This window comes from Anguilla rostrata, chromosome 2, assembly GCF_018555375.3.
Source record: "Anguilla rostrata isolate EN2019 chromosome 2, ASM1855537v3, whole genome shotgun sequence".
Taxonomy (NCBI): Eukaryota; Metazoa; Chordata; class Actinopteri; order Anguilliformes; family Anguillidae; genus Anguilla; species Anguilla rostrata.
Window position 1 is genome coordinate 31,350,189 of NC_057934.1, and position 72,089 is coordinate 31,422,277.

Below are 72,089 nucleotides of genomic sequence, written 5' to 3' on the forward strand. Positions count from 1 at the left end.
TTGTGGAAAAGAGAAACACTTTGCAAAATGATGCAAAGGGCACAAAGACCAAAGTACACAGTAGATGAAGAGACTGAGACATTTTTTGTGGACTCATTAGAAATATGTAGCTTAAACAACAATGAATTGAGCATGCCATTGCGAGTGAACTGGACAGTAATGCCATTTAAATTTGATACTGGGGCACAAGCAAATCTATTTTCATACAAAGATTTTGTGACACTGAAGGTGAAAAACAAAATTCACCCAGTCAAAATGAAAGTCATTGGCTATACAGGCAAAAATGTTCCTGTGAAGAGAAGCTGCATTGCAAAATTCACACACAAAAAAGACATTACAAAGCACAGCTGTCTATAGTGAACAGCCAATACTGGGTTTAAGTGCCTGTGAACAGCTCAACCTAGTGAACCCCGTGAACAATCACAAATCACTACTGACACAGTGTGCTGATGTTTCTGAAGGGTGTCTTCCAGGTGAACACAAGTTTCACATCGATAAATACCAGTCATCCATGCCTACTGCAAGATACATTTTGTGCTGAGAGAGAAGCTGAAGGAGGAATTGCGGAATATGCAAGCTCATTGCACATCATGGATAAAAAATTTTAAAAAATGGCCAGGTCAGAATTTCTCTTGTCCCCAGAGAATTGAACAAAGCCTTCAAACATGAACATTTTGAGTTGACTACCAGAGGGGAGCCCACTGGTTGAGTAAGCTACATGTAGATGCTTTGTTTGTGTTCTGGCAAATGAAGCTGGACGCACCATCCTCAAACAACACCCCAGAGAGTAGATATAGATTCCTATGTCTACCACGCGGAATTGTTTCAGCCCCAGAGGTTTATCACAAGACAATCAGGATGATCTATGAGCACATTCCTGTGTAGAAACCATGATGGATGACATCATCGTGTATAGTGCTTCAAAGGAAGAACACAAAGCAAGACTGAAAGAAGTGCTCGAGCTGTAGAGGAAAGTCAATCTGAAGCTCAACGGGGAGAACAGTGAATTCAGTGTGAAAACACTTACCTTTATGGGACACATTGTCTCGGAGGATGGGAAAAACCAAAACCCAGAAAAACATCTGCAATAGAGACTGAATTGGAATGCCCTAAGAACAAGGATGAGGTTAGATGCTTTTTTGGTTCGGTCACTTAGCAAAGTTCATTCTGCAGCTGTCCTCTCAGTCAGCTCTGCTGTGGTGGCTCCTAGAATGGAAAATCAATGGATTGATTCACATGAACAAGAGAAGTACTGGAAAACACTGAACGAAATTCTCACAGCAGAACCAGTACTCAAATATTATTTCTGCATTCAAGACAATTTGGAACTAGTTAAGAACGAGATCCAACTTTGAACTTGGAATTATAGGTCGAAAATTCAGGCATCATTTCAGAGCTCTGATTTATCTGACCTCAGCACTGGTGACGTCACACTAAGAAAAATGGCGGTATTCGTAGTTTGAGGTAAGAAAATTGTATATTTACGTTTTTAATGCATATTTGGGTGTGATTATGTGATATTTGTATCATTTATGTTTTGCATTCATTATAGCAATATGTGAAACTTGAAAGGCACGATATCAATCAGCCCAGTTTAGCTGGAAAATGTTATTTTGCCCAAATAAATGCTGCAGATGAAATAACGAGACACCTCACAGTGATATCGTATTTGCATTTCAATACTAATACAGCCTCACGTTACTTTGCAGTTTCACTCTAACTCATTTGATATACTCTTTAACAAAAAAATAAAGCAGCGTTTCCTGTGGGAATCCATATTTTTTCCGCGTAAAACAGCATGAACGCAGTGATGTCAAAAGTCGGAAATTTCCCACTTGAAATATCAAAGTTCTGAGCTGTCTTGAACGCAACATATGACTCAGCTAAGAGTACGAGGATTTCCGCTGATGCGTCACAGTATGGGTAAGGCGCAGTATTACTGCTACAGCATGACAGAGTGTGGCAGCCCATAGCCTATGCATCAAAAGTGTTGACTGGAGCAGTGACAAGAGACATTCAAATCTAACAGAAACATTTTTCAATTATATATGCATGCAAACGATTCCATCAATTTGTCTACAGACAAACTTACTTACTGCAGAGACAGACCATAAGCTGTTGGTGCCAGTCATGGAAAAGCCACTAAATGACTGTCCTATGAGAATCCAGAGAATGTTAATTAGACTGAAAAAGTATGATATCAATTTAGACTATACCCCTGGCGAGTAAATGTTTGCAGCTGACAGTTTCTCACAGGCTGTGGACAAGAATGAGAGGACAGATGAAAATAACAGATGCAGAAATTAAGGTCTATGTAGACATGGTCATTGCCTCACTCCTGGTATCCACAAGAGGGTCAGAGTAGATCCAGAGAGAGACAGAGGCTAACGAGACAATGATCGAGCTGAAGGCAGTGATCTTGGAGGTATGATCCGAACAGAAAAAAGACTGTTCAAAGAGAATATAGGACTGCTGGACTCAGATCTGACTTCACTGTCATGGATGGCATAGTGTTCAAGGGCAACAGGTATGTCATTCCAGCCAGCTTAAGGAAAAGATGCTCCGCAAAGTCTATTATGGTCATCTAGGAGAGGAAAAGTACAAAAGGAAAACATGAGAAATAATGTATTAGCCCAGGATCAACCAGGGCATATCTCAGGCAGCAGCATCATATCAATGTTAAACCCTAGGACAAAGCAACAGGTTTAGCTGCTGTCTCCACACCTTACTACAAGGTAGGAGCCGATCTCTTTGATTTTCAAGGATAAAGTCACATTGTGGTTACTGACTACTTCTCCAACTATCTTGAGGTGGCTACACTGCAGTCTACCACAAGCAAAGCTGTCATAGCTTTCATGAAGTCTGTCTTCACCAGGCATGAGTCCCATGTGCTGTCTTTACAGACGATGGCTCACAGTTATCTACCTCAAAATTCAAAGCATTTTCAACACGACACTTCAAGCCTTAACCATCCAAGGTCAAACGACCTGGATGAGCACTCAGTCAAAATAGCAAAGGTTAATGAAAAAAGCACTTGAGAACAAGGAGGACTTTGTGAAGCGTCTCATGATATATAGGAGTACGCCGCTAGAGATTGGGTTATCTCCTGCACAGATTTAATAGCAGAAGAATCCAGACAACTTGCCTGTTCATGAGGATCTACTTACCACAATCAGACTTCACCCAAATGAAGAGATGGAAAGAAAAACAAAAGATGAAACAAAAGGGGCTGTATGAGAGAGGAGGAAAAGGCCTATCCAACCTGAAACCAGGAGATACTGTCAGACTCAGGGATCACAACATCGGTACCTGGACACAAACGGGGATTGCTCTACAGCAGGTTGCACTACAGTCCTGCGAAATCTAAACAGGGAATGCAGCTTCACTGTGAAGGAACCGTGTGGACCTGAGGCCTCATCCAAATGCTTAGTAGGATGCAACTCCATCCTCCTTCACTGCATTTGAGGAGTGCAACATACAGGAAATTATGGTAATGACCTGGCTGGGTGTAGGGTTTGGAAAGATGTTCCACCACCATTGGTGGTTATCTCATCTCCTGACTGCACTAAACCAGATGAGGTTGCAAGACAACACCCTAAGGTTTTCACTGTGACTCATGCTATGATCAAGGCTGGCTCAGCTGGGGTTGAATAATCTACAAAATCTGTATTCGCAAAACTGGTATATTCACTGGAGGGTTTGGTTTCAGAGGAAGCAAACGTTTGAATGATCACATTATTTTCAGATGGTAAGATAAATAAAAAAAACACGGCCAATTTACTTGAAATGATTTAGGAAACATTAGTTATCACTGCTTTAGAATACAGTATTTGTGTGATAAAATAAAATTGCCAATGTTGTTTCTTGTAACTTAAATTTGTAAGCCTAATTTTGATATCAGTACTTTTAATGTCAGGCCTTTTGCATGTTTGTTGCACTGTATAGACAGTGCTTTGTATGTGTGAGTAACTGTTTGTACGTTGAAAACGTGTTTTTCTTCTGATATATTTTAATTTTGTACTGTGTTTTGTTATGAGTGATAATAATAATGCATATAAATGTAGGCTTTGAGAGAGACATGCATACACATGGATGTGTTTTAATAGGGTATTGTGTACATGACAGACCTACTAATTGTTAGTATGTCGGTGGTGTATCTATAGGGCGAGCTATCTTTTATTTAGAAATGTGATGTTTGCAGGGTTTACAGTAGCCTAGTTAAAAAGTTGTTAACGATAGAAATGGCACAGCGGTCATTCTGAGAATCGATACATCTACCGTGACTAACTCCATAGCCAATGGCTTCCCTTCGTGACTTTTCTTAAACAAATGTATTTAACATTGTGATATAATTTGAATACCAACTTTGCATTAGGAAATAAAGTTATAAGCACTTACTAATGTTCACAAACGGTGAAACTGACCATCATTATCTTGTGCTGGTTCCCATACTACATGTAACGTTACCTAGTGGACTGAATTGCAACGCAAATTTCAGCGCCGTCTGTACTAATGTTACACACTCGCTCTGTCAACTCGTTATCAGGCTAGTTAACGTTGAACTCTGTGAAAATGGCAAAAGTATAATTAACGTGTGTGTATTTTAACCCAGAAGGATTCAAACAGTAGGGCGTGCCTTCGCAAAAAAAGGGAAGTTCTTTAATGTCATTGTTTGCTTATTCTTTTATAGAAGGTAGACGACTGTCTCAGGTTTGAAGAGTATTGGAATGATAGTGATTGGACTTTAGAAATATAAATGAGTTTCCCACAAAGATTATGCAGTTGCAATAGTTTAAAAAATTTGCAAGCAAGGTAGTGTGATGTGTAAGAGATTGTTTGCCGTTCGAGGTGGGTTTTGAATCCATGTCTCTCACTCATCCAAAGATCCCATAGGCAAACGTGATTCCTGTGTACTAGTAGCAAACAAGCCGCAGGGGCTGCAAAGTTGTTTTTTAAAAAACATGTACTTGTATATATGTAGATTTTGCGTGTGTATCCAATGTTTTTATCTGCTGATGTAGCTAAACATCCAATGGGAAGATGTATTCTTTGTGAGCCTGGAGCATTTGTGATGATGAAATTGGTGGGGGGGAAGAAGAAGAAGAAGAAGAAGAAGAAGAAGAAGAAGAAGAAGAAGAAGAATTGCAAAATACCCTAAGTTCAGGGCTTTATTGTGTGGACCTGTGAAATTGTTTGTGAATTCTGTCTGTTGACATGAGGTCAGAAGATACAGAATTAATGTTTTTAAGGGCTGAGAGTCTGTGGTTATTGTGGTTATTTCTGTCGGGAACCTTGACCAGTTCCAAACCTTGGTGCTGTTCACGTATGGGCCATGTAATATATTTTTGCATGTCAATGTTATGCCCTGGACATACAACTAAATTGTCTGTGTGTGTTTAATCTGCTAATTGAGAGGCACCTGTGAGGAGGCACCTGAGTGCTTAAAAGCCCCTCCTTGGCTCCACCTCTCTCTCAGCCAGAGAGCAGTGTCTCCCTCATCCACCACATTTTCCCATTTTTTTTCTTTGTTTTACTCTTAATATATTCAATCTTTTGTTTACACCTAACCCTGGTTGTCTGTGTCCCTTTATGTTGTTTCCCTCTGAGCCGGGGTCGTAACATATTGGGGGCTCGTCCGGGATTTTTAATTGGTTAAAGTTATACCCCTAGATTTGTTTCAGTAGGCTATTTTCTTTTGTTTGTTTAGCCTTGTTTTGTAGTGGCTGGTCAGTGTTTTTGGTGGATCCTCTCCTCCTTGGGCATGCATGGTGAGTGGGGTTATTTGAGTGCTATCCATTTCTGAGTGGTTAGAGAGTAAACCCTGGTTAGGTAGTCACAGAGTGGGCCAGCTGAGCTGAACCATCGGTTCTTCCATCGGTTCACTAATTTATTGTTTTATTTTTGAGGTAATCCTGGGCGGAGGCTACGGTCTCTGGTGAGGGTATGCTTTTTGGACCTTAGTCTTAATCCTGGGCGGAGGCTACGGTCTCTGGTGAGGGTATGCTTTTTGGACCTTAGTCTTAGTCTATGGCTAATGGTTATGAAGTTCAGCGTTCAAAGTCGCCCCGAGCCTGGCACGCTTCACAGAAGACAGTTAGGCTTTAGTTACTGTGATAGATAGGAACCAGGGTTGCTCTGTACCAGTACACCAAAAACATGTTGGTTAGGCGTGGCACTCAGAGGCCTTTTCTCACTGTTTGCTTGTAGAATAGCAAGGAGAGAGGACATTTAAATTGTTAGGGGATGTGTTTAGTAGCAGTATACTGCATTTTTTTGACAGTATTTTGGTAAATTTCATGTGTCCTTGAACCTAACAACTTTAGTGTTTAGCAGTATTTGTAGTAAGTGCTGGTACTCATGCATTTTGGTTGTTTTAGCTTGAGCTTGTGTTGGTAGCTAAGTTACCCAGTGTCTAGGGAAAGTGTGCCTTTTTCTGACACTTTAGAGGCTTGTGAGCCATAGGGGGTAAAGGATTTCTATAGGGGCAACATAGCTCAGGAGGTAAGACCGATTGTCTGGCAGTCGGAGGGTTGCCGGTTCAAACCCCGCCCTGGGCATGTCAAAGTGTCAAAGCATCAATTGTAAAGCGCTTTGGATAAAAGCGCTATATAAATGCAGTCCATTTACCATTTCTAACAAGTTCCATTTTTGGATAGTTGGTTCTTGTTATTAAGTAATCCTATTCTGTGCTACTCTTGTAGTTTAGCGCTTTTTGAGTAGTAATATGCATTGCTACTTTTGTGTCTAGTGGCAATTGTCTTTAGTAGCTATTGTGGGTTGGAGAGCATTGTGATTTGATTTTTTGTTGCTATTGTGTTTGAGTGTGGTTGTATGCTACTGTGGAACAGACAGTTTGCCATTTGTTGTGCCTTGGCACTTTTGTGTGTAGCCTTTATGGTTACCTGTTGTAGTGATGTGGCTAACTATTGTGTATGCTAAGCCATGTTTGCTCTGGCAGCTCTTAGCCAAGTTAGCACATTATGCGATTGTGTGTGCAGTAACTGATGTTGCTACCATACAGGGAAAGTTAATTGCCCTTTCTTTTGCCCTTTGTGCTTGATCTGTGGTTATTCTTAGTAACTTAAGCCGCGTTTCCACCGCAGGAACTATACCCCGGAACTAGGAACCTTTTGAGGAACTCAGTGCGTTTCCACCGCAGGAACTAGGGTCTAAATTTAGTTCCGGGGGCTTTCTTTTACCCCCCAAAAGGTTCCTGCTCGGGGGGTAGTACTTTCCGAAAGTACAGGAACCTTTTGGGTGGAGCTTGCAGCGCTGAACATTTCTGATTGGTCGAGTACTCGCAGCAGTTTTTTGTCTATTTTCAGGCGCCATGTTTAAAAATATGCAGGCGCAAACCAATTTATTTTCATAATAACTTCAAATCAAACTTTGTATGTTATGCGGCGCAGTAGCCTAGTTTTGGTTATAGCCTGCCAACGTCTTGGAATTATAACGTGTGCTCTTCTGTTCTTTTCTTGCTTTAGTATTCGTTTTATAAAATGCTAAGCATTCGTGCTGGGACAGCATATTACGTACTAAAACATTCAAACGGATTAATTCGGTTGCTGAATATTTTCTTCCGGATTTACTTTGTTAGCCCGTTGTAACTGACTCAAAACGTTTGATACAGTTTGATATGTGAGGTATGCGGTAGTTCTGCGTAATTCACATTGGTGATACAGTAAAAGCAAACTGGAAATCACCTTCCGCACTTTTTGTCATGGTAAAATAACAGGTTAATTCTAGCAATCGTACCTTTAGCTTTTTCAGACTGCCGTAATTTTACTCTGCCATTCTTCAATTCCACAAAAAGACCAGGAAGACTATGGACTAATTTATGGTGCATGGTTCGTATCTGGAGGGCACACTTCGCTGCTCGGCTAGCAGTAACTTCGAAGGAAAACAAACGGTGGCTGTACCACTACTTAAATTTTCACGCAAGTCCGAGTTTTCGTTCTATTCTTGTCATTTTGCGAATTGACGATGAGAAAGTAATCAAACAGCAAATTGTTTACAACGTGTGAATGTTTTCTGCTGTTGTTGCCAGTTATATTGGAAATGTGAATGCATTCTGTCGCTTCGGATGTCAAGACATGAAAGCGAATGTTCGCATAAAAACATAATGAATGTGTTTGAGAGGATATATAAAACGGTTACAATCTGACTATTGGCCTGTTATATCCTATTTGTTGCATAACGGTCCAAGTTCAACTACCAACGACAGTTTTGCTTGACAACGGTAAAATATGCCCAAACGGCTGCAGAAGAATATTTCAATTCCATGTGATTAAATGGATAAAAATCAATAAATACAAAAGTAACCATATATAGTCATTGTTGGTAACCCGTTGTATATAAGTGGAATAAACCCCTCCGGGCTGTCCCGGTTATTAGAAAATAATGTAGGCTACTTCGGTGGTAGTATGGGGTTACAGAAGAAAAATATATGACAGATGGACCGACGACAACGTCGCTTTTTCATACGTCAGTGGGCTAATTTGCCTAATCTTCGCGGGACTTTAGACCCCGGTGGAAACGCAGACAACCATTGGCTGAAGGAACCTTTTAGTTCCTGGTAAAGTAGTTCCTGGGACTGAAAGTTCCGGGTAATTTTGGTGGAAACGCGGCTTTAGTATCTGAGTGAGCTATTTCTAGTTCCTGTTAGAGATGGCAGCCATAGAGGATTTTATTAGTGACTCTTCTGAAGAGTTATTAGAGCAGTTTACTAAGGATCAGCTTCTAAAGCTTGCTTTCCCATTATAATATTGAGATTACCAGTAGTGAGCGACGTTTTAAAGAAAGCGTCAAAGAAGTTCTGAGGGCTATTCTGATTGATAATGGTGTTCTTGTGACTAAAGTAGAGGAACCTCCTGCTTGCTGTCTTTGGCTTTGTGTCTTCACATGTCTCTCACAGATTGCTGCAGATTAGGGGTTACAACAAGGCTTACAAAAGGGCAGCGTTCGGCAGTTTCAAGTGAAAAGCCAATTGGTACAGTACAAACAGTGAAGAGTTATTTTTGAGAGTTTGAAAGACGAGAGATTGGAGCTGCAGGAAAGGCAGTTATTGTTGGAACATGAACGTGGTCTGAAAGAGCTAGAACCTAAGCATGCTGCTTTGCAATCAGGTTCTCTGAGTCCCTTTCTCAATTTGATGTCAGCAAACATGTTAAAATGATCCCACCTTTTGTGGAGAAGGATGTTGAGATACTTTCATCATTTTGAACGTATGGCCACCACTTTGAGATGGCCTAGTAATGTCTGGACACTACTGCTGCAGTGTGTCCTTGTTGGAAAAGCACAAGAAGCATACTCTTCATTGACCCTTGATCAAAGCACAGACTATGAGACTGTTAAGGCATATATCTTGCGGGCTTATGAATTAGTCCCAGAAGCGTATCATCAGCGTTTTAGGAACTATCGTAAGTTTGACAGACAAACTTATGTGGAGTTTGCCAAAGAGGAAGAAAACTTGTTTGACAGATGGTGCATGTCTCAGAAGGCTGAGTCTAAAGAACAGTTTAGACACCTGATTCTCATTGAAGGATTTAAAAACCACATTCCTGTGGCTGTTGCAACATATATAAATGAGCATAAGGTGTCAAAGATGGATGAAGCTACTGTCCTGGCTGATGAATTTGTGTTGACACACAAATCTGTCTTTGAAGAAAAGTATCGTGTTGACTCCAGGGGTAAGGACCCTCCTCATGGGGTGCATTTCCTGAAACCTGTTCCCCCTGGCCCTGCTCCATCCACTCCAACTGCTAGGTTCCTATAGTTTCTGAAGGTCCTGATGAACTTGCACAGAAACACCCAGATGTGTTCCCTGTGTGTGCTGTTACACGGGCCATGTCATCATCATTCTTGAAGATGCTTTTCCGTTTTCAGAAAAGTCTTCTTTACATCCCAGTCCCCTTCCTCGAACTAAGACAGGAAACCAGTACCTGTTGACTTGTGTGCAGCTACCCATTTTCCTGAGGCTATTCCTTTGCGAAAGATCACAGCCCCAGTTATATCCAAAGCTCTGATTAAGTTCTTCTCAATGTTTGGCCTGCCAAGAGTTGTTTAGTCTGACCAGGGGTCTAATTTCATGTCTCGTCTCTTTGCTCAAGTTCTCCAACAGTTTTCTATCCATCATTGCCCCTCGTCGGCCTACCATCCTGAGTCTCAGGGGGCGCTAGAGAGATTCCATCAGACTGTCAAGTCTATGCCACGTGCATACTGTACGGAATTTGAAAAAGACTGGGATGATGGAATCCATTTGCTTCTCTTTGCTGCTAGAGAGGTAACTCAGGAATCTCTTGAATTTAGCCCAGCTGAGCTCGTGTTTGGCCACACAGTGAGAGGTCCTTTGAAGCTGCTAAACGAAAAATGGTTAGCTGACCAAACCCCTTCCCCTACTAGTTTGTTGGACTATGTGTTTAACTTTCAGTTTAAGCTTAGGAGGGCATGTGAACTGGCAAAAGAGAACCTAAAGGTAGCCCAGAGAAAGATGAAGCATTGGTATGACAAGCACGCCCACCGCAGAGTATTCTCTCCAGGGGACAAAGTGTTGATTCTATTGCCTCTTCCTGGTTCTGCATTGCAGGCTAAATACAGCGGGCCATACTTGATTGAGCGCAAAGTTGGTGAGTGTGACTACTTAAGACCCTAGATCGCAAGTGTAGGAGTCGGTTATGTCACATCAATATGTTGAAGCCTTACTATGACAGGGATCAGACTGTCTTGCCAGAAGTCAAGCCCATGGCTGTGTTGACTGTTCCTCTATCTCCTAATGTAGCTGATGACAGTCTTTCAGTTGTTTCAAAGGAGATCTCTCAGGGTACGTTGTCAAACACAAAGATACTATCTGACTTAGACTCCCATCTGTCATACTTGCCATCTCCTAAGCGTGCTGACATCACACGGTTAATTCAGAAACATTTAGGTTTGTTCTCTGATGTTCCTAGTCGTATTAATGTACTCGAGCATGACATTGATGTTGGTGATGCAGCCCCAATTAAGCAACATGCCTACAGAGTAAATCCTGAAAAGCGACAAATTCTGTGTAAGGATGTAAACTACATGATGAGGCATGACATTGCTGAGCCCAGTTCCAGTGCATGGAGCTCCCCCTGCCTGCTTGTTGATAAGCCAGACTGTACTCATCGTTTCTGTACTGATTTTCGTAAGGTCAATGCGGTAACCAAGCCTGACTCTTTCCCCCTTCCTCGCATGGATGACTGCATCGATCGGGTGGGTTCAGCAGCCTTTGTGAGTAAGTTAGGTCTTCTAAAAGGCTATTGGCAAGTCCCTTTCACTAAGCGAGCTTGTGAGATCTCGGCTTTTGTCACACCCGAGAGTTTCTGCCAGTATACAGTCATGGCCTTCAGCATGCGAAATGCTCCGGCTACCTTCCAGCGGCTAGTGAACAAAGTGCTGGCAGGTGTTCCAAATTGTGAGGCATATCTTGATGACCTGGTTATCCACAGCACCTCCTGGTCTCAACATTTAGAGCAGCTTGAGGAAGTGTTCAAGCGATTGGATGAAGCTAACTTGACATTGAACTTGCAAAGTGCGAGTTTGGACAGGCTACGGTTACCTATCTAGGTAAGGTGGTTGGACATGGGCAGGTGTGTCCCATAGCAGCTAAGGTGGAGGCCATAGTGAATGTCTCTGCTCGTACCACCAGACGAGAGCTGAAGCGTTTCCTAGGTATGGCAGGTTACTATAGGAGCTTCTGTAAGAACTTTGCTACTGTTGCTGCTCCTCTAACTAATCTGCTCTGTCCCAAGGTTCCTTTTGTATGGACTGAGACCTGTCAACTGGCTTTTGAAAACATTAAGGCCATTCTTGTTAGTGCTCCCATTCTTGCAGCCCCTGATTTTAGCCTGTCCTTCAAGTTAGCAGTTGATGCTAGTGACCTAGGTGCTGGAGCAGTACTTCTGCAGGAGGATTCATTGGGAGTGGAGCATCCGGTGTGCTACTTCTCTAAAAAGTTTGACTGCCATCAACTGCACTACTATACTATAGAGAAGGAGGACTAGCTCTGGTTCTTGCCTTGAACCATTTTGATGTTTATGTGGGTTCTTCTAGTTTGCCACTTGTTGTATATACAGACCATAACCCTCTGCAGCATGACCAATTCAAATCATCAACTGATGTGTTGGAGTCTGTTTCTCCAGGGGTACAACCTGGAGATCCGCCATATTCGTGGGAGGGGCAACGTACTGGCAGACTCACAGTCATAAGTAGCATCTTTTTAGAGATTATTGATAATGGCACTTCTGTAGTTTTGAATTGGGGAACTGTAGTTCTTAGAGAGGTTGCCTTTGTGGGCAACCTTCTTAAAGTAATAATCTCGAAGATTTTCATTAAAATAAATGTCTGTTAAGTCACTATCTGTCGCCGAATTAGGTAACACAATGGTGATTGAGCCTATTATTATATTAATTAATATAATAATTTATGATTGAAGAACTGGGTGTCTGTGGCGACATTCCTGGGAAAAAATCACAAGCGGCGCATAGTTAGTGACACGTTTTCCATCACCCATCAGTGGTTGGTTCGCCAGAGAGGGTAGACGGAGCTAACGCAACAGGCTCGCTCTTCAACTCACTTGCGTGTGAGCGGTGCACTGTTTTTTCCGGGGTATGCTAGCGTTACAATAACAGAGAAGGGGGGGTTATGGAACCCTAAAAAGTTTTTGTGTAACATGAGAGGTCATATTTGTTGATGTAGATTTCGTATTACATTTGATGACAATGTAACATTACTAAATTACATAGCCTAGCTATTTGCACAACTAACGCTAGCTACTGGACCATGTCAAGAAAGGCAACATTAGTTTAGACCACGTTGCGCACAGTATCCATCTCTCATATCAGGTAATGTTGCGTTAGCTAGCTAATGTAATTAACACAATTTAATGTCAGCTAACAATTAGAAAAAACGCTAGCTAATGCTACCGACTGGTACCGACCTCGGAAAATGTCTCTCGAATGCAATGCTACCTTGTTGCAACATTGCAATGTAGGTAACTAAAGGTCAGTTCAGATCAATGATTCGCTACGAGACTGGATGCAACTTGCAAAATTCCGAGACGTCTGATTGTAAACGTTCTAACTGCACTTGGCGATTTGACAAGGTGGGTCTTTTGAGACCCCAGGCAACGGCTTCAGACGCTCTGCAACTAACCAGTTCACACCGCTGCAATTTTCTCTGCAACATTCTAAAACCGTTTTGTCTCGTTGCGAATCATTGATCTGAATTGGCCTTAACGTTACCGTTATTTACATTGCCATCAAGTTCATCAATATATTATAATGATCGGAATAAAGCCATCTATACACAGAGTATTAACCCCGGGGTATAGGTGGAGCACAGCCAGGTCTGATTTCAGTGTAAAGATGTCAAACCGGAGAAAACTAAATAAAAGAATACAGCAGTATGGATTAGCGTTATTATTTTATTACGCTTCCTCATTGTCCTTCAGCCTTGCCATTTTTTGATGAAATCTCCTTTGTTTTTGTTTTATTATTCTTGTTCTGATTGCTAATTTAACACCCAGCTCCGCTTTATTCTCGAACAGTTTGCTAGCAAAACCAGAAACACCAGCGGCAACATTTTGCAAGGCAGTTGTTTCAAAAATATCACACAACAATCATTCACGAGAGACTGTTTAGTGTGCACGAGATACATAATTGTACGAGCCGCAGCTAATCCCGCAAATTCTTCTCTGCAATGTAAAGATGTTCATACCGGGTAAAAGGTGGATAAAGAACGTCTGTGGAAATTGATCATCACTAATTCTACCCCAGGTCTGCTACAGCATTTTAACCCAGCTCGGCAGTGTAAAGGCAGCTTAAGTTAGCCTAATGTTAGACAATGAATGAGTGTGTACATAACGTTACTTTTATAACAACCATTTTTTATTCAGTAAATAGTAAGAGTTATAGTTGGCGTGGCCCAGGTGCCAACTGACTGACGTCACACAGGCGACACTGGTTGGGTCTGGTTGGATCTCTGGGAAGTGGGGTCCAAAAACACACCTGCAATTACTGCTTTTCGCCATTGGTACCGCCAAAGAGAACGAAACAGAAATCTTCGAGATTGTAACTTTAAGGGTGGAGGTGTTATGTCCTGGGCATACAACTAAACTGTGTGTGTTTTTAATCTGCTAATTCAGAGGCACCTGTGAGGAGGCACCGGAGTGCTTAAAAGCCCCTCCTTGGCTCCGCCTCTCTCTCAGCCAGAGAGCAGTGTCTCCCTCATCCACCACATTACCCCTTTTTTTCTTTGTTTTACTCTTAATAAATTCAACCTTTTGTTTACACCTAACCCTGGTTGTCTGTGTCCCTTTATGTTGCTTCCCTCTGAGCCGGGGTCATAACAGTCAAGCAGAGCGATAAGAGATGTGTCTAAGTCATGGATCTTTTCGATGTGTACATTCTTACTTTCTGATGTGAACGTAAACCTTTAAATGTCATCTGTTTATGATGAATGTTATGTGGTTTGTTGTATTCCGCTACTGTATATGTGTACAAATCCGAGCAATCCGCTCTGAAATACTGCAATCAGCTTTGAAATACTGTATGTATTTGTATGTGTCAAGTAGATAGCAATGCATGTCTCTTCTATTATCTATTTAATTAGCTTGAACTGTTGTCGTTTTCAGGGAGTATATGGAAAGTAGTTCTTAATGATGTAAAGCACAAGATTAATCTGGAGGGTTTGTACATACTTGAGATTTTTTTCTGCAAAGTTAACTTTTTAGGAACAAAACAACACTGTGTTGATTCATCAACATAAAGATAATAAATAGTTATACACTTTGGCAGCTATTGGCAATTATATTAAACTAGCTTTGTATATTTAGACTTGATTAAACTTAAGTTTGTTGCAATAGAATCCAAACACAAATCTTTTGTGGCATATTAAGGAATGTTTCATTTAGCTGATAGTATGTCAATTGGTTATATCCCAGTGACATTATATTAATTGGTTAATAAACTGGGTTAGGTATAAGACATGAGGGATTGTGGGTGCACGGACAGTCAGAAGAAATAATGATGCAAGCAGCGTTGTACTTGACCTCCCTTGCTCCAGCTAAAGTTATAATAAATGTGTTCCTTCTTTTTCTTAAAATCAGTCTTCCTGTTCTTTCTTGCTTCTGCAATTATTTTTCTTATCTGGTGTACACAATGTTTTGTGTGGTAGTGGTAGTGGATTAACACCTTTGGATATATTTGTAAAATGAACAAAGCAAAGTTGACCCTGCCTATTTTTGAGCCAACAAAATGAACTAATTAAACAAAGTGAATTTATTAATTTTTTTATTATTCATGATGGCGAAACATCTTGAAGTAGCATCAGACTGTTTGGATACTTTCCTGTGCTATTGGGAACATTGAACAGAATTTTGAATGATGAAATTTGCAACCTACACAACATTCTAAAAGCAGGTTTCTTTTATGCTAATGTGCAAACCAGATGTCAATCACTCATATTTTGAATGCTATTTATGGTCACTGTATTGAGATGTGGTGAGAAAAGTAGTTTAATCAGAAGCTTATTGAGATAATCTGGAGGGTTTGTTTGAATTGCTTATTAACATTGTAATCCCATTTTATTGATTCCTGTATTTTTTAAAATAGAAAAAAAATTGAGGTGAAGCCTGAAAAGGTGAGTTTTTCATCAAGTATGATTCCACATTTCACAAAATTATTTTTAAACTGGTTTTACAGCATGTTACAACATGGCATGTTAATACATGATAAACCCATTGATTCCCATGCTGTTGCCATCCTTGGATAATGGTAAGCATGTTTGATTCTGTAGCGGTTTGTGTTTCATATAAACCTCTGAATAACCCATTTTTGGTTTGCATTAGAGGCTGTTCAAACTAATTTTTACTGATTATTAATTATAATGCTCATGATAATTTCTGACAATCATAGAAAATCATAAAGAAATAAAATATATATTTTTAAAATCACCCTATTGTCAGTCATTGATTACTTACAGTATAGTATGAATATGAATATTGCATTTGATTATTTTCCCTTAGTATTATATGTAAATTGAATGCAGATGCAACATAATATAGGGATTGGTGTTATTTAATTGTAATTTAATTGAATCAATATTGGGAAGAGATTGAATTAAAGAATTGGTTATGAGAGGGGAATGAATTGAGGGAGCAGTTATAGACAGAATTTGAGTGAATTGATACTAAAAGATTTAATGGGAAACAAATTACATGAATTTATCCTGCCAAGTGTCTGAATTGCCCCGAAGAAGGGATTGATGGAAGCCCTGAGGTGAATAGTAATTAAATTGTCAATCTTAAAAGAGGGTCATTTCATTTTTGCACTCTGGAGTAAACGGGCCGTGGAAGATGGGCCAATGCATGAACTACGCATACCAAGGTGGAAAATGAGCAGGCCCAGAGTTTACCCACCTTTTTTTACCACTACAGACACTGCTGACAACGTTACCATAACTGCAGGAAGAGTGCGAAAGCACTAAAAATGGTGAAATTCATGCCACTGCCAAAATAAATGAATAAATAATGGAACCTGTGACATCTGTGACTTCTGTGACAAACACCCAGCCATAGAGATAATTACTCCTCTGGGAGAAATAAAAGATGACCTAGAACCTCACACAGCGTTGGCATTCCATCCCGGCAATAGCCAAGCTTCTTGAAACATTACACATTTCTCGCATCTGGATTTAGTCACTCTGCAAATTACCGCCACAAATGAAATATCACAGTACACATTTTGTCCTGCACTGTCCCTAGTGCTGCATACGGTCTTATGTGGTGCCAGTGGATACATCAATTTCCCCACATCCAATCAAGACACACAGTATAATTTACTCTTTACACAGAGCTAGCTTGCCTACTCTTTAAAAATACTCTGGCCTCTAACCTGGGCCTTGCCGTTTTCATGCCAAATAATGCATATCCTGTTGCATAGCCAATCCAATAGCTAACAGCTTCATCAAAAAAAAATGTCTAGGTAAGGAAGATCATGTGAAACAAGTGTCTGGTATTCAATGTGACAGTTAAAATGTTCTTTCTGCCAATGAAAACTGGTGCCTGCTTTAATTGTAAAGCCACTGAGTATTCCCCAGGCTATGCATTCTCAGCCTCTCAAAAGCAGGGATGAAAGCACCCAAAATTAACCTGGTTTGAGCATGCATCAAATGAGCTAAAGTTTGAACACTGACAGGTTTACCAAAGAGTAACTTTGCAATGTGATTGCTGCAAAATTACAAAATGACACGTGAATTTGCCAATTTGTTGTAAGTTAATTTGCCAGTGTTTTTGGCCATACATTTTACATGTAGTGTCATATTGTTCAATGCAATTGATGATGAAATAATTTCATTTTGTGTCGAATGTGCTGCACTCCCTTGTGACCAATACATTTAGCCCAGAATATCTAGCTCATTTCCTGGAGGGCTGTAGTGGCAGCAGGTATTTTTGGTTTCAAGGTGTATCCTCACTTTTTTCAGTACTTAAAATGTTAAATCTTAGTTCTGATGTAGCATCGTATTTTATTTTTCAAGAAATTCTAACTTCTAAAAAATGATGTCCGTAATATTATTTCCCTGGAGAGAAATATGACTATTTTGTTGAAATCTGTATATAAAACACATAGTCTAGTTAATAAAATGTGCCTATAATTTATGGATACATTTTTGACATAAATTTACTCATTCCCTTCATTTGAACGTACTCTACTTGAAGTAATACAGTTTTTTTGCTTGTAAGAATAAAATTGTCAGGGACAGGTGCTGTTCTTACAAGCAGGTTTCACAGTATCATACGCTGTGTATTACTAACCCGAACATCTCAGCTTGACAGCCCTTGCTTTGCAATTACATTGATCATTTCAGTTATCCCTGACATTCTCACTGAGTAGCTGACAGGGGAAAGAAACTGTCTCCACCCCCAATGATTATACAGAGTACATTCCAGTTCATTGCCAAATTAAAAAAAGAAAATATAATAATTAAAAACTATTCCAGGTAATACAAATGTGGAGAGCTTCAAACAAGATCACTCTTTTTAGGTGTTCTTGCTGCCAAGCAGCCTCACTGAGTAAAAACTGGATATCTTGTCTGTCTGCCATGGCCCTTGGACTTGCCTTTCACATTCACAGCGACTCACTTTGCTCCTTATGCTATAAATATCAGTTCTGACACAGACAAAGAGAAACCAGAGCACAGGCCCCAGAAGTCCATCTGGCTGCTCGACTTGGCACATGTCCATCTTGTGCTAATCTTGCATGATCTCACCTAAAACAGCTGACAGGTTTCTCCCCACACAGACTGATATTTAGGACCTCATCTTTGCTGCTTTCTACTCAGTGAGACCAGACTGTACCCGCCAGAAAGTCAGACTGGCTCCGAACACCCCCCCCCCCCCAACCCCCACCCCCCCAGCACAACTCCACCCCTAACCAGCCAATTCTTTATCAACATATCAAACTAAAATTAAGCAGCATTAAATAAAATTTGGGAAGGTCTCACCATTAAAAAGACTTACATTTAATTGCATTTTAAGGACAAATTTGGTGACTTGACTTTACTATTCTCATGGCATGCTATACAGTATGGCTTCATTATCACATGAATTTAAGAATGAAACAACAATCTGGGCACAGAAGAGCAAGGAAGAGAAAATATGCTTAAAGACAGACCTGAATTATAGTTCCACATGCAGTATCGCCATATATTTTGATGTCTTTTTAAAAAAGAAGAAGAAGCTGAGCAGGGCTGCAGCTGCAGTACAATAGTGACTATTTACCACGTGGTTGTGAAACACTGTACTATTGTTACTCTGAGGGACCCTCTAACAGAGTCGGCTGTTGTGCCCCTCTGCCTTATGTAGTCACTGCGTGAGTGGTGACAAAATGTTTCAAGGTCTACTGCTTCTTGTTGTGGACACATTTGGCATACCATTTATAAAATGTTTTCACATAAAGTGTTTTGATATCATTGATTTCTAGGCATGTATGATATTTGATATGTGTTTTCTGTAAAAACACCATGTGTTTTTTGGTTTTTCAAATGTTTTTTAGACAAATATAACAAAACCATTTTCAATATCAAAAGCCCTATTTTTGCTGTCTTAATGGCATTGTGAAGTGCTAGGAGTAATGGAGGCAATAGTAAATTTGGATGGGTCCAAATCAATTTTTCACATTTATTGGCCCCTGGCAGTAGCAGAATTATTTGTGTCCTGTCCAGAGAAGAACATTGAAATATGAAAATATTAAAACATTCAAAATAGCTTTATGCCGTATGGTGTTTTATAATGTGCCCTCTGAAAGATCATTGTGACATCCTTGGTGTATGTTTTTGCTATGTAGAATGCAACATGCTGCAAAGAACTCTATGGTCTACTGTATATTGAATGTACCGTCTGATTGGTTTAAACATCTGAATTACATCCTCAACAATCAAAATATCTGCTCAATCACTGACCTATGTATAGTCACACAATCACCTGTCCAATGATTGAGTTGGCTAGGATAAAGCTGTGATGTAATCTCTTATTGGCAAACATTCACTCTTTATTATGACATTTCAACTTAATGCTTGCTTTGTTACATATTTAATGGATGGTAAATCAACAGTTTCCAACTATAGACAGATTATTCTATTACTGTGTGTACAGACAAATTACTCAAGCTATGGCTAAAAATAAAATGAATGTTTTAATGAGATCCCACTTAGGATAGTTTGATTATTGGTTATCTACTTAAACTTAAATTTATAGCAACAAAATTATAGTAGCTTATTTTTTTTCCAAAAAAAAAAGGTTGGTCTTAAGTAATGTAAATTATAATTTGAGTAAAATATTAACATTCACTTTTGAAGTTACGAACTTTTCAGAGCTCCAAACGATCCCTATCCCTGAAGCGTTCATATCCCTGAGGTTCAATTATACTTTCTGTGCTTGAATGATTGTAAGATGCATTCATCATTCATTGATTCAATTCTCTCTCGCTCTTTCTCTCTTTGCCTCAGAATGAGGTGAAATACAATATTTGTTGGTATACAAGTGGGGGATTTATCATTGTAAATTTTGGCTGTCTGCCTTTACACTGTGTGTACATTATTAAACAGGAAATAGGATTTAAGATGTTTGTTACCTTTGCCTTTGCTTTTCACAAGCTCTTCAGGCTAAAATGCTAAATTTGGTAATGATTAGCCTAGGCCCCTTTGAACATTTGAATCCAGGATAATGATTGCAATGGAAAGTTTTTTAGTAACTGCAGGACGACTTGATGCAAGTTTTAACACTGTATGCATGAATTCCTTTATCACTTATTTAAGTATGTTTCGGGCTGATTTGGGGATCCCTGAGAAAATTGTCTGGCATGTTGCATGTTATATATCAAGAATAGTTTTTCTGACATTTTTGTTCATATTATCAATTTCCATTGCTAGTTTCCACACTAGGCCTTTTAGTACACTGCTGTCTCTTGTGAGATCTTCAGTCTGTGCTTGACTTAAGGCTAATCTCTTTCAACTCTGTCAGGCCTTTGTGCAACTTCTGTAGGACTGCTAACTTCTTGTTAATTGAAGTTAGGGTATAAACCACCACACTCATCGTGATGAGGTCGTCTGTGTTCACAGCCGAGCACCAAAAGTGCTTCTTATTAGGTAGTGGGTTATTGTCACACATGCCTATTAAGAGCACTGTGTCCATGACATGCAAACTGATGAAGCAATTGTTAATGAAAATTCTAATCGTCTTTATGCTTGCAGATGCTGGCCACTATCCATTAAGCTATTAATCCACAACAGACTGCAAGAGTAATACTATTTGATTTTCTTGACTAGTCATTCCAAGCATGAACACATTTTGCCTGATTGTTCCAGAGATCAGTGTCTAGCAGCAGGGCACTGCCATTTCAATCCTACCTTTTGAATTGCTCAGAAAACTAGACAAAGATTCCGAAGGTCCTCCAAATAGCATAAATAAACCTTGATTTTTTTTTCATAATCAAGGGTTAAGCACAGTGAATATGCATTCGCATGCCATTATGCATTTATTTCAGAGTCTTTGAGGTCACCTCAAAATCATACTTGAACAAGGAGTACTGGATACAAGGCTACTTGAGTTGCTGCGGGCAGCTGGTTGGAGGCTATACATTTTAACCTGACTCACAGTAGGCTACTGAGACCCTCCTGTACATGAATCTCATAGACTGTAGTGTGTGATTGTAGAGACAATGGCATGTATGGACAATCAGCAGACCAAGGTGACAAAATCTACCTGAAAAAATCCAAACTTGAAAATATAATTTTTTGATTTATTAGTCATTTAAATCCATGGGTCAAAAGAAGTGAAAGAGCTGAACTGCCCATCATTACTGGCACTACATCCATTGTGGCCAAAATTTACCAGCAGGAGAAGGGATGCAGCCTTGGGATAGACACATGGATTAAACATTACTGTTGCATAAAACTACCAATTCAGCTATAGCACCCTATAGCATCTATGTTACTGCTACTGCTGGTGTGAAAACAGGGCCCAAATGTCATTCGGAACGATTTTTTGCTGCTTTCATTTTGTCCATGCTTGGTGAGAGATTTAATTTAAAAAAGGCATTACATTTCTTTACATATCAAAGTGACTGGCATTACTTATTATTTCAACTTTCCATCACTTTGAGATGAAAAGTTTAAATAAAAAGCTGATGGAAAGCCAGTGAAACACAGTGCAGCATACAGGTGTGTTATGTGGGTTTATTTGATGATTTTGACTCGTTATGTTTAATTATGCTAGGAAACTAAAGTGGTGTCATAAATGTGAAATAGAGCTGCTGTTATGGTTTCTTAGCAATAAAGGAGGTGATCTAAAGCAAAGGAATTGGTGCCTAGTGCAGTCATTGGGCTCTTCAATTCTGTCATTTGTCAAGGACTAAAAGCCATCCTACAATTAAATCAGATTTTATTTGTTGTAGTTTGCACTGGGTTAATTTTACATTCACCTGCAAATATTGAATCATCCCATAACAATTAGAGCAGAAGGAACTTGTGAATAGGTGTGAATAGCTTGCTTTTAGATAACTAACAAAACGTTTCATTATAGTGAACACAGTTGATCTTCATGTTTACCTTTTTCTTTAGTGAAGTCTGCTAAATTAAGCTGGCATTCACTGAATTTTATTCCCTAAGCTTCATGCCAAAAAGTCCAGCAACAGTGGCTTAGATGACCCTGAAAGGTGTACTGTTAATTAGCGCTGTCAAAAACACGTCACAGGAACATGAATGTACCTTTTATCAAATCTGACCAAATCATGCTGGAATAATCACCTTCAGGGAATTAAATTAGGTAGGAATGCAAGGGATTGTTGAGGCAGACACAGGGGCAATTAGGTGACCAGAAGTAGATTTTTTGTAGGAATTTGGCTAGGATACCAGGGTTAACGACTCTCTTCTTTCGAAAAGTGCTATGGGAACTTTAATAACCACAATGAGTCAGGACCTCATTCTGTTGGGGCATTGACTGTCCTCAACTAGCCCACCGACAACAGCTTAGTTTTCACAGGAAGTCTCCCATCTAAGTACAAAGTGAACACACACCTTCTTAACTTCAGCAGTTAGTTATGAGAATGGGGCAGCATAGCTGCTGGGAAACCATATACCTGGTCATATACTTGATGTAACTCTTGAATTTTGTAGAAATGTGGGAGACTTGTGCTGTGAAACCATTTCTACTATGTTCCAAGACCTGGTTTGGATAGCTTTATTTGCCCTGGAAGAAGGTATATACAAAGGAGGTGTCTTCAAGATGGCTTTACTTTGCTTGGCAAAGAATAAAATGAAAAAAAAAACAGTGTTGTTCATCTCAAGCACAATCCCTGAATTTGTTGTCTGTACCAGACCCACATGTGATTTTTTTTTATCACATTCATCTCACCCAGGTACTTCACCACCTAATTGACCCTTTGTCAAGCCCTGGCCAAAGTCTTGGCTTTACCTTGATGTGAAAGCCTGATGGAGTCAGAGGTGGTTAGCAACTGTTGCTATGCCAACAAGGCCTCTTATTAGCGGACAGCAAGGAAATGAAAAGGAAAACAAAGGGTTAATTGTTTGGAGAATGTTTTTGATTAAATGTTTGTGTGAGTTGGACAATCTACTGGACTACTGTCCTTGAGGACTGGAACTGGATAGCCCCTGTTGAATGGCTCTTTGTTAAAAAAACTACCATGCTAATTGTGATTGTAGAAAGCGTGTGTGACCGAGTCCTCACTACATTTTGACTGGTAGACACACCTCCACTTCCTACTTAGCGTCTTATTTTTGAATAATTATTTGCTGCCCATTATACCTAAGAGAGGAGTGGTCTGGCAATTATCTCATTTACTATCTCACGTTCAGTATATATAGCCTGAAAGCATAGTCATACCGAAAGCTAGTTCCTGCTTTGACTTCTGTCCAGGTGCCAGCCTTGTTTTACTCCTCCCCCCCCCCCCCCACTTTGCTGCTAAGGTAGGTCACCTGTTGCGTTTATATCTCCCTCTCTGAATCAAATTGGTTCTTATTTTGTTGTAGATGCAAACAAACATTTTATGCTAACTTGGGTGTTCGTGTTCTCAGAGCTGCAATGATTGGTAGATGTACACACGACTACTGTTTGGGTAATCTCATTGTTAGATCCCTCGCTACTCCCGTAGGCTATTAATAGCGGTAATCCTGGTGGGTTCTGGTGCTACTTCATTCTTAGACGATTACTGAAATTTGTACTATTTTATAACTCTAACTAGGTGGTTGACCCTGTTTCTGACCCTGTTTTCATGGTGGTTTGTTTACATCTTTTAATGCAGCACGCTGAGCGTCTCTTTTAATTGCCATTACGGTAACTACGAATTATAAAGGCCATGAAAATAATTCTGTGCCATTGTTATCATTGCAGAGAAACTCCGCTGCTGTTTTGCCGTTTTGTTTTGCCCTTAATCTTGCCTCGCGGCTTGCGCTTGGAGCACGCTAGCTGTTACTGTCTTGATTGAGTGTAGGAATGTGTCTACTGTTATATGCTCCGCAATTGTTTGTCTTAGGTGGCTTTCTATTGTAGTTTTTTCTTAAAGGCACAGTGTTCCCTGTGCGTTATTGACTGAATTATCTTTGCAACAGTACTGAGCCCTGCACTGGAGCCTGAGTGAAGTAATGTCTGTTTTCTTTATGTCAATTTCATTTGTTGGTATTTTGTTTCTTTCTGGTTCAGTGATATTGTAATCTTCTTGACAAACCAACTGTGTAGCTGCCTGCCTTTTGGAAATATATTTCCTGTTGGGTGGCTGTGCTGTGGGGATTGGCAGTTTAGGGTCCCTCCCCTTCTCACATGCATGTGGCTGAGTATTGCATTACAGCTTAAATTCACCATTTCCTTTGAAGTGAATGTGTGGGTGTGTGTGGAAGAGCACAAGCACATGTGCCGGTGTGATAAGTAGGTACTCCCTTGCTCCCATAGTAAGTTTCTCCCCGTCAGCCTGCCTCGCTCCATAGTCGAGTATACATACCAGCATTTTTTTTTGTAGGTCCACTTCCTATTCGATGCATTTTGTAGCTGTTCTAGGCAAAACCTATTCAAATAATATATTTATCTACTTTTAATTAATTTTACTAAAATACATCATTGTGAATGAGAATAAAACATTTTTTTAACTAACATTTTTCTTCACAGCCTCCTTTTCTTCTTCCCAATAAATAAATTGATACTCATGTTTTGAACTTGAAATCATGACCCTGTTCCTCTTTTACAAACTTAACTGAGTGGGGTTAACCTTGTGTGTGTAACAAGTGTTCATAACTAGTTCCTTGGGTGAAATTCCCAAGGTGGCGTAGTCGAGCCACTTAATTTCTTTGTGCTTTGGCCGGTCTGGTCACACGTGCATAATGTTTTGAAACAGATTTCAAATAAACTGAGTTAAAATATACATATTGAGAAATCCTTAATGTAGTCCTACTCCTTTGAGTTTTTTTTTAAAGATTTGACATTTGACAATCCGGTAATTTGACATTTAGCAATAGAGTAATGCAGCACATCCTTTCATTTAATGAGGGAAAACAAAATTGATTTTTTGAATCACAATGAAGATGGTAATCTATAATCTGATAAGGATCTTATGAATTGGTAAGATGATAAAACAGGGGGTGGGGGTTTTTGGGGAGGTCTTCATGTCCAGTGCATTGTGTCAGCCTCCACAGACTACACGCGTCCTTGCTGGCTGATTGACTGGAAAATGCATGTCAGTGGCCAGCCTCTGGTCGCCCAGAGAGTGAACAAAGGACTTCTCTATGCTGGTTGAGCCCAGTCTGACAAATGAAGGACGTGATAAAGCAAGCCCAGACAGCAACAATATTACTTTTGTCTGGAAGTCAGTGAAGAAAATGCACTTGCTGCAGCTACCTCCCCCTCTGTTTGTCAGAGTAGGTTAAAGGCTAGAGGGGGAACGAGGAGAGCCAGAAAGGGAAACTGACACTCTCCTAAAAGTAATTGACTTCAAGACAAATTGAACTGAGAGACAGGAGGCCACTGCTTTGTACACTTTGGAGTCGTGGTTAGTGGTCTGCTGTTTGATCGTCCCTAGCAACAAAAATGTAGCTCCTCGCAGTCTGTCCACCTCATTTCCGCCCATGCTGTTAGTGGATTGTATCTTTAAGCTGTAATCTCATAGAGTGTATTCTATTCTCATAACTGATTGTGAGTTTCTCCAAATGATGTTGTCTACATCGACAGTTAGATTTGGTTTATTTACAGTTTACTTAAACATTTTAATTTATTTAAACCATGATAACTTGTTTTTTTTGGATGATTAATGCTGTCTATTTACAGATACAAAAAATAAAATTTTAAATATAATATTTGTCACTGAAAAGTCCTGCAAATGATTCTGACTTGTAGTTTAATTAGACCTTCTGAATTCAATTTAATTCAGAACTTCTGAAAGCTGCCCTATGGAATATCACCACTGGTGAAGACAATCTATTTCTTTACTAACTGTAATGCAGTACTGCAGTTTTAGTGTTGTATGTCTGATTTAAACAGTCCATCCTTTTGCTTACTCCAGTGCTGGTATAATCCAGCCGAACACAGGGAACACCCTGGCAGGTTTGGATCCATCTGTGAAAACAAGGCCCTTAATGCAGTACCCCATCCCAGCATCACACTTTAAAATCTCTCTTAGCTAAATTGCCTCACCATAGGTGGACATCTCTGCTTTGATTGAAAGGGACTGTCAATTACCTTTTTCAGGAGTCTGGCATTTAACGTAACTTATATGTAGCTGTTTTTTTTTCCTCTCTCCCTTTTGATTGTGCCAATTGAAGTTGAGATGACTTTATCTCATCCCACACCTTTCCGTTCCAGCAGTCCCCACACACAGATGTTTAGAAGGGAATCATCTCTGTTCTTCCACCCTAGTGACTGATACATATCATCAGAAGAAAACAGGGAAACAAACACATTTTTGGTTTCATGCGTCAGGGGACAGGAAAAAGAAGTGCACCGCTGAAGTACTGAATTTTTATTTATTTATTTCAATGGTTCTTGATTTATCTCCAGTGACAAGTAATGCTCTTTTTGTAATACCCTTTTAGAAACAAAAACAAGTCAAAAATCCATTCATGCACACTATTGTATGTATACAGCAAATGAAGCAATCCATTTCAGTCCAACCTTGGGTCTTTTTGCCATTTTTTCCCCTTTCCCTTTTCCCATTTGTGTATCTCGGAGATTGGCCATATACCTATCCTTATAAAATTAAATGCAAAAGTTTTGGGACAGTGACACAATTTTTGTTATTTTGACTCTAAAAGGGCTGTAATTTCTACACATGACCATATGATATGTATGAAAATACCTTTAAGTTAAAGCTGCCGGGCCACTTTAATCTCATATTCAATGCTTTATTTCAAATCCAGTGTGCTGGAGTACAGAGACAAAACAACAATTTGTTACTGTCTCAATACTTTTGTATATATATATATATATATATATATATATGGCAAAATAACTCATAAGAAAAGGAACTCCAAAAATCCCATTTATTATAATTTATTCAACAATTCCAAAAAAATAAAGATTGACAAACATAACACATTTCATTTTACAAGCAGTTTTAATCTATTTCTGCATTCAGAGACTCTCCCCTCCCCACTGCAATCTCATTGGCTGATGAACATGTCTTTGATTGTTTGATATGAAGTATATCTGGGGTAACAAAACATATAGTAATGACACATTCATACACATACTCACAATTTGAACAATCACAAGCCTTTCAAGTGTAGTTCCTAAACTTTCACAAGCATTTCAAGTGCAGTCTGTCTACATGATCAACTTAAGTGCAGGAGGGTTTGTAGCTGGTAAACCAATGTGAAATGCTTCAAAACAGCTTCAGATAATTGGCTAAATCCTATTGTTCTATACATGCTCATGATTTTCCAGGGGGATGGCAACCATCAAACAGATGATTTGGACATTTGATAATGGACGAAAGATCAAGTATGCCATCTGTTTTTTCTTGTGTCATTGCTGCCTTGAAGCTAGTGACAAATTACAATATCGCAAGACTTAATCTTAAGGACAGCTAGGTCAAAACTAGAATATCTAATATACATGGGGTCTTCCATAAAATGCATACAGTAGTCCATCAACAGGACACAACAGACAAACAGGAACAGAAGGCAGGGGGTGCTGATGAGAAATGTTTTTGTGCAGAACATGTGGGCCACCATGTTTTTTTCTGTAAGATAGGTCCTGCACTAACAACATCCAACCACAAGTCTGCCCAGTTGTGCTTACAGCAGGCATTGCAAAGAAAACAACCATGACAATATGCAACCACAAAGTGGCACTGTGCTTTATGTGAAATTCATAACAGCCAGTCAAAGAAAGAATCCCCCCTTGAGCTGAGATCTTCAAATTTGTCTCCTGCAAGATAATGCTGTGCTTTCATCAAGTCCTCAATCTCATAACATTCCTAGGCCCTCAGGGGCAAGCTATTCTTATAAGGTACTACAGATAGGGTTCACAAAGCAATAGCTGCAATGATTTTTGCACATCGTTATTTTACATATTTGGACAAAGGAAAATAGTTATATGCTAAGAGGAGGTATACAACGGCAAGGCAGGGATCTCTGTGAAGTCAGTCGAGACTGGATTGGAAGGCCTGTGTCCTTTCTGCTATGGAGACAAGGTCAGCTTTTTTCAATCTGGCAAAGTTGTTTGAAAACAAAAATTTCAGCATATCTGACTGGGCAAAACACCAGCATGTAGAGTGGGTGCCACTCAGAGCTTTCTCTGCACCCTCAGGATGAAAGAAAGAGTCCATTTTCAGAGCGGAGAAAGAGAGAGAGGCTGAGAGAGTGAGACAGATGGAGAGAGAGAGAGAGAAAGAGAGGCAGAATCTGAAAAAGTGCTCTGGTCTTCAAACCCTCCCTGACTCCCCTTCAGTCGGCATAGATGATGAACCCAGAAAAGGTGCTGTACTTGTTGTTGTTCCCTCCATGGGCCTTGCCCCCATCAAGTTTGATGTAGACCTCATCACCAGCATCCAAGTGCAGAATAACACTGTTGCTGGCGTAGTCATAGTTCTGGTCAGCGTCTTGAGCTATGGCACTGGCTCTAACCTGCAAAAACAAAAGGCGACACCTGAGTTGATAACAAAGCTTGAGACATCACGTTTTTCAATTTTTTGTCATCATAATAAAATAAAGGCCACATCACATACCACAAACTTGCCCTCTTAATGTTTTAACAAGAGGCCATATTACATGACATTTAACTGACATTTCATCGATCAAGCAAGAGCTCAAGGTGAAATTGAAATGAAAATGGAATGGAATATTTTGGGACACCGTTCTGTGATAGAACAAGGTACTGTACACTATCCAAGTGTTTTCCCAGCCATTTACAATTCAACACCGTCTGGTTTTCATTCACTCGTAATCTTGAATTGATGCAAACGAGAAAGACGGTACTAGATCTGGGGAAATAACTGTAAATTTACTCTGCAGATGTTGAATCGAGTTATATTACACAAAATAAACAAGAATTCATTGAATTCAATAGGACAAATGAAGGGTCATACCAAAAAAGGAAGAAACACATTTATAAATTATTTTTAAATACATTGTCTTGTTTTGTTTGGGAGCATGTCTGGAATAGTTGCATACAGAATTGTTGAAAGTATTCTTGACTTCTCTTAAACAAAATGGTTTCCTAAAAATGTATTGTCTGTATAGCTAACTAATCTACTTCAATTAATTTGTTTTGTCATTCCTCAGAAATATAATAGTCTTCCTAGTTCATTCCTCTGGTTTTTTTTAGCACAAGCTTTTGATAAAAAACATTTTAGTTGCAAATAATAACCTTGTCTAAATATTTAGCTATCCTTTGCATTGGTAAATTAAAACTGAAAGTGTTTCTAGCAAGAGGATTAGGAGTCTGTTAGCAATCAACTAATCAAAAGCTGCTCAAGATATTTTTAGAGCAAAGCAAAAATATGAAAAAGGTGCATTTTCTGATATCAGGAATATGCATGTGTAATATAATGGATATTTGTCTAAAACATAAATCTAAGGAAATTCAACATTCCTGTTGCACTTCTGCACTCCTACAGTGATTGGACCGAGCAGGTTTTGTATGAACAGAGCAGGTTCCAAAATAGAGCCTCTATACTCTTCAACATCTGGTAGGGTGTAGGTTAGTACAGATTGTTTTCTTGCAAAGCAGAGAGACAACAAAGGCTAAAGTTAAATAGTATTTTTGCCATTGCATAATTCACAATCTCTTTGAAGTTCACCGTGAACTAAGAATGTAAAATGGAACAGAGTAGGAAGAGCTACAATGAGTGACCATGCCTTTGTCTGTTTATCTTTATCCTACCTATTTATTTCATGAGAAATAAATTATGAGAAATTTTGTCATGCTGCTCTATATTATGTGCAACTAGCTGAAGTAGATTTTGTAAAAATACTGTACTGCTTTCAAAGATGGAAAAATGTTCTTCCTGTACAATACAACTGCAGAGAATATGTTCACATTCAATTTACCATAATACCACGGACAGAAAGGGTACATTGTGATAAAATTGTAAACTACTTTTTTACATCAAAGAAAACTGCCCCGCTTGCACTTCTAAGCAAATGGCACTTTCCCATTTAGAGTTGGAAGAGAGTTTGAAGATGAGAGAAAATCAAAGTTTCCTTTGAAACAAACATGGTATGAGGACCAGACTGGAGATAAAATGCACTTGATATTATTATAAAATGAAAAGAGCTTTATTATGTTTGACTGTGGTCAAGTCACACCTCGGTCATACTTTATGTCCCAATTGTAATGTATATTATAGTTTATATGGTCACATTGCATGGGTGAAATAAAGGGTAGTTCATTTCAGTAGTAGAACTGTACATTAATTGTCTTGGGAATAATCTTGTGTCTTTGCTCAAGCCTTTAGTTTGACAATAGATATCAATGCATTGCAGGAAAAGGTCCTATATAACCTATTTGTACTAGCAGTATACAGAAGTACTAGGGACTGCAGATAGTTAGGCAAAGGTACAGTGCCTTCAGAAAGTTTTAATCCCCATTGATTTTGTCTCATTTTTCTGTGTAGCAAAGTTAAATTAAAATATACATTTCAATTAGATTTTTTTCTACCCCTACATGAGTAACAGTAATATATCAAAATGAAACAAAGAATTTATATGTCTTCATAATTATATTGAAAATAAAGAGCGGGAATTTACTTTATTTGTATTAATTACAAATTAAGGTAGAAAAGTTGGAGAATGTTGTGAAAAGATTGGAAAAGTGCGCAGTTATGTCCACTGTAACAAAAAGGAATCCTGGCACAACTCAGACACTCAGAACGATCAGGCAGTCCTGCCAAACTGAGCAACTGGATGAGAAAGACAATTGTCAGAGAAATGGCCATGAGGCCAGCTACTACACTGACAGAGTTGCCGAGTTCATTAGCTGAAATGTGAGCTGAAATGTGAGAAAATGCCCAGGGATCAACAGTCTCTTCAGGACTTCACCAGTTTGGCCTCTTTGGGAGAGTGTCAAGATGGAAAGTGTTTCTGTGAAAGGCTGTCTTTAAGTCATGCCTGGAGTTTGCCAGAAGCCATGTGAAAGACCCTCTGGAAGAATCTTTTGTCGTCTGAGAATACTAAAGTTGAGCTCTTTGGCCTAAGAGCAAAGCGCTATGATTGGCACAAAACAAATACAGCCAATCACCTCGGTTGCACAGTGTGGTGGCAGCATCATGCTGTGGGGTTGCTTTTCAGCTAGAGGGGCTAGGAAGTTTATTGCCAACAGGCACAAGATGGTTAGGGGGGTTGTGTTCCAGCAGGACAACGACCCAAAACATGCAGCAAAAGCTATGAAGGAATGGTTTAAAAAATAAGTTCAGTATTCTGTAATGGCCCAGCCAAAGATTTAAATCCCATTGAAGATGTGTCGTATGACCTGGTAGTGTTGATGTCATATTATTGTGGGTGTGCCATACATCGTTTACTTGAGTGTTTTCAAGGCAGATATTTTTTGTATGCAAATATATATTAATATTAATATGTGACCTGTTCACCTGGGGAAACTGACTATCACTTAATGGGGTTTAAATATATAAATCTACATTTCTCTGCAGTACAACAATCAGTTTCATATCATTTGAATGTCAAGATTGACTGTAAAACCAAGAGCATGGAAATGCATTTGGTCATTATTTCATTATTGCCTCTTGTACATGTGACTGTTTTACATATCTAATTTCTAATCTAATCTAATTAAAGGACTAAAAGACTCATAACATGTCTACACTATGATGCAGATTTGGGTGGCAATCTGACCTGAGATATGTTCACCCATATTTCGGGGATGTGCTTTGCTAATAAACCAATGGTTCATTCTTTCTAGCAAATCATGACCTTGTGTAGGTGGTGCTTCAACTGGAGGTAATTCATGTCAATTCTATTTACAATATTACTCCATCTATGACTTGACAAAACCAATCAGATTGCAAAAATCTCACTAACATTCCTTTCGAGATGCTTATAAAAAGTGGGACTCAACTCTTTGGGCAATATGGATACCTTTTTTTCTTTTTTCTCTGAATTTCATGACAACCTGAAGTCTGCGACCTGCAGACATCACCAGATACTGGGTATCTTCCCTGGTGATGCTCTACCAGGCCTGTAGTCCAGTCATCCATAATTCCTGTTTGTTTGTAGGGTGTTTGGCCTCCGGTCTTGTCTTCAGCAAGTGAGGTGCATGTTCAGTTGGACAGGTTATTGGTAAAATCAAGTACTTTCCACTTTTTGGCCCTAAGAAACTCATTTGCTGCTTTAGCAGTATGTATGGGGTCATCATCCTGCTGCAAGGTGAAGCACCGTCCAATGCACTTTGAGGAATTTGTTTGGATCATCAGTGAAGACAAGCGAGCCAGTGCCAGTGGCAGACACACCTGCTATGACATTACCTCCACCAAATTACCCCCTGCCCTCATCTGGTGTGATTTGAATCATGAGCAGTCCTTTTCTTTCCTCACACTTTCATATTTCATCACTTTGGAGCAGGTTGATACTCATCTCATCTGTCCATACAATTAGTACTCTACACTTTTTTAATGTAATTTTTAGCTAACTCTAGCCTGGCCATTCTGTTCTTGAGGCTTACCAGTGGTTTGCATCTTGTGTTGAATCCTCTGAGGTTACGCTCATGTAGTCTTCTCTTTTTGGAGTCTTTGACATATCTGCGCCTACATCCAGGACAGTGTATTGATCTGCTTGGCAATTGGAAAGGGGTTTTTCTTCTTTATTTCTTGCTCTTGCTGAGCTCACCAGTGCATTCTTGCTTCCTAACAATATATTAAACAATATATATATATTAAACAGTATTTTGCACCCAGTGTGTTGACTATGTCTCTGACCAATTTAGTCAGATTTTCTAGGCTCATCACTTTTTTTTTGATACACCCCAAAGTGACATAGGTTACACCATTTTGTGTACTGAGTTGCAGCAGAAAGAGTGTGTTCATACTATCTTTCAGATAAAAATGAACCCAAAAGTCCGGCAAAGAACATTGTTTATCATTTCTTTGCTTCATAATTATTTTTTTTTTGCCATCTGTTGACCCATACACCTCCTTCTATCTGCTTCTGTGAAAGCTCCCATCTAGAAATTAACCCTTGAAGCTTTATTTCAGCAACTGCGTGCCAGTGATGGAGTTTCTTTCTGAGGGGAGAGGCAGAATTCCCACACTATCATGGGTTCTCAATCATATGTTTGGAGTAACCACAGCCCAGCTCATTATGAGTTATGTTTCTCATTCGTCCTCTGACGTGCCTAATTAAACACTCAGTCCGGAATGTTTCAGCAGTGTTCTGGGTGAAGGTCCTACGGTGATGTGTAGAGATGGAGCAAACAGGCTAAGGTGGCTGAAAGCATGAGCTGCATTTTTATTCCTGATGAAAAAGTGACAGCTGTGTTTCTAAACAGACGAATAATATAAATGTGTGTTATCGTCTGAAACTGAAATGCTTACTGTCAGATGGAGAGGGTGAGCTAAGAATGACCTGCCCAGGCATTTTACCTTCTGGAGATTATTTAAAGCATTTTTCACAACATTTTCACATAATTGCTGAGGCGGCATACCGCACTCAAGGTCAGCAAAGTTAACTGGCGCAGTTTATGTAAACCAGTGTTCACATTACTTAAGGCAGTACCTTGAATCACGAATACATGAAACTATTTTAGACCAATAGTTACTGAAACAAAGGATATCGTAAGTGCAAACATTTTATTTCAGAGAGACATTCTTCACTGGGTTCTATGTTCATGATTATATTGAGGAGTTCTTCAACTGAACACATTTTCTTGAAGTAGAGAAATAAGGTGACCCTTTCAACTGAAACTTTACACATGTAATAATTTATTTGTAGGACTAATGCTGTAAAACTACTGTGTATGTAGACAGAATTTCACACTTGCTAAAGTAGATAACTAATTTGCAGTTCGTGTAATTAAATCTTTTAATTGTATTTCAACAGACCCTACCCCACATAACTAATAACTAAGGTAAGTTATAATGTAAAGAAGTTAGTTAAGCAATTACTGGGATAGAACAGTACAAAGGCAGCTTACTGTATTGTGACCATTATTTCAGGAAACATAACCTGTGAGATATATAGGCAAAAAGATGTATGCAGTGGAGTTGTGGGGACTTTTTTGACTCTGTACTCCAGTATACTGGGTTTGAAATAAGACAATGAGTTTGAGGTTAAAGTGCATTAACAGCCTTAACAGGACAGCCGCCGTCTACCTACAGAACATGGTTCGACCCTACACACCAGCTCGATCACTCTCACTGCAGCACCCTAGCTCCCCAATGGAGGAACAAACTCCCTACTCCTCTGTGAACCACCTGGTTATTGCCCTTCCTCTGTGTTATGAAGACGCATCTCTTCAGACTGTACATGGACTAACTATCACTACACTGCACTCCCAATCTAGGAACACTTAAATCTTTATAATTTGTTCCTGTAGCACTTTCATGTTACACTTGTTTCTCCACCCAGCACTTATATTGCACTTGTATCATTATCTTGATGTTGTTGCTCATCGTCATGCCTCCTAGTTTGACTTACCATGGCTTTCTGACCTAGCCTATGCCTACTGGACTTAATGTGTTCATGGCTATGGATAACTGTTACATAATGAGTATTGTACCTGATCGGTGCTGTATCAGTTTTGTAGTCTGCCAAATAAATGTAATGTAATGTTATGGTATTTACATCCATATCAGGTGCACCATGTGGATATTGCAGCCCTTTTTATATGTAAAAAACAATTGGACAATTGGCTGCTCAGCGGTTTCTTGGCCAGCTGTGTGTTATTGCATCAAAAGGTCTAGAGTTTATTTTAGTTTTGGAATTTGTTTTTTGAGTTGCTGTTGTCTCTCTACAAGAGGACCATGCCAGTAAAGCATTAAAATCCAAATCAGAGACATATCCAAAACATTGGGTGTGTCAAAATGAACTGTTTTGTACATTGCTAGGAAGGCTGAATGCACTGGTGGGCTCAGTAATAGCAAACAACCCGGTAGACCGTGGTACACCACTGTAGTGGATGAACAAATAATGCTTTCAATTGTGAAGAAAAACCCTTTTCAAATGTCAAACAGATGAAAAACACTCTTCACAATGTAGGCATAACCAGAATGATCCCAGAGAGGTGACTGCAAGATGCACACCACTGGTGCACCTCAAGAACAGAATGACCATGTTACAGTGCACTAAAAGGTACATTTAAAAAAATTATGGAACATTTATTACTGCTCAAAGTCCAAAGCAACCCCCCCCCCCCCTTTAAAACATGATGGAGGTAGTGTTATGGAATTCTGAAATGTACAGAAACATCTTATCTGCTCAAATCCAACCAAATGCCTCAATACTCATAGGACAATGCTTCACCTTGCAGCAGGACAATGGCCCCAAACATACTGATAAAACTAGCAAGAAGCTTTAAGTGGAATGTGATTGACAGGCCAAGTCAATCACCAAACCTTTGTCCATCTGAACATGCGCCTCTCTGGCTGAAGACAAGACTGAAGGCAGAAATTTCCTGAAATGAACAGGAACTGAAAAGGGCTGCAGGACAAGCCCAGCAGAGTATTACCAGGGAAGATACCCAGTAACTGGTAATGTCTACGGGTCACAGACTTCAGGCAGTCATCGAATGCAAAGGATTTGCAACCAAGTACTAAATATGACAACTTCATTTAAGATTATGTTAATTTGTCTAATTGCTTTTGGTTGCTAAAATGGGGGACTATGTATTAAAGGGCTGTAATTCCTACATGAATCACTGTGGATGTAAATACCCTTAAATTAAAGCTGACAGTCGGCACCTCCTAATCACAGTTTCATTTCAAATTCAATGTGCTGGAGTAATGTTAGAGTAAAAGTTAAAAAAATATACTGTATACTGATGTACCGTATAGCATGTTCACATCAGTCTCCAACTTTCAGTTAGGATATATTCTAATGTATTTTCCACATAATATTACTGTAAGCAAGATACAATTCTGGATTTTACCTAGTCTGCTGACAATTTACTGCTTCGTTTTCAATAATTTTTCTTCAAAAAGTGCATTCTTAATGGCAGCTAGTTGATGTGGTATTCTCCTGCGAGTGGAATTCTGTATTAATTAATAGAGATCAAAAATTATATGCACCATCCTTTCAGATTTAGCCTCCACAGAATGGCCTTGAGTGCATGGGCACCGACCCAGCTCTTGGTTTTTAAAAATCTGCCTGCAAGCTGGCTGAACAGGTGGCTGGGATAAACTGAGTAATTAATTGCCCATTTAAACAAGGTACACACAATAGATGTACTGACACATCTGAGGTCCTGAAGCTAGTCGGACTTTCCTGAAGACAATTTTCTGGTGATTAGCTCACAGTTTATTTATTTCATTAATGGGGACTGTGGACGTTCCCTCTGTGGTCAGAAAATGGACTGGAGCAATTTGTAAGGGCATTATGTTCACTGAGGCATATCCCTCTGCAGTGCACACCATCAGTTCCATTCAGATAAAATCTGAATGAAATCTCAATTACGCGTTCACATAAAGTCATGAATACAAGGCTCTAAAATGGTGAGAGGCTGAATTATTTTTGAAATTGTGGAATTGTTATGTCTTAAGAGAAACAACAAATTATTTTTACTGAAAAAATAATGCAGAGCACTGCCTAATATGAATTTTGTGCAAATTAATAATAATAATATTAATATTAATTCCTTTTTATTCAATAGCAAACAGGATTGATGAATAGTATGACCCTGCGGTCTATCACAAGGTATTTTTCTGTTACTTATGTTTCTCTGTAGGGTTCTGTCAATCTGTTCTTTGAGACTTTCAGCGTTCCCAAAGGCAGTTGGAGGTGACAAATGATACTCTGATTGTATATCTGCATATATGTGTGCTGGGTAAAATACAATGTGCAACTCAATTGAAAATGGCAAACAGATTACACTTCAAGGCCTGTCGCAAAAGCAAAAATAATAAGGGGACAATTTCTTGATCAATTTCTACATCAGTTCTCAATCAATAACACCTGTTTATGTACCACACACACACACGCACACGCGCGCACACACACAAACTCACACAAATGCACCCCTCCTGCTTGGACAAACACAGAAAGCCATATCTACCTTGCCGTTGGAGACAGGAGCAGATCGATAGTTCAAGGGATCAGAGCAGCTACTCAGAATGTTGAGGAGAAAAAAAAGCTAGAGTAAGATGAATGCCAGCTTGCACAGAGTTAGACAGAAAGAAATGAGCTTTTGGTCTTCCTGGACTGCTGTTTGTAGGTACACAGCGAGGGTCGAACAAATGCAAAGCCAAGGGCAGTGGGGATAGAGCTGGCAAAACCTTAATATATATGTATGTTGGGCCACAGAAAATATGTGTTAATGAAAAAAAAAGAAAACTTCTGTTGACTTCTGTTGAAAAAAAAAAATCTGAATATCGGTGGTTTTCTGAGAGCTACTGCTAGGCTGACAGGAGGGTATTTGGAAGTTGATTAGAAGGAGCGTATTATTCCCTTTTGTTCTATAGAGTGTGTGTCTGGCAGAACAAATGTCTCATGAAGAAACTGAGATACGATTTCTTTTGTCTTAGTTTTTGATGTATCAAGGATGACATCAGATGGAGGAATTCACATAAAATTAATTGTTGAAGTTTGTTGCCGACGTGGAGTTTGTTGCCAACTCATGTTGAAGTCAAATGTTGTGTGGGACTGTGGGCGGGACACAGCTTGGGGATGACGCACATGTGCTGTCATGTGCCCCTGATTCAGAGAGTCCTGCTTGCCCCTGCTCAGTGTGGGCTCCCTCATTACCCAGATTTTCATCATGGGCCCAGATGGTGAATACAGCTCCCAGTTGCTCTGACTATCACATACATTTCAATTACCCTTCCTATACCTCTCACAGATGGCTCTTCGACTATCTTGTTCCTCTCTCTGATAAACATATGCATACACACGGATGTGCAATTGAAATGCAATCCTATTACACATCAAGTAATATCATCAAGAAGGACAATGCACTTTAGTACAAAAAACTAAAAAAAAGAGATAAAGATTTAAGATTTTTCTAAAGCTGTTGCATCTTGCAATTCTGAAATACTTCTCTAAATTAAAAATTAATGCCAAGCTATACCCTGTGCATATTAAAAATATGTACTGTATGGGAATAGCTATGGCTATTAAAAAAGGACCTTGATTCTATTTCTCAAACCAATTTAAACACCTGAATCATTCATATCACTCTCACATCAAGTCCAAATAACACATCACAGACTAGACAGATGTTAGTCAAACTCTTCGATCTCTCTATGTACGTTCTAAAGTGTGCCAGTTCAGGAGAACTGACATATCCATTTGGAACAAGCAGTCTTGTTAATTTATTATGACAGGCAAGGGCAGAAAGACAGCTCTTTTATCATCGTCAGACTCCAAGCAGGAGAGTGATGATTCCAAACACCCTCCTAAATATACAATATCGGATAACTGGACATTCACCCATCACTTGCATTCTGTGTACTGATTAGAAGGCTAACTACATATTCTTGTGGTGAAAGCCATCGTGTTCCCCTTACCTGCCACTGCGTATTTTAGAGGCGGTTGTATTCTAGTATTACTTGAGTCACCATCCACAGGCTCCCTTTTTACTGCTCCAAATTGTATGTAAGAATGGAGTACCTTTCCTATAGTCTTCGCATACAGGGTCACATACTGTTTGCAATCTCATTTCTAATGAATTTTGGTGTTTGAAATGATGTTTTTGATAAGACATATATTAGCAGGATATTGGCAGTCAGGTCAGTGCCTCTGTTGGAAATACCGTGGCATTATTGTGTCGGTCCCTTCACAAAAGAGTATTGATCCTTGGTGTTGTGACCAACTGACAATTGAAATTCTCAGACTGTTCATGTAATCATCCCAAATGCAACACTGGTAATAAAAACTTGCTGATTATTAGAGAGCATTCAGAAGTAAAGTAGCTTCTGAATATGATCCTGGTAGAATATGCTACATATTACAGATACACCAGGGGCCTCGTTTATGAAAAAATATGTATGGATTCTTGGATTTAAACTTAAACATAATCTTAAGATCAATTCTCATGTTGTGCTTATGCTTGATTTAGAAAAAAAATTGCTCAGGCTGAAAAACTTTGCTTTGGTTGAAAGTGGCATGTCCGCGTCTTACACACCTGTGATATAGAAATCTCACGTGATATAGAACACACGCAAACATGCTCTTCTCGTGAATGTGGCCTCCAAGGTTGCATTCCAATATTTCTGGGTCTCCTCCTGCCTAAAATTGAATATGCTGTAAATTAAATGCTACTCTTAAAGGGCGAACACAGCCAACTTTGGGGATTTACACACAGCCTTCAAACATGCAATACCTCCACATAACCAGCAGGCAGTTAACTTACATCTAGTATAAACTTTGCGTAGCAATATGATCATATCCTTGTCGAAGTGCAATTTTCATAAATAACTACTTAATCCTGGTTTTCTGCATAAGCCACTATTAAAGATACAATTTGTTTGTTAATGAGGCCCCTGGCCTGGAATGTAATTTTTTAAATAAATTTATCTCAACCATACGGAAGCCCTGAAAGGCAAGGTGAAAAAAAAAACATGTTTTGATAAAAGTTGGCTTTCAGAATAGTAACTCGTACAAACAAGATAAACTTTTACCTCAAATATTATTATTATTATTATTATTATTATTATTTGACCTTGCCTTACAGGGCCTCTGCCAGTTAGATCATATGTATGACATAGCACTAGCATTGGAACAGGATCCATAGCCTAAAAAATCCACCATAACAGACAGCTACAATAGCCAGGGCTTACCATATGCAAGATGCATTGAAACAAGCACAAATCCGCAATAGCTGCAACCGCACACGCGCATGCATTCATGTGTGCATGCATACACGCACACAACCTCACACGAACACGTGACCTCTTCTTTGGACAAAATCTTGTGCAAATCTTTTTGTGATATGCCTTGCCCATCGCCACGCCCCCTCTTGGTCAATCGGCCTTGAAAGTTACTCAGGTCTACCTTCTGTCATGACCAACATCCATTCTAAGTTTCAGCCTCCTGGGGCGAAAACGGTGGCCACGGCGGGGTGGGACACTTTTTGTGGACTGACCGACCGACCGACCGACCAACAGACAGAGCTATATAGAGCTGCGGTCGCAGCTAAAAAAAAAAAAACATTTTTGTCAAATGTCAAAAATATTTACCTTTGGTCCCTTTTTGTCTAAAAAAAGCTAGCCTTCAAGACTGAACATTGTATCATACAGAGTTACTTATGAAAACACTTACCTGATTTTCTTTCAATTATAGGAATTCAAATATGCAATACATATTCTTTATCCACATTATAACAACAAACAGACGTTTGTGTGCATCTAGGTAATCTAAAAGGCTCAGATGTGATGTTGGAAAATTACCAGACCATTTAAGGAGTGACCCACTGTGGAGAGCAACATTACAGGGCTCTTTGATGGTTACCTTCCGTTCTGAGACCAACATTATGGTGATGAAGCCCCCATCTGTGCAAGGGGACTTACAGTACAGTAAATGGCTTCAGAGTAGGCTGCTTTACGCGCTATGCGTTACATTGTGGCACACAAAGCCTGAAATTTCAAGGTTACCTACCCACTGTGAACAACAAACATGGCACAACTTTGACCACTCTGTGCTGCAACTTACATGATTGCCAAACAAAATAAAAAATATTGCAATGTAACACATTTATTTCATATGACTGCTTTAAAGTTAAGTTCCTCCTGCGAAAATGATTTTGTCAAAAACATTACAGGGCTCTAAAGGGTTGGATGCACCAATATAAAGGCTTAAGGCACTTAAAGGGTTATCTGTGCCACTGTGGAGTTGAACCTCCTTGTGTACAGTTCTGATTAAATCTTGGCAGTATAATATTGATGTGCAAACAAAGCCTGCTATTCTTAGCCGAAATGCCTGTCATAGGCTGAATATTAAATGTGAAGTTTACCCACAAGTACACTGCTTCCATATTATAAGGTTCCACTTCATGCAGAAACTTAGTTTTCTTTTATTTCTAATGAAACTTTCATCTGGTGTGTACATGGCCTATTGGAGGGTCCATTTAAGAATATTTCTCTCATGTTCTATGTGTGAATAGATCTGGCAAATAAACCTGACTTCTTATATTATTTACAAATCATAGCTTTTAGTGGTTATCTTCAGGGCTGAATAAAAGTAGTTTCATGATGATTTTTTTTTATTTGAAAAATGTGTATTTTAAGGCCTCCCTGTATTGGGAATAATGGTTCAATTTATTGCATGTGTGAAGTATACAAATGAAATACATTGAATCAGACTTCTAGTGCAAATAATGGGAGACACACTCCGATGCAAACATGTCCATCCAGACGTTAGCATGGAGTAAATGTTACCACATGTCCTACCAGTTCTCAACATTATATGAGCCACATGAGATACTGTATCATGTAGGACAGGTTCCAGAGTAATCCTATGCCAGAGTGGTACAATTTCAGTTTGTAGTGATACTGTATTTTTCATTTATGACCCCCCAAATTTTTCACAACCTTATGAAAAACGGTAATAAAAATCATCTTCAGAGCATAATTGTAAGGCCATGAATGAGCCATGTAGAAACAATGTCAATATAAAATAGAAACTGCACAAAGATGGACATCACTATGATACTGTATGTGTTCCTGATGAAATTATTCTACTTCACTGCTTTACCTTTAACTTACAATGTGAGCCTCGTGTCACCACAAATGTGTTCAAAGCTCATTGTATTGCCAAATTAACTTAAGGTAGAAGAGACTCATAAGGGGCAAGAGCCGCATTGCTTTTAGCCATATTGCGAATAACCTGAGAGAAGCAGTAAAAGCTGCCATTCCATAGTGGTTCTCAGACAGACTGGGAGTAAAAATAAGCATGCTGTGACATATAGTATGACATATACTGCAACCTTTTTTGTTGATCATGTTTATAATAATAATAATAATTATTATTATTATTTTTATTTTTATTTTTTAAATATGAAATCTATAGCAAATTATTTGCAAATAACATACTTTTACCCTTTTACCTTTTTCTTCCAGTCTGGTTTGCCCAATTTTAGTATGTCTGTGCTCTGAGCAGAGACTTCCTCAGTCAGTTTGACATATTTCAGAAGGAGAGCCCATTTGTGTCTCCAGACTTTGAAACAAGTGACGTCCGGCCGGTGCTTCTTTTCACTCCGCAGTTCACCAGCTTGGTTTGCACAGACACTGAGTTGGAGGGGGACACTTTGCACTTTGTGCATCATTTTTCAGGTAGACTGTGGGAGCATGACTGACCAGAGAGAGATGTTGGTGCAGGATGAGACTCAGACATCAAGCCAAATGAAATCTTCTCTCTCTGGCCGATGCAAAATATGGTCTTCGACCTATCCCCCTAAGCCTTTAAGATTCCAGTAACCCATTCTGTCACCCTTAATGCAAATATTATACTATTATTATTATTATTATTATTATTATACATTTTAGAGCTTGAATGGTTATAAACATTTCAGATAGTCTCCACATTGCTACTAAAGTCTGGCTAATGATAATTTCTGTCAGTTTCATCAATCGTTCCTAGGCTACATTCACCCTTTACTATGAACTCTTTCCAGCACCCCTCTGAATCTCCTCCCATTGTCCATATGCACTCTTATTCACTTGTCAGTCTTCTTCATTAAGACCTGGTGGTATACCCTTAGTTGGGCTCCAAGCCAGAGATAGTCTTGTATTTTTCTGTACCAGATGCTGAATATTTTAATCAAAAACAAAATAATAAAATAAATTTGTCATGACGTTTCATTTTACTGATTTACACATTTGCATTACCCCTCATCTATTAAAAGTTATGATGCTTTCATGCTGGGTGTGTCATTAGATCTTTAAACTTTTAAAACTTCTTGGTACTTCTCTAATAGCTGGAAAGTAAGAGAGATTCGTTTTCAGGTCTACCGAGAACATGATGGAGTCCTGTAGACTAATACCTTTAAACCTTGTTAAAGGCATTCAGTCTCTCTGGGCAGGAATTCTACACCATACCAGTCCCCCAGGGTTGGCCCTCATTTTAGCTCTGTATTTTCATCATATGGCCACGGATGAGGGGAGGCGCCAAGGGAATTGAGTTGGGAAATAAATTTCTCTCGATTTTTCGCCACTTTGCTGATGACACAGCTTGCACTTTCATACATCTATGTTCCGTTAACTTTGTATTAAAATAAAAAAAACCTCTGAGGAACTAACATAACCAAGCAAAGTTCCCTAAATGTGTTTTTCAAATAAATGGCCATAGCGCCCGGCTGGTAAGGCTGAACTAGCCTGCTCCTCGTAACCAGGGCAGCCTCCCATGCATGATAACAAAGGGAGTGCCTGGAACTTCTCATGAGGCTGAAAACATGGCGGGTAATTCAAGGCGATGTCATGACCTCAAGATAATTAAGGAGCAAGGCATCAAAAGGGAAAGAAGAGCAGGGAGGCTGTCAGTTCTGTGACATCACTCCTGCTGGGCTGATATACGAGGGGAAAAGGATAGGGGTGAAAACAGCCTCTGGATCACATCGACTTCTGTTGATTCTGTTGACTTCTGTGCATTGTAGCCTCGCCTGCCGCTGGTGACGAGCAGATTGTGTGATGCATTCCTGCAGCACTTCCGTCTGCAGGGTATACAGTAAGTGACGTCGGAACGCCACGTATGACCTCCTGTGTCATTTTGCAGAGCTGCTCAATGGAGATTCCTGGCAAGCCTTGGAGTGTATATGGAGTGGAAGAGGAAGCTTCTCTTCTGGTGCTCTTGTGTCACCCATCTTTGAAGCATTGTGGAAATCTTGACGACTTAGACACTGTATAGCAAAACCAGTGGCTTTGTTTTTTAGGCCGATCTCATGTCACAGCCGAGCCCCACACTCATTGATCACCGCATCAATGCTGGCTTTTGTGGCAGGCATGCTTACAAATTTATGAAAGGCAGGACAAGTCTGTAAGATGGGTTTCAGGGAGGCAAGAGAAGGTGGTTCCATACAGCGAATAATCACAATGAATTTATACTACATGTAGCATTCTTAACTAGGACACTGGCCCAGAGTTGTTTGCCGTCATTACAAATATACAATTCTGATCACAGTAGTTATAACTTAAAGGATAGTAATGATGTCTTAGCAGCAGAAAATAAATCTCACAGAGTGGCAAAGATTTGATTAATGAGTGCTTGACTGGAGACCAAAGGTGTCCAAATGGAACTGTTTTCAGTTAACTTGAAATTACATTTTAAGGTTAAACCAGTTTGAGTGGCCATTTTCATTCTGCAGGCTTTATTTTATTTTTGTCTGTAGTCATATTTGTTTGTAAATTAAATGTCAAATTTAATGCGCATGTACACTAATACAATCCATTATTGCTGTCAATCTTAAAAGAAATTTCATTTGTAGGGACCTTTAATTTTTAGGTGAATCAATGAGTCAGCCACCTTTCTGCATTTGGACTCTTATGAAGAAAACACTTTGTTCATTTTTCTGTGGATGTGTATAATAACACAAATCCATATGTACATCTAATATCCATATGTACACCTAATAATAATAATCTAATCATCTAGCCTCATTTGTCACGTGAATATTTTACATATATTTTCACTTGGGAGTTTACTGTACGTTCATGCAAATCCATGGACATTAGCTGAATGTTGAACCTGCGTTCACACAGCGAGAAACTTGGTTGATGGGTTTCTCAGGGCAGGAGATTGTATCCTCTTAGCGGTCTCGTGCAACTACATATTATTGAAGAGAAATAACGGTATTGTCCAAGACGTATATTTTCCATAGAGCCACATATAATCTCTTTTTGTTTCTATAGTTATGTCAGGACACTGATAAATATCTGTTATCGCTATCTCGTTAGCCATATATCTCTCTCACTAGTTAGCTGCCTAGCTAGCGATCTCTCTATCTCCCTCACTAGCTAGCTAGCAAGCAAGTTGAAACTGCCATCCAAGCCATTTTCAGACATTTATCCCTGTACTGTTTTTTTTTTTTTTTAAACGTTGTATAACACCGGGTGCAATTGTACCATAATTCTCAATTGTTCGTGCATTTTTCTCACTGAGCAGAACAATAATTTGTGAAATGGAATCATATCGGTTGGAGAAATAGGAACCTCTGATTGGCTGTTGACACGTGATGCCTGCGAAAAGTTAAACTGTGGGCAACTTTTTTTTGGCAACTTTGGTTGCTCAGTTGCCCAGTTGCTTGTGTTTCTGGGCGTCGCTCAGCTACATAGAGAATGAATGGACTTCCAGCAAGTTGGTTGACGAGTTGCTGACTGTGAGAACGCACCGTTAAAGTACAATTGTACATACGGTATATCAAAATGAAGTCAATATCCGTGGTAAGAGGCAAGCAGGAATATAAATATATAGCCCCAATTACCAAACTCATAACTTTAGAGTACTGAGCCTGACCAGTTTGTGAAGCGTTGATGTGTGATTATTCCACCAAACCAAAGAAAATGCTTCTCCAAGCAGTGGTCCAATACTTTTTCTGATGATCACATTTTGTTGACTGCCTATTCATCTATAACAGTGGCTCATCCAATCAGATTGCAGGACACTAATCTTGTAGCCTGCAACTTTCTTTTCCAGATGCACTGCAGAGTGTGTCTCCAGATGAGACAGCTTCAGGTAGAAACAGATATTTTACAAGAGTCACTATAAAACAATTATTGAAGAAGAAGCAGGAAAACCTTTTCTATTATGCAAGACATAATAAGATTTCAATTTTAGTACAGTTTATAATATTGGTCCACAAAATACTTATTAGTGAACTATATTTTTGTCCAAATTCTGTTCAGGTAGAATTATGTGGCAAACTTTGAAGTTCAGCCCTTTAACTATTGTATTCACTCAGATTGCTATTAAATGTTGATCTAAGCCTTTAAATTGTTAGCAATTATTCTAAGCGAAGACCCCTACAGAGAGCAACGCCTTCCTAATTGATATAGCCTTGTTCAACAAAGGGTTGTTAACTTATTAACCAGTTTATACATCAATGCCAGTAGAAAACAGACGTTTAATCACATTTAAACAGTCTGTCTGGTGTGATTGTATGTACCTTCCATTGAAATAATGAACCTTTCCAAGTTCAATGTTGTTTGAGTTTGTTTTTCATAAATGCCATTATTCCATATGGTTCATTCAGGATAATGACCTGATCAAAACACACTACTTAAGAAAGCTAACACGTTATATGCCATCTGTCTCATTAGTGTCAAGACACTGAGAATCAACTGATTACACTGACTATTGTGATTGCATCTAGAGAGTAGTGGGTGCTGATTTCATTTGCCTTAGCTTTAACCTGTGAGCCATTTGTGTAATGAATAATAACAATTCATAGCTTTTGAAGTTTTTGGAGTATTTTCTTTTGTGTGGCAAATAAATGTATTGTTTCACCCAAAATATTCTGTTAAACAATTTCAAAATAATATTATCCTGTTTTGTGATGAGGCATTCTATTTGTTTTTTAATCAGCAAAACTTATATTTCAATGCAGGAATTATACATATGTGTGCAAATGCATATACAAAGAACAATTCTGCATCTTTCTCTCCCATTGTTCTAAGTGAGCTTATTTGCTATTTCTTCAATTTATGTTTATGAAACAAAATATAAATGCCAAAAAATGACAAAATTGACTGAAGTATAGATATTCTGCACCAAACAAGCAGTCCCTATACTGTATAGCTGCTGTTACAAAAAATTACAAAGATTATGAATACTGTGAACAGCAAAATCAACCCTTTAGCGTGGAACACTTTCATTGCCTTTCTTTTAAACCTATCTTTTAAAAATGAGCTGCAATAACTAGGTACTTCTACACATAGTCAAGAGTAAATAAGTTGTCCAACCATAATTGAGTTGTTTAATGCATAATGGATTTAGTTGACTGTAAACTATTTTAATCTGCTTTAATATTTCCTATAGAAGTCAATTTTCTGTAGAAGTCAACCAAATGTCAAGATGTTTATGTAGAAACATTCCCATAGGCTGTATTTACTGTCGTGTGTGGTTTCCTTGTGACGAATAACACTCATGAGTCAACCACGCACGCTTGAGTGAGCCAGCCAGATCTAAAATGCCCCGCTTATTTTCATTTGTGTTCATTGTGCTTATGATCACAAAAACAGTTTGATGATTATTATTATATCAGAACGCCTCAATTAGTCAGGAGTTTTGTTTCCAATACACAGATATGACAAAATAGCAAATAAACTCAATGTGCAAGATGGTAAACAGCTTAGGTCAGTATTGCTGTGACCGATTTTAGAAGATTAGAAGTGTACTTTGTTACATGGATCTAAAGGCTAAAAAGACAATGGAAATGATATGTGACAAAATCCACTTTCATGACCTTTGATAATCAGTGCCACCGCTGGGGTGCATCGCACACTGAAGTACTTTTTAACAGTGGGTGTTTCGGGTTTAATAGCCCCACTATGCCTAATTATTGCTCCTTGTCACATTCCACTCGACAGTATCAAATCCAATGCCCAATTATACACTGGGTAAAGGAGCAGGTCCGGACTCATGCTAGGGAGCCAAGAAATAGAGCAAGTGCCACATATAGCGTGTGCCCTGCCCTGCCAGGCTGTGTTGAAAGTTTTGTCGGGTTTAAGTGAGTTACGGCCTTTGAGGGATTGTCTGTGACAGAGACTTCACCTCCAGCCAGTAATATTCCACACAAAGCCCCTCCGCTCCTGCTATTTACTTCAGATCTCCGTGGATTCTTCTGGGGTCAGGGAATAAGAGTTTATGCAATATCTGGCATTCAAGGCATCCATGGGTATCGATTCACTCTTAATTATTTTCCATGGTCCGGAACTGTCCCGCGCAGGTCACAGCTGGGGAATCTGTCATCTTGTGCTGGGTTTGTACAAAGTAATGGGTGGGTACTCGTGCCCCTTAATGGTGGTGCTAAAATGGAATGGATGACTATCCATGTCCTTAAAAAGCAACTTTTGTTTAAAGCTACTCAGAAAATGAGCAGGAAACTAGAGCAAATAGATGCTATAAAACTTCCTTTTTTTTAAACACCATTTCTGAATTCCTGCTTTTGACCTGCATCAGGTAATGTCAGCAATGCAAACAACAAAAATGAAAGTCATCATATATGAACAGCACAAGAGATGTTGGTTATACCCTCCTTTTTGCTGAGAAGCACTTGGGCGAAGGAGGGCGAGAGACTGAAAGAGAGAGAGCGCGAGTAGGGGAGAGGTAATTGCCATGGAAGAGGCGTGTGTGCCCCACGATTAGGCGGGATGAGCTTATTAAAGACGGAGATAGTGTAATTATTCACCCCAGGTCCTTGGAGACAGTGGTGCCGAAGTCATTGGTTTTAATTACATTTGAAATGGCTTTCGGATTGATAATACTATTTTTAAAAAGGCACAGGAGGAACACAAACAAATATGGAATCCGGTTCGAGGTTTTTAAATAATGCTTAAAGAGACACTCGTTCAATGGGACTTTTTTCTCTCGGGCACGTGGAAACGTTTTGCCTTATTGCACTGCTGTCAGACTCTAAGAGACAAGCAAGCCGCATGTGAGAGGAAGTGTCATCTGAATGTTTAACAATGAAAGGGGAGGGAAATGGATTGCCAAGAAAGACGGGGAAAGAAGGAGATGCCTATTATCAAGGGAAATCCTTGGGAATCCTTTGGAGCTTGAAACATATCAGTATCTGGGAATAGTGCCTGATTTTGTCAGTCTTATTCAGCTTCTTACTAAAAAACCATTTGCTGGTGTGGTGACTTTTGAGAACTTCAGAAGCTCCTAGGTGAAGGTGGGGGGGGTGAAGGCACCCCACTGTGAGACTAGAGACATGGATTGCAGAGGCTGTGAAGATGATGAAACACCACGGTTTCGTGTATCCCGGTCCCCAAATCCCAGCACCATTTCCTATTCTTCACTTACAAGATGAATGCTCTGCCCTGCTTAAAGTGCAATGGCTTTCGTACGCACTTCATCACTGACACCCAGCCAAGTCCCAAACCATTTGTAACTGATGCTTACAATTACATAGAGGAAGCATTGAGACTGCATGAGGATCAGATACAGGCTCACCTGCCTAAGCTCTCGGATTCAAGAATACTCCCTTCAATGTCATTACTTCTTGCCATCTTCCGGTGGCACTGTCTCACGATGTCTGAATGCACGTAATTAAAGAAACAGATTCCACATTATAAACAGTAGCCCTCCCTCCAGAGACAGGCTGTGTCTATCTGGTTTTAGTGTCTCAACATCCTCCTTTGGGAACATAATGAAGCAAGAGCAGAAGGTATTTTATAGTAACATATGTTTGGCTTCATCTATATTAAGTCAACACTTTTATACTTCACATAAATGTTATTATGAAAGGAACTAGTCATATATCTTTTTCTTTATAATCCTTTGTGAAAAACCACCAGCTTGACAGCCAATATAAGACAAAAGAGCAAAAAAAATGTACCAGAAGTTTTCATATAATTAATGTACAAACTTTTTGTTCTCATCTAAGGCCACAGAGACAAATTCTATTATCAATGCACTTAGCAGAAGTCCTTTCTCAGAATTGTTTGTCACGGTTTTTTAAATGCATTGCTCATTATCATCACTTTGTTTTAACTGGGTCAATTCAGATTCCTTGATGAAGGGTAACAGGACAGCATACAGCCACTAATGTGAAACTCAAATCTACAGACTGATCCTTTGACTCTGCTTCCAGCAAAGCTATTGTATTTCATATGCACACATTCTATGCCCTGGTCTGATTATAGCTTACAGTGTATTATGGTCACTGGCTGTAATTACATTAGGCCACTACCTTCACTAAAGGCTCAGAATTAGTTCCTCACTACTTTTCTATATATAGCATTTGTCTCTGGACTATTCAATTTTGAGGTTGCCCCTCTTTGTAGACCAGGATACGGTTATTACTTGTTAAATAATATCAGAAGCATGATATGTGAGTTTTGTTTCTTTTTTCTTTTATTATTATTATTATTTTAGAAACATCACTTTAAGTGTTATCAAACTGACAGTTATGCAAACGGTGATAGAAATATATTAAATGATGTTGTGCCAGCAGAAATGCCAGAGCAATTATATATAGTTAAATGCAAAAGTACAGTGACGATTTTTTAGTTTTTGACTCAGTACTTCGGTATGTTGGACTTCAAATAAAACAAAGAATATGAGGTTAAAGTGCAGTGTCAACTTTCATTTTAAATATCAGGTGATCTGTGTAAGAATTACAGCCCTTTTTATACATGGTCCCCCAATTTTTGGGGAGAAAAACAAATGAACATAATCTGAAATAAAGTCATCATATTTTAGTACTTTGTTGCTAATTCTTTTCCTTCAATGACTGCCTGAAGTCTGTGACGCATAGACATCACCAGATGTTGGGTATCTTCACTTGTAATGCTCTGTCAAGCCTGTCTTGCAGTCATCACCAGTTCCTGTTTGTTTGTGGGGCATTTTACCTTCAGACTTGTTTTCAGCAAGTGAAAAATTGGATTCAGGTTGGATGCTTGACTTGGCCAGTCAAGAAAATTCTACTTTTTAGCCCTGAAAAACTTACTGCTTGCTATACCTGCCGCAAGGTAAAGCACAGTCTAATGAGTTTTGAGGCGTTTGGCTGGATCTGATCAAATAAGTATCTGTACACTTCAGAAACATCCTGCTTGTGCTGGTAGCAATAACATCATCAATGAAGATAAGTGAGCCGGTTCCAGTGGCAGCCGTACATGTCCAAGCCAAAACACTACATCTAAGCTGTTTCACAGATGAGGGAGGTGATTTGAATCTTGAGCAGTCCCTTTCATTTTACACACTTTCCTCTTTCCATCACTCTGGTACTGGTTAATACTCATCTTATCTGTCCATAAGACTTTTGTTCCAATGCACTGCAATTGTTTTAAAAGCAACTTGGCAATTCAGTTCTTTCTGTTCTGTTCTGTGACACATGTATGTCTATATCCTGGAGAGTATTTTTGATCTGTTCAACAGCTGAAAATAGATTTTTCTTCACAATTGTAAATATTCTTGTGCCACCTACTACAGTGGTCTTCCATGATCTACCAGGTCATTTGTTACTGTTGAGCTCACCAGTGCGTTCTTGCTTCCTAACAATTTACCACACAGTCAATTTTGACACATCCAATGTTTTGGCTGTGTCACTGATCAATTTATTCAGGTTTTTCAGCCTCATGATGACCTGCTTTACAGACATTGACATTTATTTGGTTCTCAAGTTGAGAAACGACAGCAACAGACTCCAAATGCAAATCCCCCACCTAGAATCAACTCTAGACCTTTTGCTAGCTTTCTTGTGCATGAACTAATGATGCAACAACACACAGCTGGCCAATAAACAGCTGAATAGACACTTGTCCAATTACTTTTGCTCCCCTAAAATGGGGGAGCTATGTATAAAAGGGGCTGTAATTCCAACACGGATCACCCGATATGGATGGAAATGTCCTCAAGTTAAAACTGATAGTCTACACTTTAACCTAATTCCCATTGTTTAATTCATTGTTTAAATTCAATGTGCTGGAGTACAGAGCCAAAATATTTAAAAAAATGCTTTCACTGTCGCAATACTTTTGCATTTAGCTGGATTTCACAGAGATGCCATCTGCCTCATAGCAGTCCTGTTTCTCAGGCAACAACACTGTCCCTGTACAAAATGCATTTGACTGACAGGCAATAGTTAGCCTAGCCACAGAGAAAATAAATTCTTCTGAATACATTTTTCAGTTAAAAGTATCTGATGTCCTATGTAGTGACTCACCATTGCTGTGTATGTCTGCACAAAATGAATTTTTCCACATTAATAGTCTGTTTGTGGACAGATAAAAAAGGGAAAATAAATCTGGTAGCATGTTATATTTATACCAGGATATAAGAAAAATTCTAAAATCAACATTTTCAATAACATTTTAGATATGGACAAACAGTTTGATACCTAGTGCTGCTTTATTACATTGGAAATGAATACATATTATAGTTTTCAACCTTGACAGATTTCAACTTGCACATTTTGCCTGTAATGTATAGTCATACAGTTGAAACCACAAAGATGCCTATATGATCTTATAAATGGTACTTATAACAATGATCATGATCACCTCCGTTATCATTCGTATCATCATCATCATCATCATCATCATCACAGTGGTGCTGGAAAATCAAATATAATTGCTGTAGTTGGGGTCTGTCTCAGTGCAAAAATAATTTAATTATTTAAAATCACAGTAACAGCAAGGACATGAGTTATAACAACAGCCTGCAGGCCATTTTAAGTTTCTCATAATCACGGATCATAACCACAGACAGACTACATGAGCAAGCATACTGTGAAGAAGAACAGGGGAAATCTCCTTCCTAAACAGCGTGCACCCCTTGAGTGCCTATTTATAGTTCAGCATGGTTGTTCATGGACTATTTAGTGAAACTGGAATGTTACCTGCAGGCTGCAGGGCAGGTGTGAGATTTCATATCTTCACACAAAGATCAGCTTTACAGTTCTCTACATACTTTATTTTTGTGATGAATTATTGATTGTGTGTGGATAAACACATCACACTGAATATACTTTTAAATAAATATTTTAGAGTACATGTTGCAATTAAGTGTGTTTACAGTTGAAAAGAGGTTTTTGTAAAAGTTTTGTTGTTGTACTGTATCAAATTAAATGGTTATAGAAAGCAATGTATTACTCTGGGTGAAATAAAAACACAGTGTGCATTTATTGATACAACAACCTCATACATCATTACATGAATTTGAAAATATGTTAAAAGGAAAGCAGAATAAAATTAAATGATGATGAAAGTATTTCACGTATTAAAAACATTTAATTCACATAAATCCTTGAATGTCATCCTTTTTCACCCCCCCCCCCCAGTTGTACGCACATATTATTATTATTATTATTATTATTATTATATCTAGGCAACTGTAATATTTCATAATAATGATTCAACTCAGTGCTAAGTGTACAAATTGCTTCTTCAAAAGTCATCAGTATTTGCAGCCATGACACTTACAACTTCGATTCACAAGGAACGCATGCGAGTGTCAGTGTTGCGCAGCCTTTATATCTTTGGTCACAAACTTGGGTCATTTAGTAACAGTGTAGCGTCACGTATTTTATGCCGGCTTTTCTGCTGTTTAATTGCACATCGGCAGTAGGGAAACGGTTACTACAATAATGTAATAAGCCTAATATAATGCATTTTACATTTATACACATGAAGAATGCTTTTCGTGAATCGCTTTATGCATAAGCAGCCATGGCGTGAGCGCATGTTGTCTATGATTAAGATACGTTTTCAAAATAAAAACATAATAGTAACTCAAAGGTGGTAGAATCATTTTTTTTTTTTTTTTAAATAATTGATGCCATTGATGGCTGAGTATTGTACCTGTAGCCTAATATGTAATTCAATGCATTGATAGGCCAATGTACTTTTAAATTGTGCGCTTCTTGGAAATACTTGTTTGTAAGCAAACCCTGGAATATTGTGTGTGGATTTAGATAACCTTCGATATTTCTAAGAACAACCAGGAATGCCCGTTCTGGCATATAATAACTTTTGATCCCTCCTTTATACTAAAATAATCTAAATCGGGAATGCGCGCGATTTCTATCACGCCTGTTATGCCGCTATGTTACTTGTTTTGGATCCTTCATTCAACAATTCATTACGCGTTGTTATCCCAGTATCAATAAATTCCTTTTTTTCCACTGAAGATTTTATCCGCCAATTATTTAAGGGACGCTTTATGTGCGCGCCGCGAAATCTACAGTTACAGATCATTCACTGTTCCGTGTTCCTCAATAGAGTAATTTGATCATATTCGTCTCATTTTCCTGGTGACGTTTCAAAAAACTTAGCTACAAAACTGGAAAAATCTTCTTTTTTTTTCTTTCTTTCTATTATAGCCTACAGTGCCTTGAATTTGGTACTGTTCTCTTCTGGCGTGGTTCCTTTCGGTACTGGTCTTGCTGTCCCGTTACAAGCCGCTGCCAATGGCAAAATATTTCGGTTCTGAAAACGCTTATCTCTACAGTCTTCGGCTAGTTCGGTTGATGTTAAGTAAACTGTTGCTTTATATTACCTTGTGAGGTAGATACGAACTATTTTAACTTTTTTTTTAACCCAGCAAATCAACAACAGCAACAATCATGTTTACATTATTTCAAACGAGTTTGCTTCAACCAAGCGTATAGACCACATGGATATGAATTTATTAATGAACTTAACTGACATAATATGTCCCCTCTTTGCCCTCCAGTGGAGTTTTTCAACACAAATCGACTTCACTTTTTATTTCTGTCAGTTGTGTGGAGCTATTGATAAATTGTTTTTTCCTTAGGTGGACCTGTTAACTGCGGTTGCTCTCACCAAGTGCGTACCTTAATATTTCTCCCGCCCTAAATGATGGTTTAGTAATGAAACACGGTGGAAGAAAAGATTTGATAGATCCTTTAGAAGGTCACTGGCAATGTCCAACCGGCTGCTTTTGAATATAATGGTTCCTTTGGTGACTGGAGAAGATTAACAATTTGCGTTCCCCTTGCAATCACCGCGGTTAGCTAATTGAAGCGCCAGTGTTGGAACTTATGCGGTCTGCTGATGAAGTAGCCTAATAAATTACTCATCAGCAAGAATATTTGAAAAGTTAGCCACTACGAGTGGAAACGGCTTTATCTGTAGCCTATCACTGGAAAAGAGTTTTGTGTCATGAGGAATGAAGACACTTTTTGTAGGATTCACGTATTCCAGTAGGGAGTAATATTTGAACCTATTACTACAACTTCAATTTTCGAGCCAAGACAGCAACAAGTTTAGAAACCGAGATAGGACTGAACAGTTGTTTATTGCGAAGTTCTATTTCTTCAGTTTATCCTGTGTACTTTACTGGGCACACAACCCCTTGGCAGTGAAAGCTACTTCTAACCGTTGCAATAAACACACTTTATGTTTTTGAACATGCATATACATTACACTGATTTTGTTAACCAAGTTACAGACTCAATATAATGTTCTACCACATACGTGGATTAACACAAATTCAGAAGTCTGAAAGGCTGCATCAAAATAATTCCAAACTGTTTTACTGGTCTCCATGGAGACAAACTATAAGGGATACAACTTAATAAAATGCAAACCTATAGATATGTAAACAACCCTTGCTCATGTTAGTATGCATTTTCTATGGACATGTGCAATGCCACTGCACATTAATGGCTGGGGATCCACTGAGCACGTTACATTACATACTTTCAGGGCATATTTGTTAGTGCAGCTATGTAAAGTTCAGCTGTCAGCGATGGGATTTTTCAAGTGCACTGCGGACATTCTAGTGTCCTCTTATTCAGAGGAAAAGCTGTGATGTTGTATAGCAGTTACGCAATTTAATGATTCAGCCCTATTTAATGTCCACCAACAGTCCAAATAAAATAACTGGTAATTAACAGGTAAAGGCATGCAGATAGAAAAGGAAGCAAGTGGTACCCACCTGGCCATTCTTACAGAGGTCTGCCCACATGCTGGTGCCATCACCACCCCTCATCAGCACATGGTAAATGAAGAAGTATGTACCCGGAACATTACAGATGAACTTGCCAGAGGAGCCATCGTAGTTGTTGCCCAGGTTGGTGACCACATCGTCGAACTTGAGAATCTCGTAACCCTCATGAGGGTTCTTAAGCCCGGCATAAAAAGCGACCCGGGGGATGGTGGTGTAGGTGGCCGTGCTGATAGCTCCATCACCCCCCAGGCCTAGTATCCCAGTCCTTCCAGTGTCCCCCTTTTCTCCAGGAGGGCCCACGGGCCCTGGAGGCCCAGGCTCCCCAGGAGGCCCCGGGGGTCCGGGTTTTCCCGGCCGTCCCGGCTTCCCTTGGGGTCCCTGCAGCAGGGTGGACGGCGGGGGCACGATGCTGTGGTCGCTCAAGGCCTCGGCCTCTGCCCGGATGCTGTTGGCGCTGGTGGTGGTGCCCTTGTTCAGGTAGGGGTCACACACCATGCGGCAGGTACCCAGCATCTCATAGTGGCTGGCATCGGTACCCACTGAACTCACCAGCACGGGGATGAGGACGACCAGCACCAGGACGAGCATGACCCCAACGGCGGCCGCCACCAGGGTCTTCCTCCCGATGCTGAGTCGGGGAAGTGGCTGCGCTGCCAGCGTGGGTCTCCCGGGGGCGGAAATGGTGACTGCTGTGTGGGGGGAGCCTGCTGCCGGTGAAGGGGACGCGAGGATCCCAGGAGAGACGCCGAGTGTGTGAGGGAGGGAGAGAGACCCACATACACACACTCGCTGCTCACACACGCGCGCACGCGCTCAGAATGGGAGACAGGGAGTGGGAGGAGGAAGCCAGCAGAAGGAAAGAGAGTTGATGGGTAAAGAGAAAGAGAGAGAGAGGGTATGTGAGAGGAAGAGAGAGAGAGAGAGAAAGAACCCTAGGAATCACTGAGCCAGTTTTGTGTTGATTGATTCGCGAGCTGCCTTTTTATACGGCAGCTGTGGAGCCCTCCCTCTAGCGCAGCTCTGGCATGGAAATGCATGGAGATGAAGATGCTCGTGCCTCCCTATCTGACAAGGGGAGGACTGAGAGGGAGGTTTGTAATCACATCACATTACTTTAAACCACAGTGCACATCTTCTTTTTCTTTCTCCATAGCCCTTATTTAAGTCCACCATGCATTTTCATTTTTATTTGGGTTTTGTTTCGTTTTTCTTAAAAAGAACAGTTGTTGCAAAAGAAAATTTTCTTAGATTTCAGGCATCAAGACATAATTCTCAAACATGCACATAAACACTGAGGCATGACCGCATAAAACTGAGTATGACAAGCAATTTCATTTTTAATGAAGAACAAACTAGAATGTATTGTATTCTACAGAACATTCCATTGTATCAACATGCCCTATGTTTATCTTCTAAGCTTAATGTAGGCTCATCAAAGTACCCTTATATACATTTTTTTGAAATTTTGTCATAGAAATAGGAAAGGTTTTTATATAGCATTCACAATTTTTTACTTGTTCTCAGTTAGATTGCAGTTACCAAATGTATCCTTAGATAGACTAAATAGTGATTGTTGTAGAATTATGTTTGGAAATCCATTTGGATGGTTTCACTGTATTGCAATTTTAATGTACTTTGTGGTATATAAAAGATGAGCTGTAACTACCAGTGAGTAATTTTGAAGCCCTTGCTAAACTAAAGTCATTAATTGTAAAGGAAGGAGAAAAAAGGTAAAATGGAACATGTGTCCAGCTTAGACACATTAGAATACATAATATATGACAAATATTGGGAACAAACTCTGAGCATTACATACATTGCATAAAATAATTATTTGTGTAAAAATGCATGAATACAGCTTAGGGTTTCATTTGGCACATTTGCCCCTAAGGCAGAGGTTCTGCCAGCCAGAGGGAAATACTTTCAGGGTTTTGACAGTAAGGGGCAGTAGAGTGTAATTTTCCTCATAAGGACCACTTCCATTGAGAAACTGTAGTTGACATTACGCCGTGTTGCATTTCGGGGTGATTTGCCATCTTTCAAGGAACGCTTAGGTCTGTGAATTTGGAAATATTAGTATTTGGAACAAATAAAGCCCCAGCTAATATTGGACTGGTATCGCCTGAAATACTTTAGGATAGAGGTCAGCGTAGCTGCCATTCAAATATGTTCATGGTAAGTCTCTTGTCATATTATAACAGGCTACAATATAAAACTTGTGTAAGACCCTAATATAGAGGTCAAAGAAATTAAAATAGCTTATTTGCAAAACAATTTTTAGTTAGGATCATTTCACTTGTATTCTTGCAAATTTTGGAGAAAAAATTCTCATAGAAACATAGAAACTATGGGTTTCTATGGGTTTTTACATGAATGCTTAACAGTAGAAAGGCCGTGTTTTTATTGCTTCCTATTGCCATCTAACATTACTGCATTGATTTCTGTGCCCACAGCGACCTAAATTCATAAATATTACAAAATCATATGTTGCAAAACTATTTTCTTGAAATAAAGGACACAACTGAATCAACAGTTGTATTTCTAAATTATAGCTGCTTTGTTATATAAGCTGAGGGAAAAATGTATCGACCCATTGCGAAAGAAATGGCACAAACTTTCTTTACTGATTTGATTTCTTAGAATTTTTAAAAAGCTGTCATTTTAAGCCCAGATATTTATGAAAAGTCATGGAGATCCAGGCAAAACCTAACACGGAGTAAAACATACCACAGGCGTTTTAGGGAGATGCATTGAGCTTGAACGGCCAGGTTAAACATGCAGAATTACCATCTTTTGGTCACCAACGGTGGGAGAGTTCAATAGATTGGAGATTTCAAAGTGTGTTTTGCATAGCAGTGATTTTTAATTTTCAAGTGTTTTTGACGTATTGGTGTGTATATGCAGAATCAATGTATCAGTGTAACTGTCTTTAGTGATAACAAGATATTTGATATGCTGCTAGCTGCGAATTGCTAGCCACGCAAAACTGCTGACACCCCCTCTGCAGGTTTAAACCGAACGGGGTTGTGAGCCTGTTGTTAGTAGACTATAATGTGTAATCAAAAAATAAATTAGTGACTGGTTGTATCGTACAACATGGAATTGTATTGAATTGCCTTACTTTGTGTTAACTTAGAGCTATTAAGATTGTTATTAGGTGTATGCCGTGCCGCGATCAGATTGTTAGTGAATGGTATGCCCCAGAAATTTAATTATGGTGTGTAATCATAGCCAAGGGATGTAGGTTGTTTGTATTCAAAAAATGTTTTGTCTTTCTATATTTTCTGAATTGAGGCACATACGAAAACCGTTATTTCCCTGCTCTCCCATAACAGTCAGACGAATTTGAGTGCTCAAATTTTCCACCTGGTGGTGGTTGTACAAACAACAAGCAGTTCCTATCGAAAAAGAAATATAGAAATATATATATATAGACGCTTTCAACGGTAACAACATAAACAAACGTTACTGCGCATGTGCGTTGTTCTGGCCCTAACTTAACTTCCGGCAGACTTCCGCAAACAATCAATAACAACAGAGTCCCTTTAGACTATTTCTGATAACAAGCAAAATAAATAACAAGTAAATTATGTTAGCTAGCTAGTTAAAACTATGGCAAGCCAGTATTATTTGGGGTTACCAGTCGAAGAAAAGAACCGTTACTTGGCCAAACTCAAATGCGATAACGTTACTCTACCAGAAAAACAAGCGACAGAAACAGATAACTGTTGACAGTATTGCACCTTGTGGAGCATCATACATTCCTTGCATAATCCATAACTGTTCTGGGTTACATGCACATTCCTGTGTAAAAAGTGCACTCTTTCTATGATATTGCTTAAAAACAATGATTAGAGACACAAACTGGGGCTAGTGGGCAGCATGTGTAGCCAATGCAATTACTGTTGGTTATTTATTTGTATAGCATGCATTGATGGAAAAACATTGTGGCTCTTAATAGTTTGGGTCATCTTGCTAGGTTACCACAACACAAAATTATCAAGCAATGTAACACTGTCAAGTCATTGGAAACAGCTATCATAACGTTCGTTCAAAACATAGCTATAGCGTATCAACTACTAGCATTGATCTAACGTTTCTGTGTATAATTTATACAATGTTAGCTACGTTTAGCTAGCTAGCTACAATAAATTTAGTTAGCTAATTGTTCATAACTATTGAAGGCTTGATACTGGTCAGCTAGCTATTAGCTATCGCTTATCATGAGTTTGTTACCTGAAACAAAGTCAGTGCTACAGTGAGAGCACCTATTCGACCACCTTCGTTCGACAGACAGGAAAACGTAAACTGATTTGAAATATGAAATAGGTGAAATATCGGTAACAACCTGTACCTAGCTAAGTAGGAATAAATGTCCTTGTTATCCTCCCGTGGTTATTTTTTCAACTTTCACGATTTTTTTTCTGTGCCGGCAAATAAGTCAGAGGTGGTCCAGCGCTAGCTTTTGGTTGCTAAGGGGACGTGTATCCACAACCCTATATAAATGAATGGAACAGAAATTTGCTAGCATACTGTATAAGTGTCTTGTCTTGCGTATTTGAGGTTAATATGAGAAAGGGTGGTCGATATCAGCACGTCTAGGAATCTGTACATATTCACTGTTGTAACTCAAGTCGCAGGACGCAAAATAGCTGTTGGGAAAGCAGTTTGAAAGTACGAAGCAACGTCTGCGCCACTGGCTTTAATGGGTCACGGTGAGATAATTACGAGCGTGTTGCTAGTCTTAAAGTGACAATCTCGAAGATTTCAGTTTTGTTCTCTATGGCGGTGCCAATGGCGAGAAGCGGTAATTGCAGGTGTTTTTGGACCTCACTTCCCATAGATCCAACCGGATCCAACCAGTGTCGCCTGTGTGACGTCAGTCAATTGGCACGCCAACTAACACTTACTATTTACTGAATAAAAAACGGTTGTTATAAAAGTACATACTCATTCGTTGTCTAACATTAGGCTAACTCAAGATGTCTTTACACTGCCGAGCCGGGTTAAAATGCTGTAGCAAACCTGGGGTAGAATTAGTGATGATCAATTTCTGCAAACGTTCTTTATTCACCTTTTGCCCGGTATGAACATCTTCATACTGCAGAGAAGAATTTGCGAGATTCGCTGTGGCTCGTGCAATTATGTATCTTGTGCACAATAAGCAGTCTTTTTCGTGAATGATTGTTGTGTGGTATTTTTGAAACAACCACCTTGCAAAATGTTACCCCTGGTGTTTCTGGTTTTGCTAGCTAAACTGTTCGAGAATAAAGCTGAGCTGGGTGTTAAATTAGCAATCAGAACAAAAAGAATAAGGCTGCGTTTCCCAGAGTCTCCTTAGCGCTACGTGCGTCGTAAGATATACCTTAAGCTCTTCCTTTAGGTCTCGAGCTGTTTCCCAGCGTCTCCTTAGCTAAGGTATACCTTAATTAAGGTATACCTTTAAAAGGGTGGTCTGAGGCACTCGTAAACTGTCCCTTAGCGCTGCGCTCCGGTAATCCTGTCACAGTTTTGCCTTATTATGCCAACATTTTGCTTTTCAAATCGACAGTTGTACTACAGTGCGCATCTAGTAGCACATCGGCATGCGAAAATGAGTTTAATATTAACTTTACAAAAAGTAATTATCCAATCAACGTGTCTGTGCATAGCACGTCGTGAGAATGTTGTCGTTTTACCTGTCTATCCCCATCATGATGGTAATTAAGTATAGGGCCTATCCATGATACTAATCCAATTTGTGAAAAGAAAAAAAAAGTTTTTTTTAATTTATACGTAGTGGCGCTAACTTAGGATATGGCTTTTCTGACTGCATACCCTGTAGAAATTAGTTAGTTTGTGTGTGAGAAAATGATCACACTGACTTGGAACAACAAACCGCCGGTTTATTAAGAATATAAAACCTGTGTGTGCTAAAACAACGTTGAGTGAGTCTACTTGCATGACCGAACTAGAGCACGTTGATTGGTCTAGCCATAAACACACATACAGGTACATTGGCTCATAATGGACAAACATAGCCAAATGATCTACATCCCCTTCCTTTAGCTCACACCTCCTATATAAAACTAAATAGCACTGGGTAAATATCAACATTACGGAACATTTTTCTTACCATGTTGTTTTACGATTTTCGGTAAACAACCCAATAACTATATTCTTGGGTAAACTTATGATTATCCAACAGCAAATTAAGGTGGATGAACAAATCACTTTAACAGGTAGACGTATTCATAAGGCACCCGGTATAGAATTCATCATGATCAATTTCCACAGACGCGCTTTTGCCTTTCATCTACGATCATTTTTGCATTGCAGAGAAAAGTTCGCGGGAATCAGTGCAGTGCAGTGATATGCTGCTACAGTTGCCTATATATTGTGTGACAAAAACAAATTAACATTAGACCTTTGTTTCAATAAGAACAAAATAATTCACCCATATGTAGCCTATATCCTTTTCCCTGGGCTTCCACGAAGTCCCAGACTATGGCTTATATGTCCCGATTGATGCTTTTTTTAAATCCTTTGTAGCCTATATGTACGTATTTATTGAAACTAAGGTCTCGTCTTATTAAAGAGATTAGCAAATGATCTCTAGTAGGCATAGCTTCCTCTTCTGCAATATTAGATTGATGTAAAATGATTATGACAACACTTGTAATATTAAAACGTCATTCACAAGCCTTTACAAGTGAGACAATCGATTCGCTTGGCATCGATTGATAAACTTTTCAACACCACAGTGAAGGCCAGCTCCAACTTACGATGTACCTTTGAGGTGTCCCTTAACAGTTGCCTTAAGGTATAGTCCGGGAAACACTCGTAAAAAAACGGTTTCCCTTAAGAAGGTATACCTTAAGAACCTTCGTAAAACGTTAAGGTACATCGAAACTCGGAAACGCAGCCTAAAACAAAAACAAAGGAGATTTCATCAAAAAGGGCATAAAGGCTGAAGGAACATATGAGGAAGCGTAATAAAATAATAACAATGCTAATCCATACTGCCGTATTCTTTTATTTAGTTTTCTCCTGCATGACGTCTTCAGAAATCAGACCCGGCTCTGCTCCACATACCCCGGCTTTATTCCGATCATTATAATATATTGATGAACTCGATGGCAATGTAAATAACAGTAACGTTAAGGCCAGTTCAGATCAATGATTCGCAACGAGGCAAAACGGTTTTAGAATGTTGCAGAGAAAATTGCAGCGGTGTGAACTGGCTAGTAGGCAGAGCCATTGCCTGCCCTGAGGTATTAAAAGACCGTCCTTGTCAAATCGCCAAGTGCAGTTTTAGAACGTTTACAATCAGACGTCTTGGAATTTTGCAAGTTGCACCCAGTCTCGTTGCGAATCATTGATCTGAACTGGCCTTAAGTTAGCTACACTGCAACGTTGCAACAAGGTAGCATTGCATTCGAGAAACGGTTTGCGAGGTCGGTACCGGTCGGTAGCGTTAGCTAGCGTTTTTTTCTAATTGTTAGCCGGCATTAGATTGTGTTAATTACATTAGCTAGCTAGCTAACGCAACGTTACCTGATATGAGAGATGGATACTGTGCGCAACGTTGTCTAAACTAATGTTGTCTTTCTTGACATGGTCCGGTAGCTAGCGTTAGCTGTGCAAATACCTATGTAATTTAGTAAAGTTACATTGTCATTAAATGTAATACGAAATCTACATCAACAAATAATATGATCTCTCATGTTACACAAAAACTTTTTAGGGTTCCATAACTCCCCCAACCCCCCTTTCTCTGTTATTGTAACGCATGCAGACACCGGGAAAAACAGTACGCCGCTCACACACAAGTGAGTTGAAGAGCGAGCCTGTTGCGTTAGTTCCGCCTACCCTCTCTGGCGGACCAACCACTGATGGGTGATGAAAAACGCGTCACTAACTGTGCGCCGCTTGTGATTTTTTCCCGGGAATGTCGCCACAGACACCAAGTTTTTTAATCATGAATTATGATAATAATAGTGTAAATTAATATAAAAATAGGCTCAATCACGATTGTGTTACCCAATGCAGCGATAGATAGTGACTTAAAAGACATTTATTTTAATGAAAATCTTCGAGATTATTACTTTAAAGTTGATATAGTAAATAAGCCTGTATTAGTATTACTAAATGTGTATGTATGATGTTGGTTTATTTATTTATACAGTTTATTATGTGTATTTTTACAGGACTTACATTTTAATAGGTACGATACGATATTTTTGTTCTCAAAAATACGAAGTAACAACGGGCAAGCACCAGCTATAATAATCGCAGGGATTCAAGCAAGTTTCACAATAGTGGGATTACAAAGTTAAATTATGTATTTTTACAAATTTTCGAAATGTAGTTTGTTCCTGAGGTCAGGTTGCACCCCACAGCGCAACAACCTGAGCCCAACGTCAGTCTGCTCATCAGTTTAACTTTAACTCCGTTTGTAATTGGTGCCATATTAGCCAGTAAACACAAACCCAATAATAAACAAACACAGACCGGAAGTTAACCAAGCGCATAACCTTGGCAACGCGCGTGCGTCCGATGAAAGTGTCTATAGGTCGGAAATTCGAGCATCATTTCTGAGCTCCGACTTCCGGATTGGTGACGTCACATTAAAATAAATGGCGGCATTAGTAGTTCGTGGTAAGAAAGAAAAATGGTGTATTTAGGCTTTTCATGCATTTTCATTTGGGTATGTGATTATGTGGTATGCGTTAGTATCGTTTATGTTTCCCATTCCATCAGCAACTTTTTTCGCTAGCCAGCTTAGCTAGAAAATGTTATTTTGCTCAGAAATAAATGCTGCAAATGACGTAACGAAACACCTGACAGTGATACGATACATTTCAGTACTACTGCAGCCTAACTAGTTTCACGGTTTCACTCTATTTACTCATTTAATATACTCCTTAACAATAAAATAAAGCAGCGTTTTCTGTGGGAATCCGTGTTTTCCTGAGTAAAACAGCGTGAACGCAGTTTTTCATTGTCTGGGCATATCGTTCAGAAGAAGGGAGCTGCCCTGTCATCCGACAATGTAAACAGGCTTGTCTGTTTAAGCAACTGGCTCGGTGCAAAGAAATATAAGTAGCCTAACTGTTGTATCCAAATAAATGGAAGTATAGCTTCACTGCAGTATTCTAGTTCGGGTCCTAGTTATGTATTATACTCCCTTTCCACTGTTTCCTGCTCACTTTATTTATTGTTTGTTTAATTTTGTATCATCCTGTTTTGATCCCATATACTAGAAGGGGATGTTTTTGTGAGCCTTTATTTTCCCCATGTGAGGTTGGACACAATTACGTTGTGTGATTTACTTTAGAAGTGCGAGGGATCCATGATCTGAGCATATTTTGTTATGCTAAACGCAGTACCTTTGCGGGTTTTTGGACAATTTTAGTCATTTATTTGGGTTGTTAATTGATTTCCTATAATAAATAAGCATACATTTGCATAAAGCAACCATATTTGTCCACTCCCATGTTGATAAGAGTATTAAACACTTGAAAAATATCCCTTTAAGCTACATTTTGAACAGATAAAAAATGTGCAATTAGTTTGCGATTAATCACGATTAACTATGGACAATCATGCGATTAATCGCGGTTAAATATTTGAATCGATTGACAGCCCTATATATATATATATATATATATATATATATATATACAAATTAGCCTCTGGAAGATATAAACCACTGTACATCTGCTTTCCAAAAATATTTTTTATCATTTTGAAATTACATAAAAAAACTTTTTACTTCTTTTCAGTAGAATATCCTGGCTGTCTAGAAGAGAGTAAAATGGAATGGTAATGTTCATTTGAATGACTAATGCAGAATAATTTATTTTTATGTGACATAATTCTCTGGAAGGTCATACACGGCCAACAACAATAATTAATTCAGAGCATGAATTAACCTTGATATTTGTCTGGATTACATTGTAAACTGCATAGCTGTAGTATACTACTTTCCTAAGTAACTGCAGTTTAATATGTTTTTTTGTTAAATAATGTTGTGTTTATTCAACTAATTGCCTGTTTAGATAAAGTGATGGTTATACTGGATTCAAAATACAGTTCTGTGCTCATTGTTCTGAGGTGCTGAAAAGCAGGTCATAGGAGCACTGGATGCATACCTCACTCTAGTTTCATAGACATGTGAACAACTAATTAACAGCTCTAGTTGAATAACCAAAAGAATTAGGCATAGTAACAAAAAGCATGATGGGAATACATGGTTACAGGTTGCATTGCCCAGGGAGGGCGGCTGTCTGTTAGTAGAGTAATCGCAACTAGCCTGATACTCAGACCCCTAGCTATTACACTGCTGGCATTTAGTAGATACTTTTATCTATAGAGAGACTTTTTTTAACACAGTATCTGTTTATACAGCTGGATATATGCTGGATATATACTGAGACCATTCAGGTTTCATTCCTTGCAATATCCTATCTGGGATTCAAACCAACAGCCTTTGCATTACATGCCCAGTTCCCAAGCCATTATACTACACTGTCATATCCCTAGTGAACTAAAAATGACTAAAGGGCCTGTGACTGGTTCTTTGAACTTGTTGGTTTATTGTAAGTTGCAAAGGTCCCTTTCATGCCACCAGTTAACATCAACAATTGATGTACCTAACCCCCTTTTTGAGTGAAGTTTGAAAAGCGGCATCAAATACTGTTCAGAAAAAAAAGACAAACTGCATCACCAGACCCAAAAGGGATTATTATAGGCTGATCTAACATACTACCAGACCCTTAAGTCAGAATACATTAGCATCACGTTGTCAGTTCACTACCATATATAACTGGACTCAACCATTTAGTTTGGCGTTGAAGAACCCAGAAGTATCCCATGTCTTGAGGTTCCCAGTAGGGATCCATTATAACTTAATGGGAAAATACACCTTTTGGTCTTTGCAATCAAGATTTTATTTGAAACATAATAATACAGTTCTTTAAAATACATTTCAAAGCATAAATATACATTCAGTGGCCACTTTTTCTAAGTACATCTATTTAATAGCAGGTAGAACCCCCATTTTCCTCCAGAACACCCTGAATTCTTCACAGAACCTAGTTGCTGTAAAGATCCGTAGGGATTTTAGTTCACACTAACTTGATAGTATGCATTTCCTGCAGATTGTTTGGCCACGCATTCATGTTGCATAACTCCGGTTCCACCTGATCCTAAATGTGCTTTATTGGATTGAGATCTGGGGACTGTGCAGGCAATTGGATTAAACTGAAGTCACTGTCATGTTCCTGGAATCAGCTTGAGAGGATGCGTGCTTTGTGACATGACACATTATCTTGCTTGAAATGTATATTTGAAAAAGACTGGGTAGACTGTGTCCATATAGGGATGTACATGATCAGCAAGAATGCATAGGGATGCTATGTCATTTAAATTATGCTTAATTGGTATTAGGGGCTTAATGTGTGCCAAGAAATCATTCCCTACACCATTACACCACCACCACCAACCTGCACCACTGGCACAAGGCAAAATGGATTTATGGATTCATGCTGTTCCCACCAAATTCTGACCCTACCATCTCCATATTGCAGCAGAAATCGAAATGTGTTAAGACAGCCAACATTTTTCCAATCTTCAATCATCCTGTTTTTGTGATCACGTGCCCACTGTAGCCTCATCTTCCTGTTCTTAGCTGACAGGAGTGAATCCGGCATGGTCTTCTGCTGTAGCTCATTCGCTTCAAGGTTTCATGCGTTGTGTGTTCACAGATGACACTACTGTTGTACAGTAAACAGCTGTTATTTGAGCATGTGTGGCCTTTCTATTAGCTTGAACAAGCCTGTCCATTCTCCTTTCATCAACAAGATGACTCACTGGATGTTGTTTGTTTAATCACACCATTCTATGTAAACCCTATTGAGTATAGGGCATTAAATCCCACCAAAAATCATACCATGGTCAAATTCACTTAAGTCACCCATTCTAATGTTTGGTCCAACAGCAACTAAACCTCTTCACAATGTCTGCATGTTTTATATATTGAATTTGAACCATGTGATTAGATTTTTGGAGGAGCAGGCTATTTGTGTAAATGAGCTGGTGTACCTAATAGAGTGTTCAGAAAAATGTGAAAACTGTAAGGGTCTGAAGAATTGTAAGAAACTATAATATATGCTGAAGTCCATCCACAGGGAGCACAATCAATGTTAAAAGTAAATGCAACATGGACTGACAAGCTTGGATCTACCACATGCTGTTTCCCCTCAAATGGGTTCTTCTCAATCCTCAAGCCTAGAAACAACAACAACAAAAACAAATTTAATATAATTTCACTGATATTTAATTCAAACATGTACTGTACCATTCTTAAAGTAAATGGACATTTTTGATGCATACCCCTTCTGCTTTTCTCTCTGTATGTCACATATGGGTGAGTTTATTGATAAGCATGCATTCAATATTTTTCCTTTGTCTAAATCCATTTGAATGTCTTCACTTTTCTTCAATAAAACAGTTATGATAATTCAGCAATTGCAAACATGAATTCAGCAAAGTCCCTCTTACATGAAGTTGAGTTAAAAGTGAAGTTAAGAAAAACGGTTGACTACCTTGTCGCCTGTGTAGATGATTCATGAGAAAGCTCTACCAGTGGAGACTAAACATATGCCTTAATTACATAAGATTACTACAAATTTTCTGTTACTAAGCTCTAATAAAACAGAAAATATGCTTTCAGGCCCCATGTGGCTCCATGATGAGATGTCACAATTTGTTCCAAATGGGCAATATGTCTCCTCAAAAAGCAGAGGCTGGAGATCTGTATTATTAGGTCCTGGACTCGCTCTGGAATCTCATGCAAAAATCACAACCAGAGTAGTCATTTTTCATCTTTGAAGCATTTCAGACCAACGATGCTTCTAGATGTAGAAACACTTGCTCATGCTTTTGTCAACTCAAGACTAGAGTTTTGCAGCCTAAACATTTTTATTTTCCTCTCTACAATTAGTCCAGAATTCAGCTGCTGCTAGGATTTTAACAAAAACAAAAATAATACTGAGATTCCTCTTATCAGATATATCAGTCTCTCTGTGCTGGTCTCTCATGAAATGGCTGAATAGATTTCCGTCCCTGACATTCACAAAAAACATGGCTTCATCATACCTGTGAATGCTCATTATTTCATATAATCCTGCTGGTCCTTCATAATTTTAGGCAGCTGGCTTCTAGCCTGTACAGTTAAACGTCAAAAGGATAAACACCACTTTACTATAGAACCCCAGTGCAAAATTCAAAGCATGCACTGTCCTCTCCAGAATTGTCAGAGGATATGGTAGCAATGGAAAGGGCTTAATGGAATAGGCTTACATTTTCAAGAAGCCCCAATTTATGTTATTTCCACATTAAATAGAACATGACAAAAATGTATTTTCCTTTTACATACACACATCACTTAAGACCTGCCTTCAAGTCCTTAAGTTTGTTAAATAATGTGCTATAATACTAAACTGTAAACTTTTTCATAATTAACGGGGTAAATTAAGGTGTCTGTTTAACAAGAACTATCAGCTGTCCATGCAAGGCTCTGCTTGTGGCGTTCTATCCTTCACTAGGTTTCTTGATTTTAAAGATGATTTTCTTTAATGCTGTATATTTCTGTGCAAACCCAGTCTTTATCCTCTGTACCTTTTGAAGAATTGTACTACCCTTTCATCGTGAGGGTTCGTGTCTCAAAGGGTTTACCCTTGACAGATTGTACTTTCCATAGCCCGCTGACACAGTATCTACTCGGAATATGTATTCATTCAGCGCCCTTTCACCTAAACCACCCCAGCCTTGCCATGAATAGGCAGATGCTTTCTTCACATTCAGATTTCAATTTCTTTTGACTTTTTTTTTGTAACTTACCTTGTTCAAGTGCATGCATTTAAAATAATTTCCTTTTTATTCCCCCAACTTTCTTTGTCATTGTCACTATTTTCCATTGGTGATATATATATTTTTCATAGTAAATGTACAGTGCATCTGGGGGAAAAAATCTATGTACTTTGTGTCTCACATAGTGCTAAGTCTAAATAATTTTGGGGGAAAGCCAGTTTTATAGATCTTTGCACTCTAGAGAACAAAATTTCCATGTTAAGGTGTCTTTGTGATAACTTTCTCATGCTGCTGCTCTGTGTCCCTGCCACCCTGCATATACATTTTTTTATATAAGGTTCAAGTACAGTATAACAGTTGCAGTTTTTTATCGTCAAAAACTGTACATGTGAAGCATCCTGAAATGCTGGTTTGTTTATCAGCAAACTTCAAATATCTTGCTTCTCTTCCCAGCATTCTTTAGTTTTTTAGTTTGGCGAATGACAGTACGATGCTGGCTGCCGGTGTTTTGCTTATTTCTTTGCTGTAGAAGTATAAAGGTGTTCACCACCCCAATTAAAAAAGGACACCATTCGTGCAAGATACTGTAGAGGCCCACAGTTTCGTTCCTTCCTTTCTTCCCCGTGAGAATTTCAGTGCAGAAAGATTCTTTAAATGTGATGTGTGCAGGCACTTTGATAGGCTGTGTGAGACCAACAGCTGTCCTGATTCTACATGCAGCTCAACACTACTGACTTGTGATTTGCAAGTTATTTCTGATGGAGACTGTCTCATTGTGCAAAAGAAGGCAGAGGCTCATGGGAGTTTACCCTATTTCTTTGTAAAACATCACTCACACACACCCACCCCCTCCTGCAAAGGACTGTGTCGTTGTATTCCTCAAAGGGGTACCAAACTGGCTCACATGGAAAAATTTGGCCTTGAAAGACGTATTTCTGTCTTCTTTCTCCCTTTTCCATTCTCCTTTCATGAACGATGCTGGATAATGTGAAATCACACTGAGGTTCCTAAAGTTGAATGTTACTGTATTATGATTCTCAGTGCGACATACTGTACTGAAACTAGTTCCCCACATTTGCTCTCATACTGCTGTTCACAACATTTGAATCCACCCATGGAAGCCACATATTCTTCCCTGAACTCAGTGATACTGAATCCTGTTTGAAATGTAATTGATCACATCATTTCAAGTAGTTGCCCACCTCCCAAAGGGTCTACTTTCAAAAGATGTCCTGTTTCCTGTCATTGTTCATACTTTTCTGTTTCTTCATTTTCTGTATGCAGGGGAATGTTCTAAAGACCATCTAAAATATGGAATTGGCCGCTGTTTCTAGCTAGTTACCAAGTCTCACATTTTTTAGTCTATCTAGGTAACTATTCATACAATAAAAAATGAAGTTTACCGATTAAATTGTTAATTTCAAAAAGGCCATACCGAAAAATTTTATTGAGCATGAAGCCCTGTAATACTGTAGTACAGTGGCATCGCAAGGGGTGGGCTTCCGGGGCTGAAGCCCCGGATGCTTTTCGTCTAGCCCCGGACCTTTTGACACCAAAAAAAAAAATAAAATAAAATAAAAAAGTTTTTGACACCCGAAAACTAGCCAGATTACTATAGCACTGTCACTATTATTTTTTGTAATCTACAGTAATGTTTTATGTGTAGTAATATAATAAATGGGTCCGAAAAAAATTTGCACGCGTGCCAAACTAAAACTCCCCTTGGGGCTAAGCCCCTGATCTCTTTGAATCCTAGAAACGCCCCTGCAGTAGTATATTTTAATCTCATGTTTTTAAACAATGTTCTGAATCAATTATAAATATGTACATTGCAATAAAGTTATTAAGGCTGATATTTCATAAAAATAAGTAAACTATTCTTAGGGCGCAATGCTTTAGCAGTGAACGATGACCATCATTTCAGTGTTGAACTGAATGTTCTTCTATGGGAACTTTTTCCTTCATTCCGCAACAGAAGCAGCTGGGTGTGGAATAGAATAGATCGGAATGTTTGTAAACAAAGGATTTGCCAATACTTCTGGGTGGACAACGTTCTGACCATAACCGTCTTAATACTACTTTGACACAAGTCTGGTTGATTATTGCTCTCTGCCAATATCACACTACACTTAGCCCAGCCCCCAAGTAATGCTTGTAATATTTATATGAACACTGTCTAGATTTGAGATTTCTCCCCTTTATTCTCCCAATTTTGAATTCCCAGTCTTATTCACTTTGCAGCAACCCGCAACCTCTACTATAAAATAGGGACCTTGTAGACAAGAATTTGCTCTCCTATCAGACATGTGATGCTGCTACTTTTCTCCCACACAGTCCATAGACATATTTCTGAAGAATACACTTATTGTATAGCTGGAGCATGCAGACTTGGAGTGGTGACTAACGGAAGTTACTGGTGAGCGATGAGACACCCTGGCCTACTGATTTTTTCCCTCCATCTATGGGTGATGGTACAGCCTATTTTA

At 39.0% G+C, this 72,089-nt stretch overlaps 1 protein-coding gene across 1 annotated transcript; it reads right to left on the reverse strand.

The window, feature by feature from the left end:
- Positions 1–26,530: 26,530 nt before the first annotated feature.
- LOC135247766 (C1q-related factor) lies at positions 26,531–56,785 on the reverse strand. The gene is made up of 2 exons (XM_064321572.1): positions 55,735–56,785; positions 26,531–28,644 (listed from the first exon to the last, which is right to left on the reverse strand). The coding sequence occupies exons 1-2, from the start codon at positions 56,332–56,334 to the stop codon at positions 28,465–28,467; spliced, it is 780 nt and encodes a 259-aa protein (XP_064177642.1). The 5' UTR covers positions 56,335–56,785; the 3' UTR covers positions 26,531–28,464.
- Between the last annotated feature and the right edge of the window lie 15,304 nt (positions 56,786–72,089).

Bases quoted from the DNA above. Each gene is read 5' to 3' on its own strand.
- LOC135247766 (XM_064321572.1), bottom strand. From the start codon at position 56,334: ATGCTCGTCCTGGTGCTGGTCGTCCTCATCCCCGTGCTGGTGAGTTCA. The intron at 28,645-55,734 runs GTGGGTACCACT...TTGTTTTTGCAG, and splicing joins ACCTCTGTAAGAATGGCCAG to GTTAGAGCCAGTGCCATAGC.